The sequence below is a fragment of the Dendropsophus ebraccatus genome, chromosome 7 (genome assembly GCF_027789765.1).
Source record: "Dendropsophus ebraccatus isolate aDenEbr1 chromosome 7, aDenEbr1.pat, whole genome shotgun sequence".
Lineage (NCBI taxonomy): Eukaryota > Metazoa > Chordata > Amphibia > Anura > Hylidae > Dendropsophus > Dendropsophus ebraccatus.
The window spans coordinates 149,595,519-149,667,607 of record NC_091460.1 but is presented as its reverse complement, the minus strand read 5'-3'; the positions used below and the strand labels follow the sequence as shown (position 1 = coordinate 149,667,607).

At 46.1% G+C, this 72,089-nt stretch overlaps 2 protein-coding genes across 7 annotated transcripts in view; one reads left to right on the top strand and one right to left on the bottom strand.

The window, feature by feature from the left end:
* Positions 1–20,237: 20,237 nt before the first annotated feature.
* RBM46 (RNA binding motif protein 46) lies at positions 20,238–50,898 on the bottom strand. Of its 3 annotated transcripts, none has more exons than XM_069976897.1 (5): positions 50,726–50,898; positions 41,288–41,452; positions 38,135–38,602; positions 32,318–33,100; positions 20,238–20,429 (listed from the first exon to the last, which is right to left on the bottom strand). In XM_069976897.1, exons 1-5 carry the CDS (start codon positions 50,751–50,753, stop codon positions 20,293–20,295), a joined length of 1,581 nt encoding a protein of 526 aa, XP_069832998.1. In that variant the 5' UTR covers positions 50,754–50,898; the 3' UTR covers positions 20,238–20,292. The 3 variants fall into 3 exon arrangements, with proteins under 3 accessions (XP_069832998.1, XP_069832997.1, XP_069832996.1); XM_069976896.1 differs by lacking the exon at positions 50,726–50,898 and adding an exon at positions 50,629–50,715; XM_069976895.1 differs by lacking the exon at positions 50,726–50,898 and adding an exon at positions 48,614–48,776.
* A 2,556-nt stretch (positions 50,899–53,454) lies between these two features.
* LOC138797920 (lecithin retinol acyltransferase-like) overlaps positions 53,455–72,089 on the top strand; it is a 99,331-nt gene continuing 80,696 nt past the window's right edge. For 2 of the 4 annotated variants that reach the window (XR_011364016.1, XR_011364018.1), the window contains exons 1-3: positions 53,455–53,743; positions 54,426–54,513; positions 68,630–68,718. The gene's annotated coding sequence lies outside the window, so the exon portion shown is untranslated. The remainder of the gene's footprint in view (positions 53,744–54,425; positions 54,514–68,629; positions 68,719–72,089) is intronic. The other 2 variants (XR_011364020.1, XR_011364017.1) reach the window with 2 other exon arrangements.

Sequence of the window (72,089 nt, the reverse complement as noted above, 5' to 3'; positions counted from 1 at the left end):
GATTATGGGATGTACTCCTGCCAGGTACAAATCCTGATTGGTCTGTGTATAAGATGCGGGATAATTTTGTTAAGGCGCAGCGCCAACACCTTTAGTGAGCAACTTGTAGTCGGAATTCACCAACGAAATTGGGTGATATGGGCCACAATCAAGTGGATCTTTACCCGGCTTCAAAATGAGCACTATATTAGCATCATAGCAAGATTCGGGGAGCTGGCCCTCTTCCAGAGATGTATTAAGAACTGTCAAAAAAGCAGACAGGAGCTAATCAGAATATTGGGCATGCACCTGTACCTTACCTCTCGCTGACCTCAACGCCTCTTTCAGTTCTTTCAGTGTGATAGGTGCATCAAGCTGCATTCTGGTCTCCTCCGTTCGTTCAAATAGCTGGATGGTAGCAAGGAACTGAGCAATGTTATCTGTAGATCTGAGTAAAAGGAAGCAAATCTGTCTACTATATCAGCGCTTGTCGTCAATACATCACCCAGTGATGAAGAAATCTTAAGAACAGCTGGGGATTCATTTTTCTGGTGGATCAACTGAGCTAGCAGACCTTCGTTTAGTCTTATCATATAGATGGGACATACAGGCTTTACCGGCTTGTAGCCATTCTATCCTGTTAGCGTCAGTAGGTTGTGCAATAAACATTGCCTCTCTACGTCTACAGAGAGAGGCGAGATCGTCCTTCTGTCTGGCAGTCTCTTGTTTAACGTAAGATATAGATGATTGATGATTGTAAGCATCCCCTCAGGTACGCCTTTAGGGAGTCCCAGAAGCCAGAATGATTATTATCAAGCCTGTTGTATATAACCAGACTGTATATAACACTGCCAGTGCTCTGAATAACACTGCTAAGGTTGTATATAACCAGGCTCTGTATAACACTGCCGATGTTGTATATAACCAGGCTCTGTATACAGTCTGATCACATAACATCTCAGTTTGGCTATCAGGTATTTAGGATGTTAAACATTTCTCGTTTATTTCTAATGTGCATAAGCTACAATTTGCATAAACAGTGCAGATCTGTTGGAGTATAGAGTTTATTTAGTGGTATATAGGGCTCCTGACAATTTCCCCTTAAACAACTAAAACAAGGCATAGATTAGCCTCCTGGGCACCATTAGAAGAAATCTAATTAACGAACTGACACTTTATACCCGGGCACATTTTCTATACCGCCTGGAAAACATGGATACAGTGATGTATAGTGTTCACTGCTAGAACACACACACGTGTTCTCTTACATGCTGCAACACAAAAAAAGGGTTAATACAGAAGACAATTAGCTCTCTCCTTTGCTACTCCTGCACTGATAACCCCTGACCTCTGCAGGAGCTCAGAGAACAGAGGTTATTAGAGCAGTCAGGCAGAGAGAGAATTGTCTTCTGTATTAACCCTCTTTTTGTTTTGCAGCATGTTAGAGAACACTGGGTCACTAACACACTGTAGTAAATAAGGGGTTAAGCAAAAGGACACAGAAGGCTCTTATCTTCCCTGGGCCCCCTCCCTCCACGGGCCCCATAGCAACCGCCTTCCCTGCCTCTAATGTAGCTACGCCACTGTATGTGTATATATGAAATATCTTGCAGCACTCTCACAAAATAGAGTTACAGTGGGCTCCATTGGTGTAGATAGTACTGCAGCATTACAGATACAGTGAAAGAAAAAATGTGGTTTAGTCACCCATGTATATGCAACATTTCAATTCACAACAAGCGCAAGTGAACACACAAGTCCCCACATGGGGTTTATATACAGGTTGCAGCAATTGTAAAATTAACGATTCAGGTACAAATAATTTGATGAAAGTTACCAGCATCGTTGGTTGCACAGTGTATCCTGGGAGGCTTTTGCAGCAGCTGCTTCTGCAGTCCCGCTGCTGCTTCTTCTTCTTCCCCCTCTGTTTGCTACTTCTGCCTCTGTCTCCCTACCCCTTCTCTGTGCCACTGCCCCGTCTGCGTCCCACTCCCTGTGCTATTGCCCCCTGTGGTGTTTTTTTTTTAAATAATTTCCGGATCCCTGTCCATGCCACCGGCAACCATATAGTTCTGTGGCCCGACCATCCTCTGGGCTGCTGCTGACTCCTAACCAGTCAGTAAGGCATTTTTTTTTTTTTTTTTAAGTAAAACAAATAAAATGGCCCCAAGGTTGTTCTCAGTTGAGGAGGAATACACCATCTGATACTGACACAGCCAGTGAATGAGAAGAGGAAGATCCCTTATTTCTCCTTCACACTTCTCCTCATCATCTGGCGATGATGAGTCCCCAAGACACTGCCCCAGGGCACTGTCCTAGGAAGCCCCACAAGTCCCCACAAGTTTGTGGGATGCTCAGAAATCCAATTTGACACCACTGTCCTCAGAGAAATATTTTTTTTTCAAATCCTTTTCAATGAGGATTTCATAAATTTGATGGTGGCTCAGACCAATATTTATGCCCAACACCATGATTCGTTTTTTGCCATACAGAGCTGGACCCCTGTAAAGGTTTTGTGCTGCATATGGGTCTGGTAAAAAAAAACAAAAAAAAACAAAACACTTGATAGTATGGCTATACCACGGCCACGATTTGAGGCAATATAATGATAATGCAACGTGCCCACCTAGAGATGGCCAAATTAAGGCCAGCCATTGATCATTTCTCTGCTTAACTTGCTGAGATGTATGTCCCTAATAAATAAAGGGAGGCTGCTGTTTTGCTAATACATTCCCAGTAAGAGGGCAAGGTATGTAGTTAAACTGTATAAGATATGTAAGAGTACCTCAGGGTACACTCACAAGTTTAGGGTTTATGAGGGGAGGGACACCCACATTGAACACCCACAAGACCCCCCCCCCCCCCCCCCCCCCAGGAGTTAGTGGAAGATCCTATGGGAACTGATATACCCATTGCTGGATCAGGGTTACTACCTGTATGTGGATAACCTCTACACCCGCATCCCACTCTTCCAGTCCCTTGCTGCCCGAGCTACTGCAGCTTGTGGTACCACACAGAAAAACTAAAGAGGCCTCCCTAGAAATCCAATAGCAGAACCCATCCCAAGGGGTGAGAGCAGTGCCCTTATGAAAATCAAACCTGATGCCCTTGTCTTGACCACATTTCATGGTAACGGCCGCCACTGTGCGAGGTACCGCAACTGTGACACAGAAACCTGAAACAACCGCAGCATGTACCTTCTCCTGGGGCCGTGCTGTCTCCCCCGTCTCGAGCAGCTCTCTCCTCCCCGGCCAGACGTTGTCCTGTACGTCCCCAGTCCTCTCTGCTGTCTCCTCCCACATGGTCCGCCACACGCGTCCCTGTCTCCTAGGGAGCACGTGCGCTGGCTCTGTTTAAATTTAGGGGACAGTGCGCCCCTGATTGGTTTCCACCTAATCAACTTTTTACACTATAAATACCTGCACCTGTCCTGCCCTTGCTTTGCTGTAAAGGTTTTGTGCTGCATATGGGTCTGGTAAAAAAAAACAAAAAAAAACAAAACACTTGATAGTATGGCTATACCACGGCCACGATTTGAGGCAATATAATGATAATGCAACGTGCCCACCTAGAGATGGCCAAATTAAGGCCAGCCATTGATCATTTCTCTGCTTAACTTGCTGAGATGTATGTCCCTAATAAATAAAGGGAGGCTGCTGTTTTGCTAATACATTCCCAGTAAGAGGGCAAGGTATGTAGTTAAACTGTATAAGATATGTAAGAGTACCTCAGGGTACACTCACAAGTTTAGGGTTTATGAGGGGAGGGACACCCACATTGAACACCCACAAGACCCCCCCCCCCCCCCCCCCCCAGGAGTTAGTGGAAGATCCTATGGGAACTGATATACCCATTGCTGGATCAGGGTTACTACCTGTATGTGGATAACCTCTACACCCGCATCCCACTCTTCCAGTCCCTTGCTGCCCGAGCTACTGCAGCTTGTGGTACCACACAGAAAAACTAAAGAGGCCTCCCTAGAAATCCAATAGCAGAACCCATCCCAAGGGGTGAGAGCAGTGCCCTTATGAAAATCAAACCTGATGCCCTTGTCTTGACCACATTTCATGGTAACGGCCGCCACTGTGCGAGGTACCGCAACTGTGACACAGAAACCTGAAACAACCGCAGCATGTACCTTCTCCTGGGGCCGTGCTGTCTCCCCCGTCTCGAGCAGCTCTCTCCTCCCCGGCCAGACGTTGTCCTGTACGTCCCCAGTCCTCTCTGCTGTCTCCTCCCACATGGTCCGCCACACGCGTCCCTGTCTCCTAGGGAGCACGTGCGCTGGCTCTGTTTAAATTTAGGGGACAGTGCGCCCCTGATTGGTTTCCACCTAATCAACTTTTTACACTATAAATACCTGCACCTGTCCTGCCCTTGCTTTGTTGGAGCCTCTGCATGCTTCCCTTAGATTGTGGTCCCAGCTCTACACTGTTCCTGCTATCTGCGGTTCGCCTGCTGCCGTTAGCAAGCCTAGCCAGGGGTAGCGACCTGGGGGTCGCCTGCCTCAGCAAGCCCGTCCCACCTTGCAGCGGGCAGTGAGGACCAGCGGCCCCTTAGACTCCACTCCCTGGTGTGGCTTACGCCATCGCTAATGGTGGTACTCCAGTCGTTACAGTAGGCTCCACTTCCGTCTAAGTATGGTGGAGAAACCAAGATGTGCAGAGGATTCATCACTCTGCGCTATGCACATTGAGCTCCTGGCAAACTAGTTCACCACTAAGTGTTCCAAGGTGGCATTTGTTGGCAGCCTCTTGGAGGGGAAGACCCTAGCCAATACTGTTGTGGCACCAAGACGATCTAGTTACTGCTAACCTCCGGGCCTTCCTGGCAGAGTTTCGGTGTGTGGTTGAGGAGCCAGCATGAGCCTCATCTGCAGAGACCGCCCTCCTCAATCTACACCAGGGGAACTCCTCTGTCGGCGAGTATGCGGTACAGTTCTGCACTTTGGCAATACACTGGAATAATCTGGATCGATGTCCGGTTCTCCGAGCGAGGAGAGGAGCCCACTGCCTTCCTTGACGCTGGTTCTGCTGGCAGCTTCATAAGCGACAACTTCAAGTGGTTCGACTTCCAAGACCGCAGTCCATCTCCTCGGTCACCAGAGTCTCTCAGTGAAGCCATTCAGTAACAAACCGAACCAGTGACTCTCCTATAGTGTGGGCGCTACATTCTGAGAGAATCGCCTTCTAAGTCCAGCTCCTCTTTCGACATTCTGTTGGGTCTTCCCTGGCTGCAACTCCATGCCTCCAGTTCAGACTGGTAATCTGGGGATATCTTGCGTTGTGGTCCAGATTGCCTCAACTGCTGTCTAAAGACCTCTCAGATTCAGCCTCCTTCTTTGCCGCCAGACTCCCCCAAGCCATTGCTTGGCCTTCCGTCCGAATACCAAGACCTGGCAGACGTGTTCATTGAAAAGGAGACTGACACTCTGCCACCTTATCGGCCTTACAATTGCCCCATTGACCTTCTTCCGGGTTCTGTGCCTCCCCGTGGTAGGGTGTACCCTCTTTCGGTTCTGGAGACTGAAGCCCTGGCCACTTACATCAAGGAGAACCTGCAAAAAGGCTTCATCCGTAAGTCCTCTTCACCTGCTGGAGCCGGTTTCTTCTTTGTCTAGGAGGAGGACAAGTCCTTTTCGGCTTTGTATCAACTATCGAGGCCTGAACAAGGTTACAGTGAAGAATCGGTACCCCCTACCACTAATCTCCGAGTTGTTTGACCTCCGCGGAGCCCAGATCAACACCGAGCTGGATCTCAAGGGGAGCCAACAACTTAATCAGGATACGTGAGGGCGACGAATGGAAGACTGCCTTCAACACCAGAGATGGGTAATATGAGTATCTGAACATGCCTTCTAGCCTTTGTAATGCCCCAGCGGTCTTCCAGGAGTTTGTCAGTGATAAATTTCAGGATCTCCTCTATGTTTGTTTGATCGTGTAGTTGGATGACATCGTGCTCTACTCCCCTGATCTGCAGACCGATGTGACTCAAGTACACAGAGTGCTACGACGGCTAAGGGCCAAACATCTGTATGCAAAATTGGAGAAGTGTGTTCCATCTGTCTAGCTTTCCCTTCCTTGGGTACCTAGTCTCAAATCGTGGTCTACAGATGGATCCAGCAAAACTGTTGGCGGTACTTCATTGGCCACACCCCATTGGATACAGCAAATCTTGGGGTTGGCCAATTATTATGGGCAGTTTATTCCACATTTCCTTAATAAGAAGAAAGCTGACCCCAAGGAGTAGCCACCCGAGGCTGAACAAGCCTTGGCCAGATTAAAGCCTTCCCTTCTGCTCCAGTCCTGTCACATCCAGATCCCACCAGGCCATTTTAGTTGGAGGTGGATGCTTCTTCTATTCAAAAATCTTTTTTTTATTAAAACAGTTGTGTTTTGTAAGCATATAAACACAATGCACGACAACAAGGAAAGGTAGGGGCCACACAGCCCAATTACACAAACATAGATCTGTACATAGTATTGACAGAGCAGAATCAGTAAATAACAATCAGCAAATAAACGTAGGCTGAAAAAATGGGCTCTGGGCCTGATGAGACAGGCTGGGCTCGTGTGGGCTCGAACAGGGGGTGAGTAAAAACTGGGTAGTAGAACAAATGACCGGGGGGGGGGGGGGGGGGGGGACATTGCGGAGATAGGGGGGGGGGTGAGACAGGGGGAGGGGGGGGGGCAGAGTATCTAAGTGATAGTTAAGAGCCAATAGTCGGGCTAAAATTAGTGCGTAATAGCGTAGTCCACGGGAGCCAAAGAGATGTATGTTTGTCATGTGAAAGGGAGTGCCAGCTACAGATCTCCTCCAGGCACCGTACGTCTTCTACTTTCTCAATCCATCTAGTCAGGGGGGGGGGGGGAAATCGGTCGACCTCCAGTACAGGGGGATCATCATTTTGGCTGTTGCTAAGAGGTGGGTGACCAGATCATTTTTCTTGGGGGTGAAGTGAATGGAGGGGGCCCATAAAAGTATTAGTTCAGGGGTGAACACTGGGGTAGGGCCAGGCAGTTGGGTAATTAGCGATAGAACTTGGTCCCAAAAGGGACGGATGAGTGGGCAATGCCACCCTATGTGGGACAGAGTCCCTCTGTCATTCAGACAGCGCCAACATAGATCTGTGGGAGAAATGCCATGATCATATAGGAAAACTGGAGTCCCATACCAACGGGAAAACAATTTAAAGGAAGATTCCTGGATGCGAATGCACAGAGAAAAGCCGTGAGAGTGGTTCATAATAAATTGGGACTGACCAGACGTAAAGGAGATCTGCAGCTCCCGCTCCCAGTCCCTGAGACAGCTCGGAAGTGAGCCCTCTGGGGGGGTAATGAGGCCGGCATGTATTCCGGAAAGGGGCCTTTTAGGATATTGTGGGAATAGGACCAGCTTTTCTAACCAGTTGATGTCCCGTAGGCCCATTGAGTGAGTAGCATAGGAGTGGCACACATTGTGAACATGTTGGGACTGAAAGTGTTTAGGGGGTAATAGACTGGAGACGTTTAACGGCTCATGACGCCGAGTCAGGTCCCTAAGATGGTATTTAGATAAGTGCTTCCATAGCGGAGGAGGAGGGTGAAGAGAGTTAGAGGTAAGTGCAGGTAAGAGGTGAAGAGGGGTGAGGGAGTGGAGAAGGCGACATCTCGATCACAAAGATCCCTCAACACTGATAGGGTAGCAGCAAGTAGAGGGCAATTGGGCAGGGAGGAGGGGCTTAATAGGTGCGGATTCCAGAGTAGCAGCTCCCTGGCAGTGGATAGTAAAGATATCTCCATGTTGATATGGGGAGGTCTAATGTGTGAGGTAGCATATCAGGCAAGGGACAACCATCTGGTGAGATGGGAAGCTTCGTAATATGTCCTGAGATCTGGGAGGGAGAAACCGCCACAAGACCTAGGAGGCGTCAACTTATTATAGGCTATTCGGGGTTTACCTGAGTGCCAAAGAAAACGTGAAAAAGTTCTGCGTACACTAGTGAAATAGACTTTAGGAATATGGATAGGCAAGCATTGAATGAGATAAAGGAATTGAGGAAGAATATAGGCTTTCAGGTAGTTCTTTCAGGTAGTCTTTCCCCTCTTTGGGGATAATGGCAATATGTGCCTCCAATGCTTGCTTAGGGAGGGGGGTACCCGCCAGAAGGGAGTTGCAGAGGGTTAAGAAGCGGGGGATCAGGATGTCTTTAAGTTTTTTATAATATAGGATAGGAAATCCATCAGGGCCTGGGGCTTTACCTGAGGGAATTGAGCCTAAAACCTTCTCCACTTCCTCCAGGGTGATAGGGGCTAGCAAGGAGGATTGTTGGGGGGTGGAAAGAGAAGGGAGGGTAAGAGAGTTCAGGAAGGAGTTTATCAGTGACAGGTGGTCAGAAGGGGTATCGGTGGTAGGAGGGGGCTGTAGGTTATACAGAGAGTGATAAAAGGCAGAAAATTCTGAATCAATGTCCTCAGTCCTGATGAGAAGAGAGCCAGAGGGAGAGCAAATGGCTCCAATATGAGATTGAGTGGCTCTCTCCTTCAGCAGGAAAGAGGTTAGGCGGGAACATTTGTCCCCATGTAGATAAAACTTACATTTAGACCTCAGGAAGGCTCTGGCCGTCTGTGCATTTAGAAGGTCTTTTACCTGATTGCGCAAACGTGTTAGGTCGGCCAAGGTTTGGGTGACTCTCGACTTTTTATGGAGAGATTCTAGAGTGGAAATTTGGGAAAAGAGACAGTTAAGCAATTTCATTTTTTCTTTTTTCTTAGCCTAGGCTAAAGCCATGAGTTCACCTCGTAGCACTGCTTTGTGGGATCCCCACAGGATAGGGGCGGAAATTTCAGGGGAGTCATTCTCGGCAAAGAACAGTTTCAGTTTAGATTGAATGCTGTCTATACAGTAGGGATCACTCAGCAATGTTTCATTTAGCGACCACTGCATGGGCCTATGTTCAGAGGGAAATAGAGAGAGCGTGCACTCTGGTGCACTACTGGTGCATGATCAGATATGGTGATGGTACCTATGACAGCAGACGTCACCCTTTGGCAGATCCTTTGAGACACAAATAAATAGTCTATCCTGTGGTAAGAGTCCCTGGGGTTAGAATAGAAGGAGAAGTCATGACCAGTAGGGTGGAGCAACCTCCAGGCATCAATAAGATGTAAGTGCGATAGTTCTTTTTTCAGTCGGCCCAGTTTGCGGTAGGAGACATGTGAGGAAACGGAGGTAGAGTCCAGCGCAGGTTCAAGGACCGTGTTGAGATCTCCTCCCACAATGCAAGTACCTTCTGCAAAGGTGGCGAAAATGCGTAAAGTGTCACAGATCCAGGGAGTAGGGTCAGCTGGGGGCATACAAGCAAGCAAATGAAAACTTTTCTAGTGCAATAGTGCCTTTAACAAAAAGGTATCTGCCATTGGGGTCAGTCTGCTGTACAGATAGAACAAATGGGAGGTGTTTAGAGATACCAACACTAACCCCCGCTGCGGCCTTGTCTGGGTGGGGGCAGTGAAACCACTGAGAGAAGGCAGCAGTGGGCATTTTTGGAATGTTGGAGGCTCTAAAATGAGTTTCCTGTAGGAAAAGGACAGAAGCCTTTTGAGCCTTCATGAGTCTAAGTATTTGGGACCGCTTTTGCAGTACGTTCATACCTTTCACATTATAGGAAATGCATTTTAGATTAGTCATACTCATGTAAGAAAAAAAAAAGATAAAACGGCTCCCTCGAGGGGAATCCATAGGTCCCTGGCCATGAAAGGACAATACAAGGGGAAACAATACAGTGACAAGAGGGGGTAGGGGTGGGGGGACAGACATACAGACAACTTATATATACATTGCAATATGACCTGAGGTCGGAGGGTCATCAGTAGCCAAGTAAAATAGTGCAAAAACAACCTCTAGCAGCAGAGGTAAATAGGGAGGGGGAGAAAAACAACCAACAGCCTAGTACTACTGCCTACTAGGGGGCCCACAAACATGTAAGAACAAACTTAGAGAGAAATATAACATGGGGGGGGGGGGGGTAAACTGGGTAATACGAGCTATGTCACCGGGTGACAAAGCCCTGAGATAAACTAAGAACTGGTAGATAATCTATATATATAAAAAAAGAAAGCAAAAAACAAAAAAACAAAAATCAAAACCAAGGTAAAGTGAAGGAGCAACTGGACAGATCCAGAAGGACTGGATAAGGAGGCACAGCAGAGCATCCAGGAATGATCATCCATCTCCCTGGATGCGTCGGTCCTTTTTCTGTTTAGGGGATTTGGCTTTACCCTTAACGGACCAGGACCCGGGGTCTGGAAGAGCTGGGAGCCCGGACAACAGGGGCACCGGCAGCCAGGAGGGGATATCCAATGGTTCCATGTCGAATTGTTCCCAGAGCATGGCTAGATCAGAAGGTGTACGGACCGTAAGCATCTTGTCGTTATTCATTATGCCCAGGCCAAAAGGGTAGAGCCATCTGAAGGGAATGTTCTTGGATCGGAGAGCGTCCAGTAGTGGTTTAAGCAAGCGGCATTTGCTAAGAGTAGAGGCCGCAATATCTTGGAAAATTTGGTAGTCAAACCCCTCGATGGATAGGGTTTTTTTTTCTGTGGCCGCTTTAAGTATGGCTGCGGCATCCGGGTAGGCAAGCAGTCCGCAGACAACATCTTGGGGTGGCTCACCTTGGGCCGGTTTAGCACGTAGGGCCCTGTGGATGCGCTCAATTTTGACAGAATCCGCCCTGTCAGCGCCAAGTAGGTCGCAAAAGATGGCGGCGGCTAGCTGTGGCAGGGCCTCATGCGCGTACGACTCAGGAATGACGCGTAAACGGATATTCTTCCTCCTAATACGGTTTTCTTGGTGCTCTATGGCTAGAATGGCGTCGTTGAGCACCATAGGCATTAAGGCTGTTTGCTACTGCAGAGCTATGGCGGATGATGTCAGACTGCTGGTTCTCCACTTGCTCAACACGGAGGCCAATGTGCTGGACATCATGGCGCATATCTGAGAGTTCTCTTATGATGGGGGCCACCAACCTTCTCATGAAGCTCTTGGAGACAGGGCCAGCATCTGAGTCCTCTCCAGGTTCTGAGAAGTCTCCCATGCTTTTATTATCTGAGTCGTGCTGGCTTCTTCACCGTCGGCGCCATCTTGGGTCCCGCTGAGGCAGGAGAAGCCAAGCGTTTGTTAAGGAATTTCTCCATATCTGGTTGCGAATTCCGCACTCGGGAGGTTCCAGGAGTGTCCTTGTGCTTATTCCTAGTGGATCTGTGCATTCTTGGGTTTCCGGTTCCACCGAGCAATGCGGAGCCCCGTCGTAGGCAGAGGAGCACAGGAAATCGTGTGCTACTCCATAAGCAGCTAGGCTCCTAACCCTAACCCCCCCCCGAGGTGGATGCTTCTTCTGTGGGTGCCACAGCTGTTCTCACTCAGGACTCTTCAGGCAAGACTAGGACCTGCGGCTTCTTCTCTAAGACCTTTTCCCCGGATGAAAGGAACTATACCATAGGGGACTGTGAGTTACTGGTGATTAAGTTGGACCTGGAAGAGTGGCATCCAATAAACATCTTCATGGACCACAAAAACCTCCTGTACCTACAGTCGGCCCCAGGCAAGCTAGGTGGTCCCTTTTTTTCTCCCGTTTTAACTTTGTTATCCATTTTTGTCCAGCAGAGAAGAAAGTAAAGGCTCTCTCGCGGGCTTCGATATCCTTGGACAAGAGGACACCTATGCCCAAAACAAGTCCCCTCTTCAAAAACCAGCTGGCCTGCTTCAGCCTTGGCCGATTCCAAATCATCCTTGGACACATATAGCCATGGACTTTGTTACCAATCTTCCTCCCTCTCAAGGTAACACTATTATCTGGGTGGTAACGGATCGGTCCTGCAAAATGTACCACTTTGTACTTCTTCCCGGTTAACCCTCTGCTTCTTGTCTGGCCAGCCTCTTCTTCCAGCATTTTTTCTGTTTGCATGGCCTGCCTTAACATATTGTCTCGGACAGGGGACCTCAGTTCCAGTCTCCAGTCCATAGTGTTTCCAGCCGCTGCATTCCTGCTGCCTGTGGTACTAGCCATGAGTTCTGCTGTGTTCCTGCATGCCCACATGTCTCCAGCTGCACCTCGCCCGCCGCCGTTAGCAAGCCTAGCCAGGGGTAGTGACCTGAGGGTCGCCTGCCGCTGCAAGCCCATCCCGCCTTGCAACAGGCAATGATGAAGACCAGCGGCCCCTTACACTCCGCTCCCTAATGTGCCATCACTAGCGGTGGTACAGTGGATCCACGACTCCAGTCTTTACAAAACCTGACTGTACTTTGGACTACAATGGGTATATGGGAGGAGTTGATCTGTCTGAAAAAAGTCCTCAAGCCATACAGTGCCATAAGGAAGACCAGAACGTGGTACAAAAAGGTCGCCATGCACATAGTCCAAATGGCATTGTACAGAGCCTTTGTCAATGTGCCGGCATCCAAATAGTGCTCCTTCCCTTTGGAGGCTTTCCTTACGCCTACTTGACAAGGGAGAGAGAAAAAAGCCAGGCAGCAGCGACTCGTGTGATACCGTATAAGTCAGTTAAAAATGCAAGGTGCTAATGGGGTGCTCACCTTCAAGTCCCTTGGGCTTTATGCATATCACCCAAATCAGGGTGGATAAAAATCAATGTTTTAAAAAAAAAAAAAACAAATCTGATTTTTTTTTTTTTATTTAAATCGGATTTTTTACAATAAACTGCTTTTTGAGGAAAATATTTTATCATCTAAAGGTTCTTCCATCATGAGATAAAGCTGAGTTGTTTAAAGGGGTTGTCCGGCGATAAAAAATTATTCACAGAATAACACACATTACAAAGTTATACAACTTTGTAATGTATGTTATGTCTGTGAATGGCCCCCTTCCCCGTGTTTCCCCCCACCCACGCTAGACCTGGAAGTGTGGTGCATTATACTCACCGCATCTCGTGTCGTCCACGGTCTCCCATCCTCAGCAGTGACGTCTTCTTCGGGAGGCCGGCGGATCTTCCCGAGTGCCGGCCGCCCTCTGTAGCGTCATCCGAAGCTCAGCCGCGATTGGCTGAGCATAACTGTGCTCAGCCAATCGCGGCTGAGCAGCTGATGACGTGGCCGCGTCATCAGCCGCTCAGCCGCGATTGGCTGAGCACAGTTATGCTCAGCCAATCGCGGCTGAGCTTCGGATGACGCTGCAGAGGGCGGCCGGCACTCGGGAAGATCCGCCGGCCTCCCGAAGAAGACGTCACTGCTGAGGATCGGAGACCGTGGTCGGCACGTGACAGGTAATGTATAGCGCACCACACTTCCGGGTACACGGGTGGGGGTGGTGGGACACGGGGAAGGGGGCCATTCACAGACATAACATACATTACAAAGTTGTATAACTTTGTAATGTGTGTTATTCTGTGAATAATTTTTTATCGCCGGACAACCCCTTTAATCCTATTGTTCTACAAACCTATGAATACAGAATCAACCCCTTCAGTGCCAAGTCCAAGAAGTTAGACAATATGTTTTTGATTGTTTGGAGTGGAATAGATCTGCACAACACAAGTAGAATGTGAATCTAAGTGTGAGGAGGAGGAAGGGCAAGCAGACAAGAAAATGAAAGTGAAACTTTGAGCACAATACTGCAGCATGCGTGCAAAATGCAAACAATGCAACAAAGAGATGCAAGGCCTGGTGGCGCGAATGAGGCAACATCATGAGAAGTGCGGTGATGAAGATGACCAAAGAAACACTTCTGAACAGGCAGGATCTTCAGGTTGGTAAACATTTTTATTGAATCCTATTTCTAAAGACTGAACTGTCATGTGTGAGAAAAATTATATTTCTTATTATTACTGCATGTTACTGTCATCTGGTACAGTTATGATGAAGAAAAACAAATATTTCTTTTGGGGCAGGGGCAGTGATGTGATGTGTACAATAAGCAGAAATTGTATAAACAATAAAATAACAGCATTGACTTTTTTTGTTTAGGGGAATTCATGGATTCTGGAAACTATCCACCTCCAAGATCACCATCATCCTGTTCTACAGTTTAAGGCTATGTTCACACTACGTATATTTGAGGCTGTATGTTTGAGGCTGTATAACAACCAAAACAAGGAGTGGATTGAAAACACAGAAAGGCTCTGTTCACATAATGTTGTAATTGAGTGGATGGCCGTCATTTAATGGCAAATATGTGCTGTTATTTTAAAACAACGGCTGTTATATTGAAATAATGGCCGTTATTTACTGTTATATGGCAGCCATCCACTCAGTTTCAACATTGTGTGAACAGAGCCTTTCTGTGTTTTCAATCCACTCCTGGTTTTGGTTGCTATGAGGACCTGACATGAGGACCAAATACAGCCTCAAATATACATAGTGTGAACCCAGCCTCAGAGTTATCCATCCAGGATAGTGCTTCATTAGCAGCAGCATCATCATCATCAGACACCCTCAGACACATATCCCCATCACCCATAAGGAAGAAAAAACCTTTACCTCCTGGAACCACCATAGATAGGTTTGTGATAAGAACTAGCAGATTAGAAAAAGAGTTGATTGATGAAAAAAATTGCCCAGTTTATTTATGCAACAAACTCTTCTTTCTGTCTGACTGAGAACCCACATTTCATTAATATGGTTCAGTCACTGAGACCAGGATACAGTCCACCCAGCAGAGCTGATGTTGCAGGGAAACTGCTGGATCAAGTGTATGACAGAGAAATGGAGCAATGTGCACCAGCTCTGGAGGGTAAAATTGTTAACCTAAGTATTGATGGGTGGAGTAATGTCCACAATGATCCCATTGTATGTGCTTGTATAACAACAGAAGAAGGTAAAGTCTTCCTTGCACAAACAACTGATATGTCAGGAAATACACACACAGCAGAATACTTACTAGAAGTGGCGGTAAAGCAGCGCATTCTGCTATTGCACTGCTATTCTGATGAAGAGGACCTCTGTTCCTCGAAACGCGTAAATATTGTGCACTTTTAATAAATGTTTTTACTTTATTCAGCCTCAAATTGGAGTCTTTTGGGCAGCGCTAACATTTATGGATTAGCCACGCACCATTTTTGTACTTAGACTAGCCTTACGCCTACTTGGCACTTTATGTCCACATGTGGGGTATTTCCTTACTCTGTGGAAATTGCTCTACATGTTTAGTGGGTTTTTCTCTTTTAACCCCTTGTGAACATAAAAAACTCAAGGCTGAACCAACATTTTAGTGTAAAGATTTGAATTTTTACATTTTCACAGCACATTGTTCCACATTTATGCCCATTACCAGCGGGGTCCATATGTTCACTACACCCCTTGTTACATTCCTTAAGGGGGGGGAGTTTCCATAATGGGGCCACTTGTGGGGGGTTTTGGCAGTACGGGGGCTTTGTGAACACAACATGGCCTTCGTCATCAATTCCGACCAAATACAGCTTCCAAAAGCCAGATGGTGCTCCTTTCCTTTGGACACTTGCTCTGCGTCCGCTTGGCACTTTATGTCCACATGTGGGGTATTTCTGTACTCGGTGAAAATTGCTCTACACGATTAGTTACTTTTTTCTGTTTTAACCCCTTGTGAAAATGAGAGAACAGGGGCTAGACCAATGTTTTAGTGTAAAAAAAATATAATTTTTCATTACAATGAATGTTTTAAAATATAAATAATCCCATCTAATAATAAAAGAATAACTCCCCCCCTTTTCCAATCTGTTAAAAAAAAACAAAAAAAACAACAGGTAATAATTTGGTATTGCTTTGTGCGAAATCTCCTGAACTATTAAAACATGACATTCCTAAACTAGCACAATAAGCAACGTAAGCACTGGTAACCGCTGGTGCTTGGTGGCTGCCTCCTGTAGAATAAAGCAATATTCTAACAGGTCACAATATCACAGCAATACAGTCTGTGCACTGGGAACTCCACCCTAAAACAAGGGTCAAATCAAACAATTAAGTTTTCCTTATGCTGGTCAAAGATGTAATGCTAATGGACTGTCGGGTTGCCCACATAAATGTTTGATCAGCAGGTTCAACAACTTTCATCTAATGAATATGGACAGCTTTAGAATACTGGGGCAGATTTACTAATCCTGTCATATTTAAACTGTGCAAACAGGGATACATTAGCATCCTATTTAGACGCAATGCAGAAGCACATTGTGTTGTGCAGATAACCTTACAGGCATTTCTGCACAACAAAATCCAAACAACCAGTGTGAAATGGTGTGTATGACGGAACTTTACTCAAAAAAAACTGTGGTGGTACAGACAAGATTCTGCCAATGTGTTTGAAATACACCTTTATTGAAACTCATCTTTTAAAAAAAACTGAGTAAAAACATCAAACTGAGTAAACATTGCTGGCACATAAAATGGACAATAACAGTATCATCTAGTGCTAACTTTTTGTGACAGATTTTGAGTGGTCTTAAGTCTTGAGCAGACCTCTCAAAATGTTTGGGTTTGGCAACGTCATCTAAACCCAAAAACTCTGTTTGATTCACGATGGCTGCAGAAGTTGGACGCCACCCTAGGGAGTCCTAGAAAACTTGGATACAGCCATAGGCTGTATCCATGTTTTTCCGGCAGCCCTATACGTTGGCAGACCCGAACATTCTGACAGGTCTACCCAACACTAGTGGATGTCACTTTCCGACCCTATCATTTTTATAATTCTTTGTCAGCTAGATTGCCATATAAATACGCAGTATACAGTATGAGGCTAAGTTCACACAATGCATATTTTTATGAAAATATACGTTTCCTTGCAGTCTACGGGATCCCGGCCGGAGCGTATATACATAGTATACGCTCTGGCCAAGATCCCTAGGGGTGCTGCAAACAACTGACATATCAGTTTTCTGTGGCTGCTATTCATTGAATAGCGACCGCAGAAAGCTCTGTCAGTGCACAGTATGGGGCGAGAGGCTCCGGCTGCGCAATCCATAGTGTGCAGTGGGGAGTTCTGGTGCGGGCACATACGGATGTGGCCCTAAAGATCATCCGGCCGGTACTGCAGTACCGGCCAGGATGAACTTTTTGGAGACCGGCGCATCAGTGACCCGGCCGGGTCAAGGAACGGCTGGTCTCTTATGCAGTATAAACAAGGCCTGAATGTGATTAGTCATTTAATCGCCAGATTGGCACATGCGCAGTAACTATTATAGGTAAATGTGATAAAAGCGTGCATGCTCATACTATATAGCAGGCTTTTCACTTAGTCACCTACTCCAGCATGGCTGAATCTAAGATGGCACTGAAGCATGTGAACGGAACTCTGCTGGCTCCATGATGCGCTATGTGATTTGTGTTGGTGGGATCTTTCTGCTCTATGATTTTTAATGTAACCCTCTACACTCCTGAGGAAGCCTTGGTGACGGTGGAACGCGCGGGGTGCTTTCCCAGCCGACCCTGTAACTCTATTCCACCTTTCTTACGCATACTGCATTATTTATATTGCATTATCTTCTCTTGTTATTTTGGGTACTATTTGAGTATTCTATGTTGAGTCTTTGGGGTTGGTTTTTGTGAGGTTCCTGCTTGGACACAAGCAGGAAACATGGTGTCATGTTTTAAATTATTTTAATGATTTTGGTGGCCTTTTGAGGAGACATGGAACCTGTACATTACTGGTGTCACACAGGGGACATGTTTCAGTAGTGGGAAGCCTGGACATAGCTCATCAGTTCATTTTGGGTGGAAAACCTCTTTAAAGGGAACCTGTCACCCCCCGTGCCGGGGTGACAGGCTCCCGACCCCAGCTACAGCCCCCTATACTCACCTGATCCCGCTTCTGGATCCGGTCGGGTCACGGAGATATCAGCCGCTGCAGCCCGGCGAGTGCCGAGAGATGAGTCCAACGCTCATAGAGAATGACTGGAGAGTCCAGCACTCGGTCATTCTCTATGAGCGTTGGACTCATCTCTCAGGGCTCACGCCGGGCTGCAGCGGCTGATATCTCTGTGACCCGACCGGATCCAGAAGCGGGATCAGGTGAGTATAGGGGGCTGCAGCGGAGGGGCGGGAGCCTGTCACCCTGGCACGGGGGGGGGGGGGGGGGGGGGGGGGGGCGGTGACAGGCTCCCTTTAAGGGTGCCTTCACACGTACCGGATCCGCAGCGGATTTTACGCTGCAAATTTGCAGACTGCAGGCGGCGGGGCTGATGGGGGCGGCGGGGATGCTGGCTGCGGGGCGGTGGGCAGTAGGGGGTTAAAGAACATACTGGCAGCGAGATGTCAATCTCGCTGCAAGTTTGTGCTATCATAGAGATGAATGGGACCGGATCCGCAGCAGATTTCGCAGCGTAAAAATCTTCTGCGGATCCGGTACGTGTAAAGGCACCAAAAAACTACTTTGCTTTCTAATAACTGTAAATTATATTTGATAATATAATTCAAGGGAAACTTTACTGAACAAAATACATAATGGCATAGTTTGACCTTAAAGGGGTAGTGCGGCGTTCAGAAATTATTCACCGAATAACACACATTACAAAGTTATACAACTCTGTGATGTATGTTATGTCTGTGAATCGCCCCCTTCCCAGTGTCCCACCACCCACGCCCGTGTACCCGGAAGTGTGTGGTGCATTATACATTACCTGATCCGTGTCGAGGGCCGTCCGCCATCTTGTGCCAAACGTCATCTTCGGACGGCCGAGTCGCTGCCGCCCGTCCCCCCTCTGCCGCGTCACAACTGTGCTCAGCTGCGATTGGCTGAGCACAGTTATGCTCAGCCAATCGCGGCTGAGCATCGGATGACACTGCAGAGGGCAGACGGCATTCGGAACAGTCGCAAGCTGTTCGCCGTCCGCCGGAAGAAGACGTCGCTGGATGAAGATAGAAGACTGGTGTCGGCACGTGACAGGTATGTATAGCGCACCACACTTCCGGGTACACGGTGGGGGTGGTGGGACACAGGGAAGGGGGCCATTCACAGACATAACATACATTACAGAGTTGTATAACTTTGTAATGTGTGTTATTCTGTGAATAATTTCTGAGCACCGCACTACCCCTTTAATGTCGGTGATATAACTGCTCATGGGGAGGACAATGTAAAGTTTTCATACAGCTTCAAAGTGCCACTGTCATTTAAATGAACTTTTAACTGGTTTAACAGACATGTCAAAAGTTAAAAACAGTCAGCGTCTCAGTACTGAGCAACCCCTGTGATCATTAGTTATAGTGGGAAAAAGCTTGGTACACAGATTACAGGAGACTATCTCCATTCAAAGTCTAGAGAGCCCATGTTCTGCAATCAGTCTGAGCAGTGAACCGGGAACTGAAGCAGGCTGTCGGGTGCTTCACCTTGCTACATCTAACCAGCAGAGGAGGTCCCAGCACTAAGACCTGAGCAATCTTCTGACACATCTATGTGCCATGTCCAAAGGGAATTTAAATGACACGTTAACTTTCTGCTATTCAAAAACATCAGTAGTTTCCAGGTCCCCATTTATTTTTGCTTTGCCATTATTTCATGAATACAATAGAGAACGTTGGTGTAGACTGTTGACAGTACTATTCAGAGAATAAGGGGTGCAATCATACCTTAGGTCACTATCTTGCAACCTACACGACTGAATAAACATGTTTTATCCTGACCATCAATACGCTAGTGCCCAGAACTCTAATGCATTTTGAGCATTTTTCCAGCCCCTGCCCCCTCTCAGCTCGCAATGACAGCTCTAGATTTTATTCACCAGAGAAGATTTTTAATATGGGGACTCCCACCAAACCTAAAATGAAAAAATCCTGAAAAAAGTTTCAATACTTTGTTACATCATGACTTTTGATGTGACATATTAGCCAACAGAAATATTGGTATGTATATTTCTATATGTATGCATTATGCATTGCTCTTCATCCCCTTCTCACTGTCTGTGCTAATTCACAAGGCGAGAGCGAGCAGATAAGAGTGGGGGGCCGCGGGGAGCTGTATGTGTGTGTGTAAGGGGGGCTCCCCAGATGATCTTTAGAACGTCCAGGGAGCTTTATAGGAGATAGCCGGTTTATAGCAGTAACCAAAATCCCAATAGCAGCTATCAGGATTTTGGTGTACTGCACAATAAATAAATAAAAAAAAAGCATGAAAACCCCCTTATATGTCAACATAATGGGTTACAAACAGACCTATCTTATCCACCAAGGATCCTTAAAAAGAGACTATAACACCATTGAGAACAAAGCCTTACACTTTGCAAACACAGCAACATGAAGCACATGTTTAAAACAATAGTGTAAATATGATCATCTAAAGATAAAACAATGGTGAAAACAAATTAAAAAGACTAAAAAATTCTATTAACAGAAACACTAGGACATTTTAGAAGTGATTTACTGATCAATGTGGCTTCCATTGGCTGACAGCAAGTTGCCAGGGTAAGAATAAGGTCTGGATGTGAACACAGTTGGCGATCCTGGTGACTGTCCATCACTAGCAGATGACGGAAAACTACGCTGAAAGCTGTTGCCTGAAACCAAGAAAGAATCAAGAAAAAATTACAATAATGCTTAAAATTATACCACTACTACTAAGAGCCGCACTAGATGGCCCAACATTGCACTGTAAGTGAGCGCTGATCTACAAGATTGGTGTTCCCTTACTGAGCCTACACATAGCTTGATAATCGTGCGAGAGGGCTGCACATTGTTGTGCAGCCCTTTTCACATGCACAATAACAAAATTCAAAGTTACCCATGCTCCCCCAGTGTCCTGCTGCCTGTTCCCTGTATCCCCTTCTCATCGCAGCCGACAGTTCTGGCCCGTCTCTTCATTGAAAGGCTGTTTAGCCAATCACTGGCCGAGATGGGACAGCCCTGCGGCCAGTGATTGGCAAATTGCCTGTCTGAAGAGAGCTGTCAGCTGTGGCTGCGGTGAGAAGGGGATGAAGGGAACCGGCAGGACACAGTGAACAGGTAAGTACACATCTTTATTATTTTCTTTACACTGTCATCAGCCGTCAGCTGTGCATCACTACTACACTTATGTGGCTGGCGGCCAATGATTTTTAAACACATTGAGGCTGGGTTCACACTACGTATATTTCAGTCAGTATTGTGGTCCTCATATTGCAACCAAAACCAGGAGTGGATTAAAAACACAGAAATGCTCTGTCCACACAATGGTGAAATTGAGTAGATGGCCGTCATATAACAGTAAATAACGGCCATTATTTCAATATAACAGCCATTGTTTTAAAACAACAGCAAATATTTGTCATTAACCCCTTAGTGACCGCCGTGCTGCCTTCTCACGGCGGCCACTAATGGGCTTTATTCCGATGCGTACGCCTTTTAACGGCGTACGCATCGGAATGAATTACCGCCCGGCGGCGGCTGCAGGACGGGGGATCAGCTTCAGTGTGACAGCTGCCCCCCTCCTGTAACTACACGGAGCGGAGGATTCTCCGCTCCGGACAGTTTAACCCGTTAAATGCTGATGTCAAAACATGACAGCAGCATCTAACGGGTTCCGGTGTGTACCGGACGGCGCCGCAGGTCCACTTACGTGATCGGAGGTCCCCCGACGTCTCCATGGTAACTCCGGGGGCCTAATGAAGGCCCCGGGCTTACCATGGATAAGCCATCCTGCTGACAGGGGTGGCTATGGCTACTGCCTGTCAGCAGGATGGTCACATTATACAATACACTGTACTGCAGAAGCCGTACAGTGTATTGTATAATGTGATCTCAGTGTTACACTAGTGTACAGTAATGTACACTAAAATATACCAAAAAACACGTAATGAGCATGACTTCCTTAATTCAAAAATATTCCTTTATTAATAAAAATATGAAGTGAAAATGTCATACATAAAAAATGAGGGAAAAGGTGATGACAGTACAAAAATCCAGGGGATACAAAAACAAATATGGGTCAAAAGACTATTTATGTAAATGTATTGCATATACAAAGGGCGCAAATTAGTTAATAGTACAAAAAACACAATCCCAATAAGTCTATCATTCTAGGTGCATCAGTGCATATATAGCTCATTCTCTAGACACAAATGGGATCTGTAAACGTAACACACATAAATTTGTCACCGGCCCGAACAAAAATTTTTACTGTGAGATTATAATAATGCAGATTATCCAGTCTTACCCATATTGCTGTTCTCCTGGCACACCCCGACGCGCGTTCCCTTGATAAAGTGGTCATCTGCGAAACGCGCGTCGGGGTGTGCCAGGAGAACAGCAATATGGGTAAGACTGGATAATCTGCATTATTATAATCTCACAGTAAAAATTTTTGTTCGGGCCGGTGACAAATTTATGTGTGTTACGTTTACAGATCTCATTCGTGTCTAGAGAATGAGCTATATATGCACTGATGCACCTAGAATGATAGACTTATTGGGATTGTGTTTTTTGTACTATTAACTAATTTGCGCCCTTTGTATATGCAATACATTTACATAAATAGTCTTTTGACCCATATTTGTTTTTGTATCCCCTGGATTTTTGTACTGTCATCACCTTTTCCCTCATTTTTTATGTATGACATTTTCACTTCATATTTTTATTAATAAAGGAATATTTTTGAATTAAGGAAGTCATGCTCATTTAGTGTTTTTTGGTATATTTTGGCAGTTTATTGAGTTTTCCTTGTAATATTGGTATTGATTGTTATGCAGGATACATTGTTTTGCACATGCGATTTATTTAGTATTTCCCTGCAAATTGGAATTATTTTTGTATTAGTAATGTACACTAGTGTAAAAAAGTAAAAAAAAGTGCACCAAACAATCCCCCCCTCCCCATAATAAAAATGCATTACATTGCCCATACATTATAAAACATTACATAAAAGTGATCAAAAACACAAATCCTATACATATTTGGTATCGCTACGTCTGTAACGACCCAATCTATAAAACGATATCAATAATTATATCGCACGACACAAGCTGTAAAAAAATAAATAAAAAAACAATACCAGAATAGCTGTATTTTATCAATCTGCTTTAGAAAATACGTCATAAAAGAGATCAAAAAGTCATATACATATAAAACTTGGTATCAATAGAAACTACAGATCTTCCCGCATAATATAAGCCCAAAACCAGCTCTGTCGCGCAAAAGATAAGAACGCTATGGATCTTGCAATGTGGCGACAGTTTTTGTGGGTTTTGGCTAGGAAGATAGTTTCTATTGCGTAATAGTAATTGGTAATAGTTAAAAAAACCTACAGAAATGTGGTATCACCGTAACCGTAGTGACCCAGAGAATACATGTATTATGCTATTAGTGACCGCCGATACGGATTTTTACGGCGATCACTAATGGGCTCTATTTTGCTGCCATCAGCTCTTTATGCCGATGGTGCAGAATAGTGCAGCAGCGCCGGTAATGCCCGCAGCCCCCTCCTCTCAGCTACCGGAGGTCGCTGAGGGGTTGGGGCAGAGTGTGGGCTCAGTCCCGGCCAGTCCCCTCACTGGCGATCGCCTTTATTACCAGTATAACGGCGGCCACCGGTAACGGGCATTGCATGCTTTCATGTCCTCTCACCGTTAATCCGCAGTGAGAGGAGATGAATGTCCCCCCCCCCTGTCCCCCCCGGAATAACCTTAGTGTTCACAGTGAGTAATTCCTTAGGGTACAAACACACTTGCCGCATCGGCAGCGAGTTTCTCAGTGACGTATAGTCTTCGGCGGCCGGGGAGTTAATGTGGCGAGCTGCAGACAAACTTGCAGCAGGGATGTACAGGCATGCGAGTACACATGGCCGGGATCCTCAGCGAGTCTCACTGCGAATACAGCAAGTGTGTTTGTAGAGAATGATCAAACTCTCATTCTCTCCACCACCAGAGGTGACAGATAGCATGGGGCAATGATCAGGGACTAGCCGATGTGCTCCTGGTACAAGTGATAAGCGGTATATACTATATACTATATCCCACTCATCACTTGTTCCAAATGCTGCCGGCACTTCTAAAAAGTCAAGTGCCCCGGATTACCTGTAACCACCTCGCATTACCTGTAACCACCCCGCAATACCTGTAACCACCCCGCATTACCTGTAACCACCCCGCATTACCTGTAACCACCTCGCATTACCTGTATCCACCCCGCATTACCTGTATCCACCTCGCATTACCTGTAACCACCTCGCATTACCTGTAACCACCTCGCATTACCTGTAACCACCCCGCAATACCTGTAACCACCCCGCATTACCTGTAACCACCCCGCATTACCTGTAACCACCCCGCATTACCTGTAACCACCCCGCATTACCTGTAACCACCTCGCATTACCTGTATCCACCCCGCATTACCTGTATCCACCTCGCATTACCTGTAACCACCTCGCATTACCTGTAACCACCTCGCATTACCTGTAACCACCTCGCATTACCTGTAACCACCCCGCATTACCTGTAACCACCCCGCAATACCTGTAACCACCTCGCATTACCTGTATCCACCCTGCATTACCTGTAACCACCCCGCATTACCTGTAACCACCCCGCATTACCTGTAACCACCTCGCATTACCTGTAACCACCCAGCAATACCTGTAACCACCCCGCATTACCTGTAACCACCCCGCATTACCTGTAACCACCCCAGATTACCTGTAACCTCCCCGCATTACCTCTAACCACCCCGCATTACCTGTAACCACCCGCATTACCTATATCCACCTCGCATTACCTGTAACCACCCCGCATTACCTGTATCCACCCTAGATTACCTGTAACCAGCCCGCATTACCTGTATCCACCCTAGATTACCTGTAACCACCCCGAATTACCTGTATCCACCCCGCATTACCTGTAACCACCTCGCATTACCTGTATCCACCCCGCATTACCTGTAACCACCTCGCATTACCTGTAACCACCCCGCATTACCTGTAACCACCCCGCATTACCTGTAACCACCTCGGATTACCTGTAACCACCCACATTACCTATATCCACCTCGCATTACCTGTATCCACCTCGCATTACCTGTATCCACCCTAGATTACCTGTAACCACCCCGCATTACCTGTATCCACCCTAGATTACCTGTAACCACCCCGCACTACCTGTAACCACCCCGAATTACCTGTATCCACCTCGCATTACCTGTAACCACCCCACACTACCTGTAACCACCCCGAATTACCTGTATCCACCCCGCATTACCTGTAACCACCTCGCATTACCTGTATCCACCCCGCATTACCTGTAACCACCCCGCATTACCTGTAACCACCCCGCATTACCTGTAACCACCCCGCATTACCTGTAACCACCTCGCATTACCTGTATCCACCCCGCATTACCTGTAACCACCTCGGATTACCTGTAACCACCCCACATTACCTGTAACCACCCGCATTACCTATATCCACCTCGCATTACCTGTAACCACCCGCATTACCTATATCCACCTCGCATTACCTGTAACCACCCCGCATTACCTGTATCCACCCTAGATTACCTGTAACCACCCCGCATTACCTGTATCCACCCCGCATTACCTGTATCCACCCTAGATTACCTGTAACCACCCCGCACTACCTGTAACCACCCCGAATTACCTGTATCCACCCCGCATTACCTGTATCCACCTCGCATTACCTGTAACCACCCCGCACTACCTGTAACCACCCCGAATTACCTGTATCCACCCCGCATTACCTGTATCCACCTCGCATTACCTGTAACCACCCCGCATTACCTGTATCCACCCTAGATTACCTGTAACCACCCCGCATTACCTGTAACCACCCCGCATTACCTGTATCCACCCCGCATTACCTGTAACCACCTCGCATTACCTGTAACCACCCCAGATTACCTGTAACCACCCCACATTACCTGTAACCACCAGCATTACCTATATCCACCTCGCATTACCTGTATCCACCTCGCATTACCTGTAACCACCCCGCATTACCTGTATCCACCCTAGATTACCTGTAACCACCCCGCATTACCTGTATCCACCCTAGATTACCTGTAACCACCCCGCATTACCTGTATCCACCCTAGATTACCTGTAACCACCCCGCATTACCTGTAACCACCCCAGATTACCTGTAACCACCTCGCATTACCTGTAACCACCCTAGATTACCTGTAACCACCCCGCATTACCTGTAACCACCCCGCATTACCTGTAACCACCCTAGATTACCTGTAACCACCCCGCATTACCTGTAACCACCCCAGATTACCTGTAACCACCCCGCATTACCTGTAACCACCTCGCATTACCTGTAACCACCTCGCATTACCTGTAACCACCCTAGATTACCTGTAACCACCCCGCATTACCTGTAACCACCTCGCATTACCTGTAACCACCTCGCATTACCTGTAACCACCCTAGATTACCTGTAACCACCCCGCATTACCTGTATCCACCCTAGATTACCTGTAACCACCCCGCATTACCTGTAACCACCCCGCATTACCTGTAACCACCCTAGATTACCTGTAACCACCCCAGATTACCTGTAACCACCCCAGATTACCTGTAACCACCCCGCATTACCTGTAACCACCCCGCATTACCTGTAACCACCCCAGATTACCTGTAACCACCCCAGATTACCTGTAACCACCCCAGATTACCTGTAACCACCCCGCATTACCTGTAACCACCCCGCATTACCTGTAACCACCCCGCATTACCTGTAACCCCCCCAGATTACCTGTAACCACCCGCATTACCTGTAACCACCCCGCATTACCTGTAACCACCCCGCATTACCTGTAACCACCTCGCATTACCTATATCCACCTCGCATTACCTGTAACCACCCCAGATTACCTGTAACCACCCCGCATTACCTGTAACCACCCCGCATTACCTGTAACCACCTCGCATTACCTGTAACCACCCCGCATTACCTGTAACCACCTCGCATTACCTGTAACCACCTCGCATTACCTGTAACCACCCCGCATTACCTGTAACCACTCCACATTACCTGTAACCACCTCTTATTACCTGTAACCACCCCGCATTACCTGTAACCCCCCCAGATTACCTGTAACCACCCGCATTACCTGTAACCACCCCGCATTACCTGTAACCACCCCAGATTACCTGTAACCACCCCGCATTACCTGTAACCACCTCGCATTACCTATATCCACCTCGCATTACCTGTAACCACCCCAGATTACCTGTAACCACTCCGCATTATCTGTAACCACCCCAGATTACCTGTAACCACCCCAGATTACCTGTAACCACCCCGGATTACCTGTAACCACCCCACATTACCTGTAACCACTCCACATTACCTGTAACCACCCCAGATTACCTGTAACCACCCCGCATTACCTGTACCCACCCCGGATTACCTGTAACCACTCCGCATTATCTGTAACCACCCCAGATTACCTGTAACCACCCCGCATTACCTGTAACCACCCCAGATTACCTGTAACCACTCCGCATTATCTGTAACCACCCCAGATTACCTGTAACCACCCCAGATTACCTGTAACCACCCCGGATTACCTGTAACCACCCCACATTACCTGTAACCACTCCACATTACCTGTAACCACCCCAGATTACCTGTAACCACCCCGCATTACCTGTAACCACCCCGCATTACCTGTAACCACCTCACATTACCTGTAACCACCCCGCATTACCTGTAACCACTCCGCATTACCTGTAACCACCCCAGATTAGCTGTAACCACCCCAGATTATTCATAACCACTCCAGTTTACCTGTAACCGCTCAGTTTACCGCTAACCACCCCAGATAGCAGTAAACACCCCCAGATTACCTGTAACCACCCCGCATTACCTGTAACCACTCCGCATTACCTGTAACCACCCCAGATTACCTGTAACCACCTTGCATTACCTGTAACCACCCCAGATTACCTGTAACAACCTTGCATTACCTTTAACCACTCCGCATTATCTGGAACCACCCCAGATTACCTGTAACCACCCCGGATTACCTGTAACCACCCCGCATTACCTGTAACCACCCTAGATTATTCATAACCACTCCAGTTTACCTGTAACCGCTCAGATTACCTGTAACCACCCCAGATTGCCTGTAACCACCCCAGATTGCCACAGGCTACCCATAACCACTACAGATTGCCCGTAACCACCCCAGATTGCCCGTAACCACCCCAGATTGCCCGTTACCACCCCAGATTGACCATCACCACCCCAGTTTGCCTGTGACCCCCCCCCAGATTGCCCATCACCAACTCAGATAGCCAGTAAACACCCCCAGATTGTCTGTTAACACCCCATATAGCCAGTAAACACCCCTAGATAGTCAGTAAACACCCCCAGATTGTCTGTTACCACCCTAGATAGCCAGTAAACACCCCCAGATTGCCCGTAACCACAAATTTTGGGGTGCTTTTTCTCTCCTGTTGCTTGTGAAAATGAGATACTTTAATCTGAACAAACATATTATTTGAACATTTTTATTTTCCATTTTTTTACGGCCTAAGGCTGGGTTCACACTACGTATATTTGAGGCTGTATGTTTGAGGCTGTATAGCAACCAAAACAAGGAGTGGATTGAAAACACAGAAAGGCTATGTTCACATAATGTTGTAATTGAGTGGATGGCCGTCATTTAATGGCAAATATTTGCTGTTATTTTAAAACAACGGCTGTTATATTGAAATAATGGAAGTTATTTACCGTTATATGGCGGCCATCCACTCAATTTCAAGATTGTGTGAACAGATCCTTTCTGGGTTTTCAATCCACTCCTGGTTTTGGTTGCTATGAGGACCTGACATGAGGACCAAATACAGCCTGAAATATACATAGTGTGAACCCAGCCTAATTGTGAATACTTTCCTCCAGCCCCTGTAGAGTTAAAATGCTCATTATACCCCTAGATTAATTCCTTAGGGTGTGTAGTTTCCAAAATGGGGTCATTTATGGGGGTTTCAAGTATACAAGCCTCCTAAACACACTTAAAAAAAGAACTGGTCCCTAAAAAAAATCAGTTTTGGAAATTTCATGAAAAATCGATAATTTGCTGATACATTTCTAAGCCCCGTAACACCCAAGAAAAGTAAAATATGTTTACGAAATTATGCCAGAATAAAGAGGACATAATGGTAATGTGACCTAGTAACTAATTTATGTGATACGACTTAGAAGCAGAGAATTTCAAAGTTTGTAAAGTGCAAATTTTTCATGATATTTTTATGTTTTTCACAAAAAACACAAAAGATAGTGACCAAACTTTGCCACTAATATAAAGTGCCATATGTTACAAAAAAAACTATCTCAGAATTGCTCGCATATGTTAAAGCATCACTGAGCTATAAGCGCATAAAGTGAGACAGGTCAGATTTTGAAAAATGAGCCTGGTCATTAAGGCCCAAATAGGCTTGGTCCCTAAGGGGTTAAATGGCGGCCATCCACTCAATTTCAACATTGTGTGAACAGAGCCTTTCTGTGTTTTCAATCCACTCTTAGTTTTGGCTGCAATATGAGGACCACAATACTGACTGAAATATACGTAGTGTGAACCCAGCCTGAAAGATAACGATCAGCCAATGATCGGCTCTACAGCTAATCGTTGTCTTTATTAAATGGAACAATATCTGTCTGAATCGATAGATAATTGCTCTTTGTAACAGGGTCCTAATAGTAAATAGCTGCAAGGACGAGCAAAGATAAAAACTGAAGAGGCTGCAGACCTTTCACTCAAGGGCCATGGCCACGTCTAACAGCTGATCAGTGGGGGTGCTGGGATGCAACCCCCCCCCCTCCGACCCCCCCGAACACACACTGATTACAAAACTGATCCAGACCCTGGGGATAGGCCATCAATTTTATAAAGCTGGTTAATTGCTTTAACACATAACTGGTACATAACTAGTACACAACCATAAAAACCTGTACAATAAATTAAATGCATTATTTAATCCTTTGGTGCCAAGGACGTATCAGACCCAACATGAATAAAGATGAGTGAACCTTCGTTCAAACTTGAGCGTGTGGTGAGGCATTTGACTACCAGTAGAAAAGAACTCAAGAGCAAGAAGAGACAGTGAGAGGTTACTGGAGGAAAGATTAGAAGCAACGTGAGAAAATATTACATAACTGAAAGAGTAGTAGATGCTTGGGACAAACTTCCAGCAGATGTGGTTGGTAAATCTACAATAACAGAATGTAACCTGCCTGGTATAGACATATATCTATCATAAGATATTAAGAAGGGAAACACTAAAATGGCCAACCAGATGGACCAGGTGGTGTTTTTCTATGTTTCTATGATTGAGAAGTTGGATGCAGCCTTAGCCATCTAAGCATCTAACTTGAAAGAGCTGGAGCAGTTTTGCCTTGGCGAATAATGAGCAATCCCAGTGGCAAGATGGGGCAGCTCACAGAGACTTATCCAAAGTGTCCCACAGCTGTAATTGTCTTGTAGGTGACTACAAGTACTGACTTTAGGGGGTGAACAGTTCTGCACACTGAGGCCCTTCCTTCTATAGTCATCTGAGCTGTCTGAGGATCTGTACTAGCTGCTGATCACACAGTACAGATTTCCCGGAGGGAAGGACAGGATTGTCAGACACGGGACATTCAGCTACATGTATAACAAAAACTGCAAAACTTCTCATCATGGCCGAAGCTAACGAAAACTAAACTGATAAAATATTATTGTTACACTTTAAAGCGTAACTGTCATTTCAGGGCCATTTTTCTGAAAACATTAAATATCAACAGTACAAGCGATTTTAAGAAACTCTGTAATAGGTTTTATGTACTAAAAAAATTTCCTTCTGTAGTGAAAAAGCAATCTCCCAGCCTCCCCCCTCACATCAAATGAAGCAGGATTTCTGTCTCCATTGTGTGGCTATGGAGAGGGGAGGGGCTGTTAGGAGTGAGTGAGCACGGAGCAGTCCTGCACAGCACAATACCCTGCAATCTTCTCTCAGTAAGTTCATAGATAAGCACTGACCTTTCTGAAACCTGAATCCAGCGTTTTAGGTGCCCAGAGAGTCTACAAACAGCTGACCTTCATGTCACCTCTTCCTGCTCCCTCATCTCCCTCAGCCCCTCCCCCCTTCATAGGCTTACAATGGAGAGAGCAGAACCCGTCTTCACTGGCTTCTCTGTAATGAAGACGTGTTTGCCTGATAATGCACAGATAAGAAGTCAGGGGGGGAGGCTGGGAGATTGCTTCTTGAGTACAGAAGGAGGCTTTTTTGGCTGATGAAACCTATTACAGAGTTTCTTAAAATCGCTTAGACTACTGATTTCTGCAATAAAAAAAAACATGACAGTTACGCTTTAAGGAAAACTAACAAAAGATTCTGATGGTTCCATAGCAAACAGGACACCAAGAATGAAGAATTCTCTTACCTCTATCCATCCTGGATTTTAAATTCCACCAAAAAGCAAAGTAAAAGATTTGAACTCACTGTTTATTGCCATATTTTTTGTGATTTCTTTTTTCCCTAGTCCCATGCTTGTGGGCCTATTGGGCCCGCCATTTTGTAGCAGTGCAGTTTAACCTGCACCACAGGTTCTACAGTTCTCCTGTTTTTTGGATTTTTAGATGTTTTTAATTTTCTGTATAGCCGGTGTTAAAATAAAGCTTATATTTTTTTGCATTACATTTTTCCTCTCTCCCCCTTTTCTTCCTAACATTAAGGGTGCCTTCTGCTGGGGATCCAGTCCCATTCATCCCTATGAGAGCACATACCAGAGCACTGACTGGCTGAGCGGGACCGGAGCCGTGAGCCTCACATGCAGCTGCGTCGCCGAGCAGGTAATGTATGCTCTCGGCCCGGGCTGTGGGCAGCAAGGGGTAACGCACATACTCACAGTGGCATGTCAATCCCGCTGCGAGTATGTGCTCCAACAGGGATGAATGGGACTGGATCCGCAGCGGATCTCGCAGTGAATCCGATAGGTGTGAAGGCACCCTTAATGTGACTCAGTGGTGTCTATGGCACCAACATGAGTAGGCTCTTAGGCATTATTCACACATTCTTAGTTCTATCCACAATTGCAGACAGCATTTAAAGACCAAACATTTCAATGGCCCATTCACATGTGCCTACATGTACTGGGCCATTACAGAGAGTCACGGCTCAATGCGTCCATCAATCACATGACTGCCTTCTCTCTGTGAGCTCTCAGATGGCCTTGACTGTTTCCTGTTTTTTGAGAAAAAAAAAAGTGTCAGAAAACAGGAAGTGATGTTTTCTCCATGATAACTAAAAAAACAAATAATGAACGTAAATTGCAAACTTGCTTTATATCACATCTACTGTTGATTTAGGTTGTGAAAGTTATAACGACAGGTACAATTTAAAGATATGACGGATAGTGTCCTGGGGAAAATCTTCCTATACCTGGGTCAGGGCATCAGTGATTTACTACTCACCTAAATGCATCAATGTGAACTGTGCTGCCAATTCCTTGGCATCTTCCACAAATGTGCACAACTTGTCAGGCATGAAGTAATTGTGGGAGGTATTCCCAATAGATGGAATAACAACCTTATAGATGAGAAGAACTTTGCCATCCTGGCTGGAAGTTGAATACAGATAGTATTCTGGAAATGCCATATTATTTCTGTAACAATAATAATCTAAATATAGGACAGCAGAGTAGAAGTGATGAGGCTTTAAGGAATACATGTTTGCTGGTGTAAGCTTAGCTCCTGGATAGAAAGGATAAGTGCCCCTGTCTGACTCGGAGGGGGTTGGACTGCATTGACCACTGCGAACAACAGGAGAACTGGAACACCTTCCAGAGGATTTCCGGCACACTTCTTCACAATTTACAAAAGTGAGGGAGTTTTCTGCACTGGAAGCCATTTGCCCATTGCCAGGTTGTTTGAAGTTCGCTTCCTTATTTACAGGTTTAGCCAAGGTGACTTCAATGTTGGCTCCATCAATGCATCTGCCATTCATTACGGACATGGCTGTCACAGCATCTTCTCTTTCAAAAAAATGGACAAACGCATAGTCCCGCAATTTCTTTACACGGTCAACAGATCCAGGCTTGCATTTGTTGAATTCTGCTCTAATAGTTTCCTCAGTAGTGGATATCATCAGATTCCTCACATACAATACTTTCACTCTCTGCATTGTTTCTTCATCAACTTCTTTCTCTGGATCAGCCCAGTCAACCTGAATAGTATTGCCCCATAATTGGAAAGTGCCTAAAAAGCAAGTTTAAGTGAAGTTAGCAAAATGTGTACATACAGGGTCAAACCGAGGTAATGGAGAAGTACTAATGGTACCAGCTGAAAGAGGTTATCCTATAAGTTATCACCAAGACATGCAGCCCCATTCACTCAGGAGACAAGGGATGATGCCCTTCTTGTAACTGGTAGCGGTCTCAGAGGTTGGACCCCCATATTTCACATATTGTGACCTATCCTGAGGAGTGCTAAAAGGTTTGAAACCAGTTTAAGGTTATGTTCATACAGTATTTTTGTTCAGTATTTTGCAACCAAAACCAGGAGTGGATTAAAAACACAGAAAGGCTATGTTCACACACTGCTGTAATTTAGTTGATGGCCACCATTTAATTGCAAACCATTACATGCTAAATTAAATAGCAGCCATCCACTAAATTCCAACAGTGTGTTAACATAGCCTTTCTGTGTTTTCAATCCACTCCTTGGCTAATGGCTGTTTCCTAATATCCTCGTAGGAATCAGGACTGAAGCTACATTCACATTGTATGTTATGTCAGTGATCCGTAAAAATGCATCCATAATGCATCTGTAATATTTCTGGTTTTTTTGTAGATCCATAAAAGTGGACAGTACTTGACAACAATAAACAGAATTACAAATCCAATTTTTTTAAGGATGTTACAGAAATAACGTCTATAATGTCCACAAATGATACAGATCCTATATACCTCTATTGGTGTGTCTGTGCCACAATTACAGTCCGTACTTGGGCTTGTCAGTAATATTGGAAGATTACAGATCTGTGAACAGCCCAATAGAAATCAATGGGCACTAAATATCTCTAGTTTTTATTAATATCATATTGGTTTAAAAGAAAAATTTTGATCGCTTTTTATTAATTTTTTCCTGATGTATAGTTTTTTTAAAAATCAGCAAACCTGGTGTTTTTTTTTCATTTACGCCGTTCACCATGCTGGAACAATAATGTTATATTTTAATAGATCAGACAATTCCTCACACTATGCTATGTAATATGTTTTATTTATTTATTTTTTACATATTTATAAAGAGATTTTTAAACTTTTATTGGGGGGTTATTAAGGTTTTTTTTTATTCTTTTAAAAACTTATTTTTTTAAATGACACTTTTTACACTTATATTTTGCTGTTAAACATGCAATCAATAGATTGCATATACTGATGAATACTATGCAATACCATAGCATAGATCAGTGATATGGGCTGTGCATACAGCCTGCCTGAGAGTAGACTCAATGCACAGATGGACAATCCGACAGGTAAGTAGATTACCCCCGCCCTTCAGTACAAGTGATCGGGAACCCCGCTGCTTACTGACTTACTAAAACACTGCAATCTCTATAGATCGCAACGTTTAAGTTGTTAATGACAGGCAGCTGTGTGACCGCTCGCACTACCGCGGTCCCACACACATCAAAAGCTCCTCACTGTCTGCAATGTATATACGCTCCTGGTGCACAGAGCATCTGCAGCAAAAATGTATATATACGAATTGTGGACATGGAGGGGTTAAAAGCTGTAAATGGAAAGCATTTTTTATGACACTGTCATTCCCTTTACTCTGTGTGGTTCTGTGGGGTGGACAATGTCACCTCGGCGGGTCTTCACTGCAGTTGTCCTGCCCATCGGTCATGAAACCTGTCTAGGTGATACTATCCACCCATGAAATTAAGCCATTTTAGAGAAAAGGTTTATACAGGTATATATGGAATGTGCAGCAAACAAGCTCGTGGATGATGCAGAGAACAGCACTTAACTCGAAGAGCCAGGTCTGTCGCTTATTTACTGAGCCTATTGCACAGCTAGATTATCTTGCAGCCCTTTTTATTTTATTTACAGATTCATCAGCCGTGGGCCGCACATCACTATTACACATAACAATGTATCACTATTACACGGAGCCATGTATCACTATTACACATAACAATGTATCACTATTACACGTAGCCATGTATCACTATTACACGTAGCCATGTATCACTATTACACGTAGCCATGTATCACTATTACACATAACAATGTATCACTATTACACAGAGCCATGTATCACTATTACACGGAGCCATGTATCACTATTACACTAAGCCATGTATCACTATTACACGGAGCCATGTATCACTATTACACTGAGCCATGTATCACTATTACACAGAGCCATGTATCACTATTACACGGAGCCATGTATCACTATTACACATAGTCATGTATCACTATTACACGTAGCCATGTATCACTATTACACCTAGCCATGTATCACTATTACACGTAGCCATGTATCACTATTACACGTAGCCATGTGTCACTATTACACGTAGCCATGTGTCACTATTACACGTAGCCATGTGTCACTATTACACGTAGCCATGTGTCACTATTACACGTACTTATGTATCACTATTACACGTAGCCATGTATCACTATTACTCATAGCCATGTATCACTATTACTCATAGCCATGTATCACTATTACTCATAGCCATGTATCACTATTACACGTAGCCATGTATCACTATTACACGTAGCCATGTATCACTATTACTCATAGCCATGTATCACTATTACTCATAGCCATGTATCACTATTACACGGAGCCATGTATCACTATTACACGGAGCCATGTATCACTATTACACAGAGCCATGTATCACTATTACACAGAGCCATGTATCACTATTACACCTAGCCATGTGTCATTATTACTCATAGCCATGTATCACTATTACACGTAGCCATGTATCACTATTACTCATAGCCATGTATCACTATTACTCATAGCCATGTATCACTATTACACGGAGCCATGTATCACTATTACACGGAGCCATGTATCACTATTACACAGAGCCATGTATCACTATTACTCATAGCCATGTATCACTATTACTCATAGCCATGTATCACTATTACTCATAGCCATGTATCACTATTACACGGAGCCATGTATCACTATTACACGGAGCCATGTATCACTATTACACAGAGCCATGTATCACTATTACACGTAGCCATGTATCACTATTACACATAACAATGTATCACTATTACACGTAGCCATGTATCACTATTACACGGAGCCATGTATCACTGTTACAGGTAGCCATGTATCACTATTACACGGAGCCATGTATCACTATTACACGTAGCCATGTATCACTATTACACGGAGCCATGTATCACTATTACACGGAGCCATGTATCACTGTTACAGGTAGCCATGTATCACTATTACACGGAGCCATGTATCACTATTACTCATAGCCATGTATCACTATTACTCGTAGCCATGTATCACTATTACACGGAGCCATGTATCACTATTACTCATAGCCATGTATCACTATTACACATAGCCATGTATCACTATTACACGTAGCCATGTATCACTATTACACGGAGCCATGTATCACTATTACACGGAGCCATGTATCACTATTACACGTAGCCATGTATCACTATTACACGGAGCCATGTATCACTATTACTCATAGCCATGTATCACTATTACACATAGCCATGTATCACTATTACACCTAGCCATGTATCACTATTACACCTAGCCATGTGTCACTATTACACCTAGCCATGTATCACTATTACACGTAGCCATGTATCACTATTACACGTAGCCATGTGTCACTATTACACGTAGCCATGTGTCACTATTACACGTAGCCATGTATCACTATTATACGTAGCCATGTATCACTATTACACCTAGCCATGTATCACTATTACACGTAGCCATGTGTCACTATTACACGTAGCCATGTGTCACTATTACACGTAGCCATGTATCACTATTACACGTAGCCATGTATCACTATTACACGCAGCCATGTATCACTATTACACGTAGCCATGTATCACTATTACACGTAGCCATGTGTCACTATTACACGTAGCCATGTGTCACTATTACACGTAGCCATGTATCACTATTATACGTAGCCATGTATCACTATTACACCTAGCCATGTATCACTATTACACATAGCCATGTGTCACTATTACACGTAGCCATGTGTCACTATTACACGCAGCCATGTATCACTATTGCACGTAGCCATGTATCACTATTACACGGAGCCATGTATCACTATTACACGTAGCCATGTATCACTATTACACGTAGCCATGTATCACTATTACACGTAGCCATGTATCACTATTACACGTAGCCATGCGTCACTATTACACGGAGCCATGTATCACTATTACACCTAGCCATGTGTCACTATTACACGTAGCCATGTGTCACTATTACACGGAGCCATGTATCACTATTACACGTAGCCATGTGTGACTATTACACGGAGCCATGTGTCACTATTACACGTAGCCATGTATCACTATTACACGTAGCCATGTATCACTATTACACATAACAATGTATCACTATTACACCTAGCCATGTATCACTATTACTCATAGCCATGTATCACTATTACTCATAGCCATGTATCACTATTACGCGGAGCCATGTATCACTATTACACGGAGCCATGTATCACTATTACACGGAGCCATGTATCACTATTACACGTAGCCATGTATCACTATTACACGTAGCCATGTATCACTATTACACGTAGCCATGTATCACTATTACACGTAGCCATGTATCACTATTACATGGAGCCATGTATCATTATTACATGGAGCCATGTATCACTATTACACGTAGTGATGCACACACAGCATCCGACGATTTTAGGTCAGGACTTGATCAACTGATGGACGTTATCCTTGCACGAAACAATGATCTGCTGATTGCTCTGATTTGGCAGATTATCACTCCGTGTAATAGGGCCCTTACGGTGTGTGTGAAGCAAAGTTGAGTATCAGAAAAATTTAACTTTATATAGACTGTTGTGATAGGCTTACTTTCTTACTACCTCATATGAAGGCTGAAACAACTCTCATTATCTCTCAGTATATATTACATATGTATCAGGTGCAATTATTAAAGGTTACTATTGACAAGCCATTCATTGCTATGACAGAAAGTAATCACCTGGAATCAGTTTCCTTCTTGCCATTGCAGCTGCTCTGTGAGTCTCAAATTCTACAAAAGCAAAGCCTCTGTTTTTGGTCTTGTCACTTGCACTGGGGTACACAATGACATCCATTACTCCTTCTGCAACTTTCTTCATTTCCTCCAAAATGTCCTCCTTCCTCTTTTCTTTTGGAATGCCCCCGATAAAGAGCCTGCAGTTGTCCAAACTGACACAAACTCCAAGGACTTTGCCAGGACGGATCTCATAATTATTTAGCAATCGTATAGCTAGCAAGGCGTCATCCTTATTTGTATACATAACAAAGGCATAGCCTCTGTTCTCCCCACTAAATTCCATCATTAACCTAAATTCATAGATTCTTCCAGCTTGTTCAAATATTGGCACGAGTTCATCTTCATACATGTCACGGGGAATCTTTCCAACAAACACTTCACAACCTCGTGGTGGAGGTGGACCTTCCCAACCTGGAAGAAATTACCTAAATATCAGATATGTTTTAAGTCAGAGGCCATTACAATATACATATACAGTGTTTTTTTCCAATTATTTTGCTTTGTCCTAAACACTTAACCCCTTCAGGACCGGGCTAATTTACGTTTTTGCTTTCGTTTTTTCCTCCTTGTGCTTAAAAGGCCATTTTTTCATCAAGGGACCCACATGAGCCCTCATTTTTTGCGCCACTAATTGTACTTTGCAATGTCAGGCTTAATTTTTGCATAAAGTATGCTGCAAAACCAGAAAAAAATAAATGTGTAGTGAAATTGAAAAAAAAAAAGATTTTTTTTTTAAATTGGGGAGAATTTGTGTTTACGCCGTTCGCCCTACGGTAAAACTGTCTTGTTATATATGTTCCTCAAGTTGTAACTATTACAACAATATGTAACTTGTGTAACTTCTATTTTATTTGATGGCTTTTAAAAAATTAAAATCTTAAAAAAAAAAAAATAAAGGCTTATAGCGCTTTATCCTTTGGTTTATGGCACTGTGTGAGGTGTCATTTTTTGCGACCTGATCTGTTCTATCTATCTGTACCTTGATTGCACATATGCAACCTTTTGATTACAATTTTTCTGGATTTGATGTAACCAAAAATGTGCAATTTTGCGAGGAATTTTTTTGCGCAAACTTTTATTAGGGGAGGGGATTTTGTTATTAATAAAAAATTATTTTTTACACACATACTGGAAGTCCCCCTGGGGTTAGAGTTATTTCCCCTGGGGGAATTCTAGTATCACTGCTCTGATCTCTCATTGAGTATAGATATACTGCATAGATCAATGAGATCAGCTGCTGCAGCCGAAAGCAATAGAATGCAGAGCCGCGATCAGCGCATACCCTCCTCCGCAATCACGTCGCAAGGGGGCGATCCCACCACTAGGGATGGGGAAAAGCAGCATTTTAAATGCAGCTGTCAATTTTGACAGCTGCATTTAAAAGGCTAATAGCCATGAGGAATAGCACTTGAAGGGAACCTGACGGCCTGCCTGTACCCACCCCACTCCTGAACAGGGCCGCACATACATACCCGCTCCAGCATGTCCCGGTGCGTGTCCCACTGCAGAGATCTGGCCAGCAGCTCATCTGCATGCAGAACCCGCACCGGGACATGCTGGAGCGGGTATGTATGTGCGGCCCTGTTCAGGAGTGGGGTGGGTACAGGCAGGCCGTCAGGTTCCCTTCAAGTGCTATTCATCTCTTAGGCATTATTCACATCATGGTAGGGATATATGTCACACAAAAGTTACCCTTTAGGCACAACTTTATAAATGACTCCAACCAACACCAGAGGACAGTAAATCTGGAGTATATTAAAGGGGAACTCCGGGTAGGGGTTAAAAAAAATTAAACTTCTGCAGAAGCATATAACAATACTTACCTATCTATCCCAGTTTTGAAACTACCAAAAATCCATTTGTTTTGGGGCTTTTTGTTCTGTTTTGTGTTTCTGTACTTCCTGGTTGAGCAGATGTACTCAGTACTACAGGTTCCAGAATGCAATGCTTTCCCTCAGTTGTTCCATCACAGTACCCCACCCTGCACATTCCCCGCCCAAATCTGTTGCAGAACATCTAGGCTGTGTTCACACATTGCAGTTTCCTTGTGTTACTGAATTATTTGCAGTACTTTATCATTTCATTGTGGTCTTACCCGCACAGTGCTGTATTCTCTACCGGTAATGCTGATATTGGAATAAAGCAAAGAACTTTTTAAATTTAATTTTTAATTTTTTTCTTTTCATCTCCACTCACATATTATGATCAAGCATCTTTTATCTTTGAAGTTGATTCCCACAATAAGGAAATTATCCCATATTATCTTACATGGGATATACTGTTTATGCCTTGTTTTTTGTGCAGGTGGGATTGGCAGTGCCGGCTCTTATCCTCTCTGCTGTCTATTTGTGTTACTGCATCATTTTTGTGCAGATACTGCAGTACTCCAACAGTGCAGACACTCCAACATATGTGAACACAGCCCTAATTTCTCTGTAGACTTTTGCAGAATCAGCGAAAGTTGAAACACCTGCTGAGACTAGCAGACACACACAATGTGAGAGGCATGGAATATTTGTCTCCTAAGGGGGGACAGCAGAAAGAGCAGGAGACAATGTGGATTGACACAGAGGCAATTTTATTTCACTTCCTGGATTTCTATCAGCTACCAGTGTGACAGAACCGCACAGATACAGTAATACATTGTATAGACACATCTATATAATTTTTAATGTACTTTTAATAGAAAACAAGTTTTTCTTATCTGGAGTTCCCCTTTAAGAGTTCTCCTGACGTATATACTATGCCTTTCCTATTTCCCTAAGCCTTGCATAGATTCTCCAAAGGAAGAACAGCGCTCTCTAGTGAAAAGACAAGGACAGGAAGGTGTGATTGTCTCCAAGTGATCTACAAACATTTCCCGTGATAAAATATCAAGCTAAAACTATCTGCTGCTCATTTAAAAAAATGACGGGGGCCAATGAGCATGGATCTGCAGCAACATCATCTTCTCACTTATATATATAAAGACCGACTGGATACCAGACTAGTGACCTTATTAGCATGCTGGTTTAACTCTTCTTTCCAGAGTGCACAGCTTAGAGGGAACACCAGACAACATGCAGCGCTAGATGAAGGCATAAAGTGACAGCATACCTGGAGGAGGACCACCAAACTTGCGCTGCCCATTCTCTTGTACCATATTGTAACCAGTTTTTTCCATTAAAGCAAGCAAAGCAGATACATTCTGAGGTCCAATACTGGATTTGCCACATCCACCCAGAATGTCTGAACATTCTTCACTCATGTCAGCAAAGTCATCTAGAAAAGATTACAACCATTAATATAGCAAACCAGTGCATGCAGGGAAAGAACTAAACAGGCTATTAGGATTCCACAATTTCCATTAATAGTTGTAGAGGATTTTCATGTATTACATACAAGTTACCTTTGCTATGATGGGTATTCCCATCTGGGCATTTATAACATATCCTGAGGAGCTCTGCATCTCGTATGGGATCCCCCTGGCAGCATAGGGAAAGCAGGGACAGGGATGGAGTCCAACAAGTGTGGCCAAGAGTTTATCATGATGTAACTTATGCAAGCTCAGAGCTGGAGTAGATTTCGGAGGCTGTGGCAAGGCTCCCCATATTCGCCAGCTTATTGACATATATGTGGCAGCAGGGATTTAGCTGAGACTAATGTACAGACTTGCCTGTTTCCCCCCCCCTCCCCCCCCATTATCTCTGCAGTGCAGTTAGTGGCTCGTTGTTCTGTGGACGGACAATACAATATAACAGATGTAGAATTTTTCTCAATGCTTCACAAGTTTTGCACAATATAACACTATGGAGTGCTGTGGAATCTGTTGGTGCTGCTATTATTATTGTGAATAGGGTCTGCTACAGTGGGTTTCTCAGGATCACTGGGCGTCATACCCTAACAACATGCCGTCCCTTTACAACGTTGAGACCTCCCTTTAGGCCGCATTACTACATCTGCAGTCAGGAATACTATGCGCTGCCGTCCTGCAGTCGTCCTGCACTCTCTCCTCTCCTGTGTAGATGTCTCGGAGATGGACAGCATGTGATCTCCTTCTCCTCTGTGTAGATGCCTCTGCAGCTGGTCCACTGTATTTGCTGCCCTTTGCTCCCCTTGGAGATGGACAGCATGTGATGATAATAATAATAATTATAATTTTTATTTATATAGCGCCAACAGATTCAGCAGCACTTTATAATTCTGGGGGTACATACATAGACAAAAAATAGACATTACAGAGATATACATATAATTATCCATACATGAGGAGTGAGGTCCCTGCTCGCATGCATGAGCTTACACACTATCGGGAGGGGGGTGTGAGACAGAATGGCAAAGTGCATCATCGTTCTTATGGTCCGGCCATCATTATAAATAAGACAGTGCAGGTAAGGGAGGTGAATCGGTCACCAGCCAATGCCTGCATGCACAGGTCTAAGTGCTTAAATGCTTGGTGTGTGTGTGTGTGTGTGTGTGTGTGTGTGTGTGCGTGGTGGAGGTGTGTGTTTGTGTGTTTTTGTGTTTGTGTGTGGGGGGGGGGGGGTTTGAGGGTAGCAGTCAAAATTAGGTAACCTGGTAAGCCTGCTTGAGTAGATGTGTTTTGAGGGCCCATTTGAAGCTTTGTGTATTGGAGGTGAGTCTGACAGTCTTGGGTAATGGATTCCATAGAACTGGTGCAGCTCGGGTGACGTCCTGGAGACGGAAGTGAGAGGTGCGGATTAAGGTGGATGTTACTCGTAAGTCGTTAGAGGAGCGTAAGGCACGGGTAGGGCGGTAGACAGATGAGGGAGGAGATATAGGGAGGTGCAGCAGTGTGGAGAGCCTTGTGGGTGAGCAGGAGGACTTTGTATTGTATCCTGTGTTTAATAGGGAGCCAATGTAGTGACTGGCACAGGAGGGAGCATCTGTATAGCGGCTCGATAGGGAGATGAGCCTGGCCGCTGCATTGAGAATGGACTGGAGAGAGGAGAGTTTAGAGGAAGGAAGGCCGGTTAGTAAGGAATTGCAGTAGTCTAGACAGGAATGAATAAGAGCGACAATGAGAGTTTTAGTAGATTCAACAGTAAGGAAGGGACGGTTGTTTTTAAGGCCGGCTCTGCTCTTCTTTAAGTCTCAGTAGTAAAATTCAAAATATTTATTTAATTAATTTTTATTTATTATATATATTTTTATTCTTTTTTTTTTTTTCTTAGTATTCTTTATGATTATTATTATTTAAGTTTTAATTTTTATTTGATTTCACTTATTTATTTATTTTTATAACACCTGAAGTGTGGAGGGATGATTTGGAATGGAAGCTGACGGGGGGACCATAATTTATCATGATAAATGGTGGATGAGGCCCTTCCGGAAGTTTAGTTGAGTGTATGGAGCACTGGTGGTCTACCTGAGTGGGCTTTCCTGTGCTCCAGGAAGGAATGGTTGGTGGGAAAGGCTCTGCTGGGCAGAACGGCTCCGGAGATGGGGCGGTTCGGCCAGAGAGGGTACCCTGAATGGATGGAATTACCAGGTGGATAAAGAACAGAAGTATATCGCTGTAATCTAGCAGTCTCGTTTATTTTTAGTTTAATTATTTATTTATTTTGTTTGTTTTCTTTCCCTTTTGTGTTTTGTTTCCCCCCCCCCCCTTTCTCTTTCCTCTTCTTTGGGGAGTGAAATGTAGGCAAGGGGAGCGGAGCTCTGTTGAGGGACAACCGAGTCTGCTGGCTAAGTGTTGACTTTATAATTTTTCAATTAAGTTAGTTTGTTGTGCTCTCCCGACGGTGTCTGGATTCTGCGGTTAGTATAGTGGTGGTGTTAGTAAACTGGGATATATTGTTGGTAAGGGGAAGATTTTAGATAGTTCCTGGTAAAGGGATGGATTGAGCCCCCTGGTGAAATCCCCTCCGGATCATATTGCTGTTTGGTTATGGTTTATAATGGATGGTAATGAACTAGACCGGGTATATTTAGCTGATGGAGATAGTATGGGGTAGGATGTGGATCATTGAGGCTTTAACATGATTTTGTACTATGAAAATTTAAAGGAGAAGTCCGGCGAAAATTATTTTTTTTATATGTTATTACTTATGGAAAGTTATACAATTTTCTAATGTACATTAATTATGGGAAATGCTCATATACTGCTATTTCCCTTAATTTATATCAGGAAGTGTTAGAATTATCTCTGAAGCAGTGACGTCACGACCAACGGTGTAATTCCTATGGAGTGTCCAGCAGGGGGCGCTCTATATATAGAAGTCAATGAGTACCATTGACTTCTATATATAGTGCGCCCCTGCTGGACACTCCATAGGAATTACAGTGTATGTAATGTAATGTAATGCACTGTACTGTTGTGACTTTATGAATATATTTATGGAATACTTTGGGGAGCAAGTGTCCTTGCTCCCCAAAGTATCCCATAAATGTATTCAATGAATACATTTGCAGGGCACCGAGCAGGGAGGGAGAGAGGTGCCATCTACCTCCCCCCTCCTTGCTCGGTGCTGGGAACATATACAAAGTACTACTCCCCCATTATCTGCAGATAATGGGGGAGTAGTACCTGTGCTATCCCTATCACCGCCCGCGCCGCCGCCGCTCACACAGGGGCTGCTATTCATCGCGCCGCTGATCGCCCGCGCCGCTCCTAACTACCCGCCGCTCGCTCGCCCCGTTCCTGGCCGCCGCTCTCTGCTCATGCCGGCCGCGTTAGCCCGCCCCCCACCCCGGCCGGGGACACCAGGAAGCGCCGTGCTCCCGGCCGGGGTGGGGGTGGGCTGACGCGGCCGGCATGAGCAGAGAGCGGCGGCCAGGAACGGGGCGGGCGAGCGGGCGGGTAGTTAGGAGCGTCCCGGGCGGCGGGGAATCAGCGGCGCGATGAATAGCAGCCCCTGTGTGAGCGGCGGCGGCGGCGCGGGCGGTGATAGGGATAGCACAGGTACTACTCCCCCATTATCTGCAGATAATGGGGGAGTAGTACTTTGTATATGTTCCCAGCACCGAGCAGGGAAAGGGGAGGTAGATGGCACCTCTCTCCCTCCCTGCTCGGTGCCCTGCAAATGTATTCATTGAATACATTTATGGGATACTTTGGGGAGCAAGGACACTTGCTCCCCAAAGTATTCCATAAATGTATTCATAAAGTCACAACAGTACAGTGCATTACATTACATTACATACACTGTAATTCCTATGGAGTGTCCAGCAGGGGCGCACTATATATAGAAGTCAATGGTACTCATTGACTTCTATATATAGAGCGCCCCCTGCTGGACACTCCATAGGAATTACACCGTTGGTCGTGACGTCACTGCTTCAGAGATAATTCTAACACTTCCTGATACACTAAATTAAGGGAAATAGCAGTATATGAGCATTTCCCATAATTAATGTACATTACAAAATTGTATAACTTTCCATAAGTAATAACATATAAAAAAATATTTTTCGCCGGACTTCTCCTTTAACCTCTTAAGGACATATGACGTAACGGTACGTCATATGTCCGCACTTGCACTTCAAAGCGGGGCCGCGCTATGCTGCAGAGATCTCAATGAGAGATCCAAGTGAATATACTAGAAGAACTAAAAAAAAAAAAAAAAAGTGTTGTTAATAGTAAAAAGCCCCTCCCCTAATAAAAGTCTGAATCACCCCCCTTTTCCCAGGTTTTAAATAAAAGTAAACAAATAAATAAATAAATAAACATGTTTGCTATCGCCGCGTGCGTAATCACCCGAACTATTAATTAATCACATTCCTGATCTCGTACGGTAAACGGCGTCAGCGCAAAAAAATCCCAAAGTGCAAAATTGCGCATTTTTGGTCGCATCAAATCCAGAAAAAATGTAATATAAAGCGATCAAAAAGTCGTATATGCGCAATCAAGGTACCGATAGAAAGATCACATCATGGCGCAAAAACTGACACCTGACACAGCCCTATAGACCAAAGGATAAAAGCGCTATAAGCCTGGGAATGGAGCGATTTTAAGGAACGTATATTGGTTAACAACGGTTTGAATTTTTTACAGGCCATCAGATACAATATAAGTTATACATGTTATATATCGTTTTAATCGTAACGACTTGAGGAACATGCATAACAAGTCAGTTTTACCCCAGGGCGAATGGCGTAAAAACACATTTCCCCCAAATAAAAGAAATGCGTTTTTTTTTTCAACTTCACCACACTGAATTTTTTTCTGGTTTCGCAGTGTACTTTATGCAAAAATTCAGCCTGTAATTGCAAAGTACAATTAGTGACGCAAAAAATAAGGGGTCATGTGGGTTTCTAGGTGGAAAAATGCAAGTGCTATGACCTTTTAAACACAAGGAGGAAAAACCGAAAACGTAAAAACGAAAATGGGCCATGTCCTTAAAGGGTTAATAAAGTTAAAAAAAATTAAATAAAAAAAAAAACAGTAAGGAAGGGACGGCTGGGCCTGGGCGGCTGTTCCACTGTCTCTGCTACCCTCAGAGATGGAGAGCATGTGATCTCTGTCTCCTCTGTGCGCCTGGTTTGCTGTTCTATGTGTTTGCTATCCAAGCCCACAGAAGACATCAAGTGGCTGCTAGAGATGGGGAAACTGGTTCTCATCTCTGTGGATGTGCACACCAGCACTTTGCCTGTCTTCTTTATGGCCACTATTTCCTGTGCATAGCTGCAGCGTCTATCACAGGAGGGGTGGGATGGCATGAGGTGCGCTGCCTGCCAGGAAGTTATAAGCTATAGCAGTGAGCTGGCAGCATATGGATACAGGGATCAGAGTGGTGAGAAACAATGGGAACAGTCCCAGATACATATTGGTACATGAGTGCCGAAGGGACCTATATGGGAATGATGCATTTCTATTTTAGCTGATCACCCCTTTATGACAAGGAAAAACCATTGTGTTTTACAGCAGCTGCTTATAAAGCACAATGTAAAAGAAGAGATGTGGAGTCGGAGTCGCTGCTTATAAAGCACAATGTAAAAGAAGAGATGTGGAGTCGGAGTCGCTGCTTATAAAGCACAATGTAAAAGCAGAGATGTGGAGTCGGAGTCGCTGCTTATAAAGCACAATGTAAAAGCAGAGATGTGGAGTCGGAGTCGCTGCTTATAAAGCACAATGTAAAAGCAGAGATGTGGAGTCGGAGTCGCTGCTTATAAAGCACAATGTAAAACCAGAGATGTGGAGTCGGAGTCGCTGCTTATAAAGCACAATGTAAAACCAGAGATGTGGAGTCGGAGTCGCTGCTTATAAAGCACAATGTAAAACCAGGGCTGTGGAGTCGGAGTCGCTGCTTATAAAGCACAATGTAAAACCAGGGCTGTGGAGTCGGAGTCGCTGCTTATAAAACACAATGTAAAACCAGGGCTGTGGAGTCGGAGTCGCTGCTAGTTAACCCCCCAGTAATGTCCCTGGTAGTCTAGTTAACCCCCCAGTAATGTCCCTGGTAGTTTAGTTAACCCCCCCTGTGATGTCCCTGGTAGTCTAGTTAACCCCCCAGTAATGTCCCTGGTAGTTTAGTTAACCCCCCTGTGATGTCCCTGGTAGTCTATTTGATCCCCAGTGGCTGTACCAAATAAAAAAATAAACATCCCACTCACCTTTCCTCCGCTCCCACGTTGCCCTGGTCCTCTTCTCTAGTCTGTGTCGGTCTTCCTCTGCAAGGGCGCGCAATGAAATGATGTGACGTGCGCCGCTTTGGTGGGGAAGGAGGCTGCGCGCACAGAATCCTCCTGTGTCTGGCACAGGACGGTGCTCTGAGTGTCGGCTCTTTCCCCACCAGAGCGGTGCACATCACAGGAGAGCCGCGGGCCGCATCGGGATGTCTCAGGGGCCTGATGCGGCCCACGGGCCGGAGGTTCCCCATCCCTGATTTAGAGGCTGTGCAGTATGCACTAACACAGAGATTACCATTTCAATACTGGATTTGGAGGATGTAGAGGCTGTGGAGCCTGCAGAGGATGTAGAACAGCGGTGGGGAACCTCCGGCCCGAGACCTCCCGATGCGGCCCGCGGCTCCCCTGTGATGTGCGGCGCTCTGGTGGGGAAAGAGCCGGCATACACAGCATCCTGCCTCACAGCTGCCAGACACAGGAGGATACTGTGAGTGCCGTCCCCTTCCCCACCAGAGCGCCGCACGTCTTCCTTCTCCTGCGGGCCACGCGCGATGACATCATTTCATCACGCGCCGCCTGCAGGAGAAGACCGGCACAGGGTAGAGGGGAGAGAAGAGGACCTGGGCAGCGTGGGAGCAGAGAAAAGGTGAGTGGGATGTTTTTTTTTTGTTTATTTAGGACAGGCACTGGGGGGTTAACTAGGCTACCAGGGACATGACTGGGGGGTTAACTACAATAGCAGGGGCCCTAGGGTGCTGCAATCCCATGCTACTTACTGCCACACACGGTATGCGGCCCTTGAATGATTTTATTAATGCCCGACCGGCCCTCAACATGGAAAAGGTTTCCCACCTCTGATGCAGAGGCCGTGGAGCATGTGGAGGCTGTGGAGCATGCATAGGATGTGGAGGCTGTGGAGCACGTAGAGGCTGTGGAGCACGTAGAGGCTGTGGAGCACGTAGAGGCTGTGGAGCACGTAGAGGCTGTGGAGCACGTAGAGGCTGTGGAGCACGTAGAGGCTGTGGAGCACGTAGAGGCTGTGGAGCACGTAGAGGCTGTGGAGCACGTAGAGGCTGTGGAGCACGTAGAGGCTGTGGAGGACGTAGAGGCTGTGGAGCATGTAGAGGCTGTGGAGCATGTAGAGGCTGTGGAGCATGTAGAGGCTGTGGAGCATGTAGAGGCTGTGGAGCATGTAGAGGCTGTGGAGCATGTAGAGGCTGTGGAGCATGTAGAGGCTGTGGAGCATGTAGAGGCTGTGGAGCATGTAGAGGCTGTGGAGCATGTAGAGGCTGTGGAGCATGTAGAGGCTGTGGAGCATGTAGAGGCTGTGGAGCATGTAGAGGCTGTGGAGCATGTAGAGGCTGTGGAGCATGTAGAGGCTGTGGAGCATGTAGAGGCTGTGGAGCATGTAGAGGCTGTGGAGCATGTAGAGGCTGTGGAGGATGTAGAGGCTGTGGAGCATGTAGAGGCTGTGGAGCATGTAGAGGCTGTGGAGGATGTAGAGGCTGTGGAGGATGTAGAGGCTGTGGAGGATGTAGAGGATGTAGAGGCTGTGGAGGATGTAGAGGCTGTGGAGGATGTAGAGGCTGTGGAGGATGTAGAGGCTGTGGAGCATGTAGAGGCTGTGGAGGATGTAGAGGCTGTGGAGGATGTAGAGGCTGTAGAGGCTGTGGAGGATGTAGAGGCTGTGGAGCATGTAGAGGCTGTGGAGCATGTAGAGGCTGTGGAGCATGTAGAGGCTGTGGAGCATGTAGAGGCTGTGGAGCATGTAGAGGCTGTGGAGGATGTAGAGGCTGTGGAGCATGTAGAGGATGTGGAGCATGTAGAGGCTGTGGAGCATGTAGAGGCTGTGGAGGATGTAGAGGCTGTGGAGCATGTAGAGGATGTAGAGGCTGTGGAGCATGTAGAGGCTGTGGAGCATGTGGAGGATGTAGAGGCTGTGGAGGATGTAGAGGCTGTGGAGGATGTAGAGGATGTGGAGGATGTAGAGGCTGTGGAGCATGTAGAGGCTGTGGAGCATGTAGAGGCTGTGGAGCATGTAGAGGCTGTGGAGCATGTAGAGGCTGTGGAGCATGTAGAGGCTGTGGAGCATGTAGAGGCTGTGGAGCATGTAGAGGCTGTGGAGCATGTAGAGGCTGTGGAGGATGTAGAGGCTGTGGAGCATGTAGAGGATGTAGAGGCTGTGGAGGATGTAGAGGCTGTGGAGGATGTAGAGGCTGTGGAGGATGTAGAGGATGTAGAGCATGTGGAGGATGTAGAGGCTGTGGAGCATGTAGAGGCTGTGGAGCATGTAGAGGATGTAGAGGCTGTAGAGCATGTGGAGCATGTAGAGGCTGTGGAGGATGTAGAGGCTGTGGAGCATGTAGAGGCTGTGGAGCATGTAGAGGCTGTGGAGGATGTGGAGGATGTAGAGGCTGTGGAGGATGTAGAGGCTGTGGAGCATGTAGAGGCTGTGGAGCATGTAGAGGCTGTGGAGCATGTAGAGGATGTAGAGGCTGTAGAGCATGTGGAGCATGTAGAGGCTGTGGAGGATGTAGAGGCTGTGGAGCATGTAGAGGCTGTGGAGCATGTAGAGGCTGTGGAGGATGTAGAGGCTGTGGAGGATGTAGAGGCTGTGGAGGATGTAGAGGCTGTGGAGGATGTAGAGGCTGTGGAGGATGTAGAGGATGTGGAGGATGTAGAGGCTGTGGAGGATGTAGAGGCTGTGGAGGCTGTAGTAACACGGAGATTACTCTTTAAGCACTGGCTGTGAGGTATTAGAATGGACAAGTCATGGAGCAGCCGCCATGACACTGATGTAGTGTGTCCTTCCCGGGTCCTCCATGAGGTAAGAGCAGGTTATCACAGAGCAGCAGGTCAGCACTGACCTCACAGCTACCTAGCGCCCCTCTCTGGACCAACACCATACAACAGTGTATCCGGGTGGACAGCCATTACTGAGAACAACCGTCCAGCTCTACTAACCCAGCGTGTGTCTCCGCACGATGCTCATTGCGGCTCCGCGGACACAGAACTCAATGGCAGACGAGGCCGATCCCAGCGTAATAACCGGCGACGCCACAGCACCGCGCGGGAGACAGACGGAGCTCCGCCCACTGCTCCTCACAGCGTACAGCGCGCTCCCAGAGGGCAGCGCGGCACCAGGGCTCTGAGGCGCCCGCCGGCGGGAAATCCTCTCAGTGGGCTGCCTGTGGGAGAGCGCCCCCTCTGTGTGCACTGACTATAGAGAGCGCCCCCTCTCTGTGCACTGACTATAGAGAGCGCCCCCTCTCTGTGCACTGACTATAGAGAGCGCCCCCTCTGTGTGCACTGACTATAGAGAGCGCCCCCTCTCTGTGCACTGACTATAGAGAGCGCCCCCTCTCTGTGCACTGACTATAGAGAGCGCCCCCTCTCTGTGCACTGACTATAGAGAGCGCCCCCTCTCTGTGCACTGACTATAGAGAGCGCCCCTCTCTGTACACTGACTATAGAGAGCGCCCCCTCTCTGTGCACTGACTATAGAGAGCGCCCCCTCTCTGTGCACTGACTATAGAGAGCGCCCCCTCTGTGTGCACTGACTATAGAGAGCGCCCCCCCTCTGTGCACTGACTATAGAGAGCGCCCCCTCTCTGTGCACTGACTATAGAGAGCGCCCCCTCTCTGTGCACTGACTATAGAGAGCGCCCCCTCTCTGTGCACTGACTATAGAGAGCGCCCCCTCTCTGTGCACTGACTATAGAGAGCGCCCCCTCTCTGTGCACTGACCATAGAGAGCGCCCCCTCTCTGTGCACTGACTATAGAGAGCGCCCCCTCTGTGTGCACTGACTATAGAGAGCGCCCCCTCTGTGTGCACTGACTATAGAGAGCGCCCCCTCTGTGTGCACTGACTATAGAGAGCGCCCCCTCTGTGTGCACTGACTATAGAGAGCGCCCCCTCTGTGTGCACTGACTATAGAGAGCGCCCCCTCTCTGTGCACTGACTATAGAGAGCGCCCCCTCTCTGTGCACTGACTATAGAGAGCGCCCCCTCTCTGTGCACTGATTATAGAGAGCGCCCCCTCTCTGTGCACTGACTATAGAGAGCGCCCCCTCTCTGTGCACTGACTATAGAGAGCGCCCCCTCTCTGTGCACTGACTATAGAGAGCGCCCCTCTCTGTACACTGACTATAGAGAGTGCCTCCTCCCTGTGCACTGACTATAGAGAGCGCCCCCTCCCTGTGCACTGACTATAGAGAGCGCCCCCTCTCTGTGCACTGACTATAGAGAGCGCCCCCTCTCTGTGCACTGACTATAGAGAGCGCCCCCTCTCTGTGCACTGACTATAGAGAGCGCCCCCTCTCTGTGCACTGACTATAGAGAGTGCCCCCTCTCTGTGCACTGACTATAGAGAGCGCCCCCTCTCTGTGCACTGACTATAGAGAGCGCCCCCTCTCTGTGCACTGACTATAGAGAGCGCCCCTCCCTGTGCACTGACTATAGAGAGCGCCCCCTCCCTGTGCACTGACTATAGAGAGCGCCCCCTCTGTGTGCACTGACTATGAAGAGCGCCCCCTCTCTGTGCACTGACTATAGAGAGCGCCCCCTCTCTGTGCACTGACTATAGAGAGCGCCCCTCCCTGTGCACTGACTATAGAGAGCGCCCCCCCTCTGTGCACTGACTATAGAGAGCGCCCCCTCTGTGTGCACTGACTATGAAGAGCGCCCCCTCTCTGTGCACTGACTATAGAGAGCGCCCCCTCTCTGTGCACTGACTATAGAGAGCGCCCCCTCTCTGTGCACTGACTATAGAGAGCGCCCCCTCTCTGTGCACTGACTATAGAGAGCGCCCCCTCTCTGTGCACTGACTATAGAGCGCCCCCTCTCTGTGCACTGACTATAGAGAGCGCCCCCTCTCTGTGCACTGACTATAGAGAGCGCCCCCTCTGTGTGCACTGACTATAGAGAGCGCCCCCTCTCTGTGCACTGACTATAGAGAGCGCCCCTCCCTGTGCACTGACTATAGAGAGCGCCCCTCCCTGTGCACTGACTATAGAGAGCGCCCCTCCCTGTGCACTGACTATAGAGAGCGCCCCCTCCCTGTGCACTGACTATAGAGAGCGCCCCCTCTGTGTGCACTGACTATGAAGAGCGCCCCCTCTCTGTGCACTGACTATAGAGAGCGCCCCCTCTCTGTGCACTGACTATAGAGAGCGCCCCTCCCTGTGCACTGACTATAGAGAGCGCCCCCCCTCTGTGCACTGACTATAGAGAGCGCCCCCTCTCTGTGCACTGACTATAGAGAGCGCCCCCTCTCTGTGCACTGACTATAGAGAGCGCCCCCTCTCTGTGCACTGACCATAGAGAGCGCCCCCTCTCTGTGCACTGACTATAGAGAGCGCCCCCCCTCTGTGCACTGACTATAGAGAGCGCCCCCTCTCTGTGCACTGACTATAGAGAGCGCCCCCTCTCTGTGCACTGACTATAGAGAGCGCCCCCTCTCTGTGCACTGACCATAGAGAGCGCCCCCTCTCTGTGCACTGACTATAGAGAGCGCCCCCTCTCTGTGCACTGACTATAGAGAGCGCCCCCTCTCTGTGCACTGACTATAGAGAGCGCCCCTCCCTGTGCACTGACTATAGAGAGCGCCCCCTCCCTGTGCACTGACTATAGAGAGCGCCCCCCTCTGTGCACTGACTAGAGAGCGCCCCCTCTCTGTGCACTGACTATAGAGAGCGCCCCCTCTCTGTGCACTGACTATAGAGAGCGCCCCCTCTCTGTGCACTGACTATAGAGAGCGCCCCCTCTGTGTGCACTGACTATAGAGAGCGCCCCCTGGTGCGGAGGCTGTATGAAGCTGCTATCAGCTGCTGGGTCCTCACCCCTGACCCCTTCAGTGCCACATATTGCGGCATTCAGCTGTCAGTGACGGGAGCTGCACTGTTGGATGGGGACACTGCCGGGTCCAGAACATTTTCCCTGACCGCAGTCGTCTCTGCAATCTTCTAATAGAGTCTGCAAGGTAAGACTGATTAATGTTATCCAATGGCACAGCAATGGCCAGTGTATGCTCTCTAGTGATTGCTGGTAATAGTTCCCTAGGGGGACATTAAAAGTGTCATATAAATAAGTTTTAATGATTTGACATAGTCCCTCCCCTAATAAAAAAAAGAAATAAAATAAAAGCACTATGGTTCTTAGAAAGTGAGGAGAAAAAAAAAGAAAATTGGCACTGGGTCCTTAGGGTGGTATTACACGGAACGATTATCGTTCAAAAAAACGTTAAATCGTTCGGATTTGAACGATAATCATTTTGTGTAATAGCAGGCAACGATTAAACGACCAACGAGAAATCGTTGATCGTTTAATAGGATCCGGACCTATTTTTATTGTTTGTTCGCTCATGTTCGCACATCGTTCGGTGGAATAAGAGTTCACAGCTGAAACGTTGGCAAAAGCGACGACTAAACGACCGCAAGAACGATCATAAATAACGATCATCGTTTCGTGTACTTGGGCGAACGATTTCGGGTGGTTTGCCTTAGCTGTCGTTTAAGATCGTTTATCGTTAATTGTCGGAAAATTGCTTGGTGTAATAGTACCCTTAGGGTAAAATCCCCTGTGTCTTTAAAGAGTTAAAGCAGGCATGGGCATGGAGGAACGTAATAAGCCAGCTCTGCTTACCTGTCTCTCTGCCTCCGCAGCGCTGCCTTACCTATCCGGGACCTCCGTCTGGCTGCTGATGGATTGGCGGAGATGGGTCCTGGATCCTCTGACACAGCACTGAACAAAGTAAGTAGTGCTTCTTTATTATGTTCCTCCCTACCTGCTTGCAAATTATTTCGCTAAACTTCTTGTTTAAGGGCCAGTTCATACGGAACACATTTATAATGTGATTGGAAAACAGATCCGGCAGTATGGCACACTACAGCATCCATTTTTTATCTGCTTTTTTTTCCTTGAAATGTGTACGATAAAGGGGTATTCCAGGGAAAATTAGGAGATTGCAGAGGGTCTGACCCCTGAACCCCTCTGGCGATCTCTGTATCGGAAAGCAGAGTACGCTGGAAGAGGAATGAATAGAGCTGCGGGTCACGTGCCGACCCTGAGCTCTATTATAACAGCCTCACAGAGCTGATGAAACAAGATGTCTACACTAAATTTCCACTCAGACCTATGTACATGACAATCTGACAATTTATTATGGAATATTGTAAAGAAACATGGGTACGTCTCCAATTCATCCCATTTTTATATAATCACAACCTTCACACCCGGTCTGCCCTCCGATAATCTTCCTTAGAGATTTAGTGCTACAAGATTCATTTCATAAATAGTTGAGATGGGAATGAGAAGAAAGATTGTCAAAACGGAACAAAAGGAACAGTGTTGGAAGTGAAACAAATTAGGAACGCCACGATTTCTCCTCCCAAAGCAGATTAAAGTGGTGGGAATGTACAACGATAAGCGGCAATCCTTCACAATACTGAGGAGCCGGAACACATGAGCTATTGACCGGCGACTCCACTTTTCTCTTATCTAACATACTAGGAGTTTTAGAACTTATATAAAAACTCCAACAGGATCAGAAAAAATGCAGCCAATAATGTGCTGTTTCCAACTGTATCTATATCATGGCCACATCGGTGTATATGAGCTCATAGAAGAGAAAAATGTGTAGATTTTTTTTTCCGAACTTGTATTGTAAATGAGTCTTGGTAAAAAAGATCAAGTAGCCAGTAAGCTAGACACAGTAGTCTGCTATTGGCTTCTATATCTGGGTGTATGCTTATACTGTAGCTCTCCACACACCCGAAATTAGAAATACATTAGCTGCTTTCTTCTGGGAACAGCACTGTACCTGACCCCAGTTTGTGGACGGTATTGCAGCTCAAATTCATTGATGTGAATACAGCTAAGTTGTAATACCGCACGTAACCTGGGCACAAGTGAGGCGCTGTTTTCAGAAGAAGGCAGGTTTTTCTAATACTGGATAACCCCTTTAAATTAAACAATTCCATTTTACTAGCGGAGAAATCTGTAAGTGGAAAAGGACAGAAAAAGCTTCATATGCCCCTCTAAAAAGTAAAAGCATACAGAGTTACAGTATATCTTTTTAGGAGTAATAACGCTACGTGTATGAGCCTGTGGTGAATCTACTTATTTATTTATCAGGTAAATGTATCTAGAGCTATTCCTTAAAGGGATAGTCTGGCCCGGACCCCTTTATTTCAAAATGCCCAGGGAAGGGGTGGGTGAAAAAATACCTTTCACTTTCGTCCCTGACTCCTGTCCGCATTGTGCCATTCCAGTCCCTGGACGCTTTCTGCTATTGTGGCGTGGCGGGTCTGCGGCAGTGCCTCTGAGTAGACTACTTCTTTAATATCTAATGGTGCGCTTACATGGACAGATTTGTGTAGCCAAAGCCAAGAATGGATTTGAGAAGAGGGGAAATCTCAGTCTTTCCTTTATGACCGGTTCCCTGTTTAGTCTTTTCCTGGCTTTGACTTCAAAGATCTGTCAGATAAATCCGTCTGTGTAAATGCACCATAAGAGTTAAAGCGGTCTCCCAATCACTTAGGCCCTCCTGCGGGTGTCATGGACATGAGTCTAGAGCCCCCGTAGTTTGTCATTTTGGACTAGTGTATTGACCTGAGCACATTCTTTGCAATGTTCTCGTAATTTTAATGGACATTTTTATCAGTAGTTTACTACAAATGCAGTAAGGCGAGGACGACATGTCTGCTTGTGCAATATAAAGATAATAATGTCCCATTACGGTATTGCATCCAATGATTGTCTATGATATAACATAGTAGTGACACAGGGTCGTGTGCGACTTCACCTGCTTGGGACTTCTCTACTATTTAGCTTTTTTTACAGCCAAACTGCAACTGTAACAAAATAGTGCCACCGACATAGAGATCCGTATTTCTTGTAAATCTGCAGAAAATGGCAAGGTGATCGTTATAAATCAACATGATCAGTAACATCTGCAAAAATGTGTTTCCTGTTTTTTTGCGGCATGGATTGTGGATTCCGTAAAACGATGGATAGTGTAAATACCCAATAGAAGTCAATGGGCCCTAAATTTGCAGATCTGCAATTACAGAAAACTTTACCGAACGAGTGAATAAGGCTTTAGGTGCAATATGCTGTTGGGGGCCGCAGACCGTCTAGCCCCAGCCTCACTGGTCTCTCAACATCACAACTTTTACAAATGTCACATCATAGCAATCTGCGTTCTATCTATTGGCTCATTAATATAACAAAACAGTGACTACTTCCTATTATGAACCTTTGGTGACCCTTGTAATAGGGAGACAGCATAATATTAGCAGCAAAATGAAGACTAAACAGTCCTATATATATGTGTGCATAGATAGATAGATAGGTCCATATGCAGGGAAGTCAATCCACTGTGTCTTCTCTATTATCAGTCGTCAGGATTAGACATTTGCATAGTGGATTAGCATTCACAATAGGACAGTAATGGAGCAGTTTCTGATCCACTGAGTTTATTTGCAAACACTGCTGACCATTTGTTTTAGTTTTAGAAAAGAACTTTGCTTGTGACCAATTTAGATGCTAATTGTTTGGTAAAGTTTAAGCTGTTTGAATGGCCTTTTGTTTGGTGTCCTCTCTAGGAAGGCTGCATTCACATTGGTTTGTGATCTAAATGGAAATTGATGGCCCTCTGATGGAAGTCTTATTTTTACAGGTGCCGTTTCCCCAAGGGTATGCCACTAATAGATTACAACAATATAGAAGTACCTTTAACCCCTTAAGGACAGAGCCTAAAATGGCCTAAATGACCAGGCCAATTTTCAGTTTAGCATTTTTGTTTTTTCCTCCTCGCCTTCTAATAGCCATATCGCTTTAATTTTTTATACAGATGTGGTAAGCTCAGCCTCGGGTTGTATACTAAAAAATAATAATCTATAATGGGTTTTGAGTGCACCACCTGGTTCTGCCCCCTATAGGACCTTAAAGAATATTGGTAGGCTCTCCAGAAAACTCCTTATATCTGCAAGTAGTAGTTATACATAGAATGAGAAAGTAATACAATCATACCTGTAGGTAGACATACATATTAAAATCCAATAAACATATAAATGAAAATAATAATAATAATAAAAAGGTGCGTATTTTAAAGCTTCTGTTCTAGTATTTCACTGCAGTTCAGGGCCCTTGCTTACCGTGTATCGCATGATGATATATGTAATAGTTTTTGCCATATGTAATTCTTATATAATGTTGTAGTCTTGCAAATATTGCATATGCTTCATATATTAGACAATGAAGAGTTACTCTATGAATGAGGTCTTATTCTTGCATTAGACACTTGACTGTTATTTCATTGGTGTAGAAAATGTTTTTTGCAGATATTGTATGGTGGAAAACCACCTCTCACCACTCCTCGTAGTTACACGGGCTCCAGATGATATGTTGTCTACCCAGTGGAGGCTATCTGCCTTCAATGATGTCCCAACATACACGGATGCCTGCGATGTGTCTGTGCTGGGATCATGCTCTGTCGAATGGCGTTCTCTCTGTCAGCACTCAAAGTTTGTACACATGGCCAGGCCTTGCAGGGGGCGTCCCCCTTTACTCTCTGATGGGATCTCGCCGTGTGGCCCAGTGCGATCAAGAATGGACGCGTGCACTATGATGGGAAATAGTAGGAGTGGCTTGTAGTGGGCAAATAGTTGAAAGTTGTATCACAGTCGCTTATATGTTCGGCACCAAACTGCAAACCCTTAGAGGTGTTTCCGGATGGTTCTGTGTATCCTTTCATCAGTAAAGAGTGTTCCAGTGTTTGTTATTCATAAGAAGCTAAGTTTAAAGCAACTCTGTACCCACAATCTGACCCCCCCCCCCAAACCACTTATACCTTCGGATAGCTGCTTTTAATCCAAGATCCGTCCTGTGGTCCGGTCGGCAGGTGATGCAGTTATTGTCATAAAAAATTACTTATAAAATTGCAGCTCTGTGCCCTACGGGAGTATCTGTGCCCTAACTTTGCACCACCCTCTCCGTCCCTCCTCCCCGCCCTCCTCATCATTAGGAATCCTCCAGGCAGATTGCCTCCTATTCACCACCTGTGTTACCTTAGCACATGGGCTGAATCGTTAAAGGGGTAGTGCGGCGCTAAAAAATTATTCACAGAATAACACACATTACAAAGTTATACAACTCTGTAATGTATGTTATGTCTGAATCGCCCCCTTCCCCGTGTCCCACCACCCCCACCCGTGTACCCGGAAGTGTGTGGTGCATTATATATTACCTGATCCGTGTCGAGGCCGTCCGCCATCTTGTGCCAAACGTCATCTTCGGACGGACGGCCGAATCGCTGCCGCCGTCCCCCCATCGCCGCGTCATAACTGTGCTTAGCCGCAATTTTTTTCTGTGTTCCAGATGGGGGAGTGGCTGCCTCTACTTGGTCGTGCACTCCACCTATCCCACCCAGGTGGTGTAATTACTTGTGCCGGTATAAGACGGATCTTGCATGCCCAGAGCATAGGCGTGTTTCATGCCATGGAGAGGCCATAGTACAGTGTAGGACTGCACCGCGTATGCGGCCAGCGCAACGTTGTGGGGTAGTTAACAACATTTTCAAATGGTAACCAAGAGCCTCATTATTTTTGTGGAAGTTTTTTTTTGGCATTTGGGGGGGGGGGGCTGCTTTTAACTATTTCCATGTCTGTAGTGGGTCTGTATCTTGCCATTGCGGTGAGCTGTTGCATTTTTTTGTGTTTTAAGGGGATATGTCGGTTGAGGGGGGGCTTGGTACTGGGGATCTCCCTAGTACTACTACTCCTATCATCTGCTCATACTATGAGCAGATGATGGAAGGAGTAGTAGTGTCTATCTTTCCCACTGCACCAGGGAGGGAGGAGGTAGTTAGATGCACCGGCACCTCTCTCCCTCCCTGCGGAGTGCCCTCCTTTTGGAGAGAAAGTGTCCTTGCTCCTCAAATTGTTCCATACACATAGTCCAATAATAAAGTGTAGTTTTTACCAGGGCTGTGGAGTCGGCTCTGACTCCTGAATTTTATCAGGACCGACTCAGACTTCCGACTCCTGCTCCTTCATATAAGGCTAGTCAGATACCAGGGGAGTTATTTATGACACAGACTTCTCCCTAATTTCCTACATGATCCTGGGGCGACTCCTGAGGGAATATATACTGTATATACAGCAGCTTCTCCTGTGTGTGCAGTAGATGCAGCCAGTCTCCAGCCTCCATGTCCTGAACTACTCACAACTAGACTAGATGGAGCAGGTGGTCTTTTCCTGCTGACAGTCTTCTATGTTTCTAACTAAATATTCACCAGACACACAGAAACACTAACACTGCCAGATCCCTGTGATACAGAGGGGTCAGCCATAGTGATATACAGGGGGGTCACACATAGTGATATAGAGAGAGGTCACACATAGTGATATAGAGGGGTCACACATAGTGATATAGAGAGGGGTCACACATAGTGATATACAGGGGGTCACACATAGTGATATACAGGGGGTCACACATAGTGATATACAGGGGGTCACACATAGTGATATACAGGGGGTCACACATAGTGATATATAGAGAGAGGTCACACAGTGATATAGAGAGAGGTCACACAGTGATATAGAGAGAGGTCACACATAGTGATATAGAGAGGTCACACATAGTGATATAGAGAGGTCACACATAGTGATATAGAGAGGTCACACATAGTGATATAGAGAGGGGTCACACATAGTGATATAGAGAGTGGTCACACATAGTGATTTAGGGAGAGGGGTCACACATAGTGATATAGAGAGGGGTCACACATAGTGATATAGGGAGGGGTCACATATAGTGATATAGAGAGGGGTCACACATAGTGATATAGAGAGGGGTCACACATAGTGATATAGAGAGGGGTCACACATAGTGATATAGAGAGGGGTCACACATAGTGATATAGAGAGGGGTCACACATAGTGATATAGAGAGGGGTCACACAGTGATATAGGGAGAGGGGTCACACATAGTGATATAGGGAGAGGGGTCACACATAGTGATATAGAGAGAGGGGTCACACATAGTGATATAGAGAGAGGGGGGGTCACACATAGTGATATAGGGAGAGGGGTCACACAGTGATATAGGGAGAGGGGTCACACATAGTGATATAGGGAGAGGGGTCACACATAGTGATATAGAGAGAGGGGGGGTCACACATAGTGATATAGAGAGGGGTCACACATAGGGATATAGGGAGAGGGGGGGGTCACACAGTGATATAGAGAGAGGTCACACATAGTGATATAGGGAGAGGGGTCACACATAGTGATATAGAGGGGTCACACATAGTGATATAGAGAGGGGTCACACATAGTGATATAGAGAGGGGTCACACATAGTGATATAGAGAGGGGTCACACATAGTGATATAGAGAGGGGTCACACATAGTGATATAGAGAGGGGTCACACATAGTGATATAGAGAGGGTCACACATAGTGATATAGAGGGGTCACACATAGTGATATAGGGAGGTCACACATAGTGATAGAGAGAGGTCACACATAGTGATATAGAGAGGGGTCACACATAGTGATATACAGGGGGTCACACATAGTGATATAGAGAGGGGGGGGTCACACATAGTGATATAGAGAGAGGTCACACATAGTGATATAGAGAGGGGTCACACATAGTGATATAGAGGGGTCACACATAGTGATATAGAGAGGGGGGGTCACACATAGTGATATAGAGGGGTCACACATAGTGATATAGAGAGGGGTCACATAGTGATATAGAGAGGGGTCACACATAGTGATATAGAGAGGTCACACATAGTGATATAGAGAGGTCACACATAGTGATATAGGGAGAGGGGTCACACATAGTGATATAGGGAGGGGTCACACATAGTGATATAGAGAGGGGTCACACATAGTGATATAGAGAGGGGTCACACATAGTGATATAGGGAGGGGTCACACATAGTGATATAGAGAGGGGTCACACATAGTGATATAGAGAGGGGTCACACATAGTGATATAGAGAGGGGTCACACATAGTGATATAGAGAGGGGTCACACATAGTGATATAGAGAGGGGTCACACATAGTGATATAGAGAGGGGTCACACATAGTGATATACAGGGGGTCACACATAGTGATATAGAGGGGTCACACAGTGATAGAGAGGGGTCACACATAGTGATATAGAGGGGTCACACATAGTGATATAGAGGGGTCACACATAGTGATATAGAGAGGGGTCACACATAGTGATATAGAAAGGGGGTCACACATAGTGATATAGAGAGAGGTCACACATAGTGATATAGAGGGGTCACACATAGTGATATAGAGGGGTCACACATAGTGATATAGAGGGGTCACACATAGTGATATAGAGGGGTCACACAGTGATAGAGAGGGGTCACACATAGTGATATAGGGAGGGGTCACACATAGTGATATAGAGAGGGGTCACACATAGTGATATAGAGAGGGGTCACACATAGTGATATAGAGAGGGGTCACACATAGTGATATAGAGGGGTCACACATAGTGATATAGAGAGGGGTCACACATAGTGATATAGAGAGGGGTCACACATAGTGATATAGAGGGGTCACACATAGTGATATAGAGGGGTCACACATAGTGATATAGAGGGGTCACACATAGTGATATAGAGGGGTCACACAGTGATAGAGAGGGGTCACACATAGTGATATAGGGAGGGGTCACACATAGTGATATAGAGAGGGGTCACACATAGTGATATAGAGGGGTCACACATAGTGATATAGAGAGGGGTCACACATAGTGATATAGAAAGGGGGTCACACATAGTGATATAGAGAGAGGTCACACATAGTGATATACAGGGGGTCACACATAGTGATATAGAGGGGTCACACATAGTGATATAGAGGGGTCACACATAGTGATATAGAGGGGTCACACAGTGATAGAGAGGGGTCACACATAGTGATATAGGGAGGGGTCACACATAGTGATATAGAGAGGGGTCACACATAGTGATATAGAGAGGGGTCACACATAGTGATATAGAGAGGGGTCACACATAGTGATATAGAGGGGTCACACATAGTGATATAGAGAGGGGTCACACATAGTGATATAGAGAGGGGTCACACATAGTGATATAGAGGGGTCACACATAGTGATATAGAGGGGTCACACATAGTGATATAGAGGGGTCACACATAGTGATATAGAGGGGTCACACAGTGATAGAGAGGGGTCACACATAGTGATATAGGGAGGGGTCACACATAGTGATATAGAGAGGGGTCACACATAGTGATATAGAGGGGTCACACATAGTGATATAGAGAGGGGTCACACATAGTGATATAGAAAGGGGGTCACACATAGTGATATAGAGAGAGGTCACACATAGTGATATACAGGGGGTCACACATAGTGATATAGAGAGGGGTCACACATAGTGATATAGAGGGGTCACACATAGTGATATAGAGGGGTCACACATAGTGATATAGAGGGGTCACACAGTGATAGAGAGGGGTCACACATAGTGATATAGGGAGGGGTCACACATAGTGATATAGAGAGGGGTCACACATAGTGATATAGAGAGGGGTCACACATAGTGATATAGAGAGGGGTCACACATAGTGATATAGAGAGGGGTCACACATAGTGATATAGAGAGGGGTCACACATAGTGATATAGAGAGGGGTCACACATAGTGATATAGAGAGGGGTCACACATAGTGATATAGAGAGGGGTCAAACATAGTGATATAGAGAGGGGTCACACATAGTGATATAGAGAGGGGTCACACATAGTGATATAGAGAGGGGTCACACATAGTGATATAGAGAGGGGTCACGCATAGTGATATAGAGAGAGGTCACACATAGTGATATAGAGAGAGGTCACACATAGTGATATAGAGAGGTCACACATAGTGATATAGAGAGGGGTCACACATAGTGATATATAGAGAGGGGTCACACATAGTGATATAGAGAGAGGTCACACATAGTGATATAGAGAGGGGTCACACATAGTGATATATAGAGAGGGGTCACACATAGTGATATAGAGAGGGGTCACACATAGTGATATAGAGAGGGGTCACACATAGTGATATAGAGAGGGGTCACACATAGTGATATAGAGGGGTCACACATAGTGATATAGAGAGAGGTCACACATAGTGATATAGAGGGGTCACACATAGTGATATAGAGAGGGGTCACACATAGTGATATAGAAAGGGGGTCACACATAGTGATATAGAGAGGGGTCACACATAGTGATATAGAGGGGTCACACATAGTGATATAGAGGGGTCACACAGTGATAGAGAGGGGTCACACATAGTGATATAGAGGGGTCACACATAGTGATATAGAGAGGTCACACATAGTGATATAGAGAGGGGTCACACATAGTGATATAGGGAGAGGGGTCACACATAGTGATATAGAGAGGGGTCACACATAGTGATATATAGAGGGGTCACACGTAGTGATATAGGGAGAGGGGTCACACATAGTGATATAGAGAGGGGTCACACATAGTGATATAGAGAGGGGTCACACATAGTGATATAGAGAGGGGTCACACATAGTGATATAGGGAGAGGGGTCACACATAGTGATATAGAGAGGGGTCACACATAGTGATATAGAGAGGGGTCACACATAGTGATATAGAGAGGTCACACATAGTGATATAGAGAGGTCACACATAGTGATATAGAGAGGGGTCACACATAGTGATATAGAGGGGGGTCACACATAGTGATATAGAGAGGTCACACATAGTGATATAGAGAGGTCACACATAGTGATATAGAGAGGGGTCACACATAGTGATATAGAGAGGTCACACATAGTGATATAGAGAGGTCACACATAGTGATATAGAGAGGGGTCACACATAGTGATATATAGAGAGGGGTCACACATAGTGATATAGAGAGGGGTCACACATAGTGATATAGAGAGAGGTCACACATAGTGATATAGGGAGGGGTCACACATAGTGATATAGAGGGGGGTCACACATAGTGATATAGAGAGGGGTCACACATAGTGATATACAGGGGGTCACACATAGTGATATAGAGAGGGGTCACACATAGTGATATAGAGAGGGGTCACATATAGTGATATATAGAGAGGGGTCACACATAGTGATATATAGAGAGGGGTCACACATAGTGATATAGAGAGGGGTCACATATAGTGATATATAGAGAGGGGTCACACATAGTGATATATAGAGGGGGGTCACACATAGTGATATATAGAGAGGGGTCACACATAGGAGATCTGTGCTGTTCTCTTCCTGGATCCTGGATGACTGTATATATGAGCAGCAGTGTAATATGGAGGAGAAGGAGGAGACATAAGTAATGTAGCTGTAACCTCTGTCCTCAGTGCCGGGTTTTCTCTCTGGGAGAAGATTGTGTGTTTTTCTTCAGTGTTCAATGGCTGCAGCTGTGTGTGTTTGTGTGTGTGTGCCCCCACAGTGACCTTCTATATCTCTATGTGTGACCCCTCTCTATATCACTATGTGTGACCCCTCTCTATATCACTATGTGTGACCCCTCTCTATATCACTATGTGTGACCCCTCTCTATATCACTATGTGTGACCCCTCTCTATATCACTATGTGTGACCCCTCTATATCACTATGTGTGACCCCTCTATATCACTGTGTGACCCCTCTATATCACTATGTGTGACCCCTCTCTATCTCACTATGTGACCCCCCTGTATATCACTATGTGTGACCCCTCTCTATCTCACTGTGTGACCCCTCTCTATATCACTATGTGTGACCCCTCTCTATATCACTGTGTGTGACCCCTCTCTATATCACTATGTGTGACCCCCCTCTATATCACTATGTGTGACCCCTCTCTATATCACTATGTGTGACCCCTCTCTATATCACTATGTGTGACCCCTCTCTATATCACTATGTGTGACCTCTCTATATCACTATGTGTGACCCCCTTTCTATATCACTATGTGTGACCCCTCTCTATATCACTATGTGTGACCTCTCTCTATATCACTATGTGTGACCTCTCTATATCACTATGTGTGACCCCTCTCTATATCACTATGTGTGACCTCTCTATATCACTATGTGTGACCCCCTTTCTATATCACTATGTGTGACCCCTCTCTATATCACTATGTGTGACCCCTCTATATCACTATGTGTGACCTCTCTATATCACTATGTGTGACCTCTCTATATCACTATGTGTGACCCCTCTCTATATCACTATGTGTGACCCCTCTCTATATCACTATGTGTGACCCCTCTCTATATCACTATGTGTGACCCCTCTCTATATCACTATGTGTGACCCCTCTCTATATCACTATGTGTGACCCCTCTATATCACTATGTGTGACCTCTCTCTATATCACTATGTGTGACCCCTCTCTATATCACTATGTGTGACCCCTCTATATATCACTATATGTGATCCCTCCCTATATCACTATGTGTGACCCCTCTCTATATCACTATGTGTGACCCCCCCCTCTCTATATCACTATGTGTGACCCCTCTCTATATATCACTATGTGTGACCCCTCTATATATCACTATGTGTGACCCCTCTCTATATATCACTATGTGTGACCCCTCTCTATATATCACTATGTGTGACCTCTCTCTATATCACTATGTGTGACCCCTCTCTATATCACTATGTGTGACCCCTCTCTATATCACTATGTGTGACCCCTCTATATATCACTATATGTGATCCCTCCCTATATCACTATGTGTGACCCCTCTATATCACTATGTGTGACCCCTCTCTATATCACTATGTGTGACCCCTCTCTATATATCACTATGTGTGACCCCTCTCTATATATCACTATGTGTGACCCCCCCCCTCTCTATATCACTATGTGTGACCCCTCTCTATATCACTGTGTGACCCCCCTCTATATCACTGTGTGACCCCTCTCTATATATCACTATGTGTGACCCCCCCCTCTCTATATCACTATGTGTGACCCCTCTCTATATCACTGTGTGACCTCTCTATATCACTGTGTGACCTCTCTATCACTATGTGTGACCCCTCTCTATATCACTATGTGTGACCTCTCTATATCACTATGTGTGACCCCTCTCTATATCACTATGTGTGACCCCTCTCTATATCACTATGTGTGACCCCTCTCTATATCACTATGTGTGACCCCTCTCTATATCACTGTGTGACCCCCCTCTATATCACTATGTGTGACCCCTCTATATCACTATGTCTGACCTCTATATCACTATGTGTGACCTCTCTCTATATCACTATGTGTGACCCCTCTCCCTATATCACTATGTGTGACCCCCTGTATATCACTATGTGTGACCCCTCTCCCTATATCACTATGTGTGACCCCCTGTATATCACTATGGCTGACCTGTATATTACAGGGATCTGGCAGTGTTAGTGTTTCTGTGTGTCTGGTGAATATTTAGTTAGAAACATAGAAGACTGTCAGCAGGAAAAGACCACCTGCTCCATCTAGTCTAGTTGTGAGTAGTTCAGGACATGGAGGCTGGAGACTGGCTGCATCTACTGCACACACAGGAGAAGCTGCTGTATATACAGTATATATTCCCTCAGGAGTCGCCCCAGGATCATGTAGGACATTAGGGAGCCAGTGTGATAAGTAACTCCCCTGGTATATAACCGGCCATTTATGAAGGAGCAGGAGTCTGAGTCGGTCCTTATAAAATTCAGGAGTCGGACTCAGAGTTGGAGTCGGAGCTGCGGCTTACCGACTCCACAGCCCTGGGTGCAGTAGTCCTCCAAGGGGCAGTCCAGGCACTGATAAGCAGTCTGGCACTGTACTGTCCATCGGAGAACCCTACATCAAATCCCACATAAGGTTAAAGGAAACCAAAAATCTCAAGTTCTGCATTCAGACCATATGGTTCTAATGTTTGGAATTCAAAAATATACTTGTCTGGACATTTGGCAAAGAAGTTGCCTCCCCTCCAATCAGTTTCTACTGTCTGGATTGTTCTTCTGCTATTATGTGCTTCCTTATAATGGGCCGATGGGTGGGTTTCATGTAGCCTCTTTTTATGTTATAGAAGTGTTCTGCAATTCTTTCTTTCAGACTCCTTGGGCTCTTCTAATATATTGTTTTTGACATGGCCACTGAATTACTTCTATAACATTTTCCATTAGAGTGCCTCTAATTTTATGTTCATAATTGTTGGTTGTACATATGACTTTTTTCTGTTTATCTTTGGAAGAGGGTTGTTTTGCAGTTGTTGCCCAATCTGCATAGAAAGAAGCCTGCTATATCAGGATAGATGGAATCTTGTACAGAACTAGGCTACTTTTTGATGGTGCGACTTGTAGTCCTAAATTCTCGGCTTTGGAGTAAATGATGGGTGGCTTTGGAGGAAGTAGTGGACCATGGGGGAGATTTATCAAAGGGTGTAAAATTTAGACTGGTGCAAACTGGTCACAGCAACCAATCACAGCTCAGCTTTCCTTTCACCAGAGCTTGAAGCTGAGCTGTGATTGGTTGCTGTGAGCAGTTTGCACCAGTCTAAATTTTACACCCTTTGATAAATCTCCCCCCAAGTATTTTGTCGTCAGTTAAATGATGCCAATCTTTCATCATCCTGTGTATGTGTCTATGACTGAAATTCAATGGTAGAATAATTTTTCTGTTTGTTCCATTATTTGTGTTCTTTCTTCTGTATGTGTTGGTTCTGTGACACATGAGTTTCTGTCTAGGGTACGTGTCTTTTCTATTGCTTTGTCTAGGATGTCTTCTGGATAGTGTTGTGCAAGAAACTGTTGTTTCCTTTTCAAATTTATCATCTTTTGTGCAGTTACGTTTCCTGAATTATCTGAAGGGAATATTAAGACGCCATTGTGGGAGGTGGCAGCTGTCAAATCTGATGTATCCGTTTTACGGTAGGTTTTACAACTTAGGGATGACCTTTGGGTTGTAATTTGCAAATCTAAAAATTCTATAGTTTGGTAACTGTGTTGTGATGTGAAAACTAGGTTAAAATTAGGATTTATGGACTCTACAAAAGTAGATTCTGATCCTTTCCAGAATATAATTATATCATCTATGTATTTTCTCCATAGCACCAGGTTTGCTCCCAGGTGGGGTAGGATGTGGTGTTCTTTCCAATATACCAATAAACCCCAGTCTATGTCCCCGGGGTCCTCTCTTATATCTCAGGGCAGTGTCCCCCCAGTCTATGTCCCCGTGGTCCTCTCTTATATCTCAGGGCAGTGTCCCCCCAGTCTATGTCCCCGGGGTCCTCTCTTATATCTCAGGGCAGTGTCCCCCCAGTCTATGTCCCCGGGGTCCTCTCTTATATCTCAGGGCAGTGTCCCCCCAGTCTATGTCCCCGGGGTCCTCTCTTATATCTCAGGGCAGTGTCCCCCCAGTCTATGTCCCCGTGGTCCTCTCTTATATCTCAGGGCAGTGTCCCAGTCTATGTCCCCGTGGTCCTCTCTTATATCTCAGGGCAGTGTCCCAGTCTATGTCCCCGGGGTCCTCTCTTATATCTCAGGGCAGTGTCCCAGTCTATGTCCCCGGGGTCCTCTCTTATATCTCAGGGCAGTGTCCTCCCAGTCTATGTCCCCGGGGTCCTCTCTTATATCTCAGGGCAGTGTCCCCCCAGTCTATGTCCCCGGGGTCCTCTCTTATATCTCAGGGCAGTGTCCCAGTCTATGTCCCCGGGGTCCTCTCTTATATCTCAGGGCAGTGTCTATGTCCCCGGGGTCCTCTCTTATATCTCAGGGCAGTGTCCCCCCAGTCTATGTCCCCGGGGTCCTCTCTTATATCTCAGGGCAGTGTCCCCCCAGTCTATGTCCCCGGGGTCCTCTCTTATATCTCATGGCAGTGTCCCCCCAGTCTATGTCCCCGGGGTCCTCTGTTATATCTCAGGGCAGTGTCCCAGTCTATGTCCCCGGGGTCCTCTCTTATATCTCAGGGCAGTGTCCCAGTCTATGTCCCCGGGGTCCTCTCTTATATCTCAGGGCAGTGTCCCAGCCTATATCCCCGGGGTCCTCTCTTATATCTCAGGGCAGTGTCCCAGTCTATGTCCCCGGGGTCCTCTCTTATATCTCAGGGCAGTGTCCCCCCAGTTTATGTCCCCGGGGTCCTCTCTTATATCTCAGGGCAGTGTCCCCCCAGTTTATGTCCCCGGGGTCCTCTCTTATATCTCAGGGCAGTGTCCCCCCAGTTTATGTCCCCGGGGTCCTCTCTTATACCTCAGGGCAGTGTCCCAGTCTATGTCCCCGGGGTCCTCTCTTATATCTCAGGGCAGTGTCCCCCCAGTCTATGTCCCCGGGGTCCTCTCTTATATCTCAGGGCAGTGTCCCCCCAGTCTATGCCCCCGGGGTCCTCTCTTATATCTCAGGGCAGTGTCCCCCCAGTCTATGTCCCCGGGGTCCTCTCTTATATCTCAGGGTAGTGTCCCCCCAGTCTATGTCCTCGGGGTCCTCCCTTATATCTCAGGGCAGTGTCCCCCCAGTCTATGTCCCCGGGGTCCTCTCTTATATCTCAGGGCAGTGTCCCCCCAGTCTATTTCCCCGGGGTCCTCTCTTATATCTCAGGGCAGTGTCCCAGTCTATGTCCCCGGGGTCCTCTCTTATATCTCAGGGCAGTGTCTATGTCCCCGGGGTCCTCTCTTATATCTCAGGGCAGTGTCCCCTCAGTCTATGTCCCCGGGGTCCTCTCTTATATCTCAGGGCAGTGTCCCCTCAGTCTATGTCCCCGGGGTCCTCTCTTATATCTCAGGGCAGTGTCCCAGTCTATGTCCCCGGGGTCCTCTCTTATATCTCAGGGCAGTGTCCCAGTCTATGTCCCCGGGGTTCTCTCTTATATCTCAGGGCAGTGTCTATGTCCCCGGGGTCCTCTCTTATATCTCAGGGCAGTGTCCCAGTCTATGTCCCCGTGGTCCTCTCTTATATCTCAGGGCAGTGTCCCAGTCTATGTCCCCGGGGTCCTCTCTTATATCTCAGGGCAGTGTCCCAGTCTATGTCCCCGGGGTCCTCTCTTATATCTCAGGGCTCTGTCCCAGTCTATGTCCCCGGGGTCCTCTCTTATATCTCATGGCAGTGTCCTCCCAGTCTATGTCCCCGGGGTCCTCTCTTATATCTCAGGGCAGTGTCCCCCCAGTCTATGTCCCCGGGGTCCTCTCTTATATCTCAGGGCAGTGTCCCCCCAGTCTATGTCCCCGGGGTCCTCTCTTATATCTCAGGGCAGTGTCCCCCCAGTCTATGTCCCCGGGGTCCTCTCTTATATCTCAGGGCAGTGTCCCAGTCTATGTCCCCGGGGTCCTCTCTTATATCTCAGGGCAGTGTCTATGTCCCCGGGGTCCTCTCTTATATCTCAGGGCAGTGTCCCAGTCTATGTCCCCGGGGTTCTCTCTTATATCTCAGGGCTCTGTCCCAGTCTATGTCCCCGGGGTCCTCTCTTATATCTCAGGGCAGTGTCCCCCCAGTCTATGTCCCCGGGGTCCTCTCTTATATCTCAGGGCTCTGTCCCAGTCTATGTCCCCGGGGTCCTCTCTTATATCTCAGGGCAGTGTCTATGTCCCCGGGGTCCTCTCTTATATCTCAGGGCAGTGTCCCCCCAGTCTATGTCCCCGGGGTCCTCTCTTATATCTCAGGGCAGTGTCCCCCCAGTCTATGTCCCCGGGGTCCTCTCTTATATCTCAGGGCAGTGTCCCCCCAGTCTATGTCCCCGGGGTCCTCTCTTATATCTCAGGGCAGTGTCCCAGTCTATGTCCCCGGGGTCCTCTCTTATATCTCAGGGCAGTGTCCCAGTCTATGTCCCCGGGGTTCTCTCTTATATCTCAGGGCAGTGTCTATGTCCCCGGGGTCCTCTCTTATATCTCAGGGCAGTGTCCCAGTCTATGTCCCCGGGGTCCTCTCTTATATCTCAGGGCAGTGTCCCCCCAGTCTATGTCCCCGGGGTCCTCTCTTATATCTCAGGGCAGTGTCCCCCCAGTCTATGTCCCCGGGGTCCTCTCTTATATCTCAGGGCAGTGTCCCCCCAGTCTATGTCCCCGGGGTCCTCTCTTATATCTCAGGGCTCTGTCCCAGTCTATGTCCCCGGGGTCCTCTCTTATATCTCAGGGCAGTGTCCTCCCAGTCTATGTCCCCGGGGTCCTCTCTTATATCTCAGGGCAGTGTCCCAGTCTATGTCCCCGGGGTCCTCTCTTATATCTCAGGGCAGTGTCTATGTCCCCGGGGTCCTCTCTTATATCTCAGGGCAGTGTCCCCCCAGTCTATGTCCCCGGGGTCCTCTCTTATATCTCAGGG

Coding starts and splice junctions, on each gene's coding strand:
- RBM46 (XM_069976895.1), bottom strand. CDS start 48,656: ATGCTCCACAGCCTCCACATGCTCCACGGCCTCTGCATCAGAG. Junction 41,453..48,613: donor CCACGGCCTCTGCATCAGAG/GTGGGAAACCTT, acceptor AATCTTTTCTAG/ATGACTTTGCTGACATGAGT. Junction 38,603..41,287: donor GTTTGGTGGTCCTCCTCCAG/GTATGCTGTCAC, acceptor AATTTCTTCCAG/GTTGGGAAGGTCCACCTCCA.